At 42.6% G+C, this 72,089-nt stretch overlaps 1 protein-coding gene and 1 pseudogene across 1 annotated transcript; both read right to left on the reverse strand.

Annotated features, from left to right (window-relative positions):
* Positions 1 to 32,458: 32,458 nt before the first annotated feature.
* Positions 32,459 to 33,812, reverse strand: LOC120030595 (general transcription factor II-I repeat domain-containing protein 2B-like). The gene is made up of 2 exons (XM_038976020.1): positions 32,772 to 33,812; positions 32,459 to 32,644 (listed from the first exon to the last, which is right to left on the reverse strand). The coding sequence occupies exons 1-2, from the start codon at positions 33,803 to 33,805 to the stop codon at positions 32,638 to 32,640; spliced, it is 1,041 nt and encodes a 346-aa protein (XP_038831948.1). The 5' UTR covers positions 33,806 to 33,812; the 3' UTR covers positions 32,459 to 32,637.
* A 6,094-nt stretch (positions 33,813 to 39,906) lies between these two features.
* LOC120030310 lies at positions 39,907 to 40,481 on the reverse strand (annotated as a pseudogene).
* Between the last annotated feature and the right edge of the window lie 31,608 nt (positions 40,482 to 72,089).

The raw sequence follows: 72,089 nt of genomic DNA on the forward strand, positions 1-72,089 counted from the left end.
CGTTTCTAATGATTATGGTAGTGTCAAGCTATTGTCTTATTACATGTAGCGAAATATGAAATCAGGAATCCGTGTGGTGGTGAGTTGATTTTTTTGGTGTGCTCCTGCACATGGAGGCCATTTGGACTGATGTGGAAGACCATGCCGCCCCTTTTGATGGAGCTTTCATTATTCTGTATTCTTAGTATTTTCAGCTAAAAATGATGAGTAGTCGTGTGTTTTTATCTGAACGCATTGTTTGCAGTCACACCTGGGGGAGAGAAGACCAGGTGGAGATGACTGAGCGAGTGGAAGAACTTGCCTTGAACCGAGTGAAATGGAGGACATTCATCAATGGCCTATGCTGAAGTCAAAGTAAGTAATTGTTTGGCTTGCTTGTCCTGAATCAAACTTTTGCAGGTCTATAGGTATAGTCACTTAGGATGTCAGTATGGGAAAGTGGGATCTCATGGTCTTTTCAGGCTCATCCAAATGGATTCTTGACTATGCAGATGGCTGGGTGTGGGGGCCATTTTTTTAAGGCAATGGGCAGAGGTCCAGATTCAGCTAAGTGACGAAGAGGTAGAGATGGAGAGATTGAGGTGAGGAGGAGTGGTGGTAGAGGGTGTGTGGAGGTAGACTGAGATTGAGGGTCAGATTGAGGAGTGGGTCAGATTGAGGGAGCAGGTCAGGTTGAGGGAGAGAAGGTAGAGCAGGAGAGAAGGTTGAAATTGAGGTAGAGCGAAGGGAGAGGGAAGGTAGAAGGAGAGAGAATGAAGATAGAGGGAGAGATTGAGAAGAGGGCGACTGGCGGTAGATTGAAGGAGCGTTCGAGCTTGAGGGAGGGAGGGAGAGCGAGAAGGTAGAAGTTGAGGTAAAGTGAGATGGAGGAAGAGGAAAAGGAAAAGGAAGAGAGAAGGTAGAAGTTGAGGAAGAGAAGGGAGAGGTTCCTTTGTTTTTTCATTCCGTTCCTGGAGGACTCCCAGAGTGCTCAGTTTTGTTACAGCCCTGCACTAAACCTGCAGGGGTTGGAGTCAATATGTTGGTTAGTTGAAACATTGCAATAGGTTACAGGTTTACAAGAGAGCCACAATATTTCACTATTGATTGATTCGTTCAAAATAATCTGAAATCTTTTGACTCATTAAAATCTTCTATATTAATTGCCACGTTCATGATTTTCACTTACATTTCCATCGGAAGGCATGCATTTTAGGCTATGACTACACACGATACCTCAGAGCATTAGGATAATCCACACAAAGGTGTTTGTAATATCCAAATCCAAGGACCTGCTTTTGTGTACCATATAGCCCAGAAAGTGGTGACTTTAGACTGGAGTTACATAAACCCATCACACATAACAGACTGTGTTAGCCTCATCACCCCCAGGCCACACTCAGTTCTAGTGCGACCCGTCATCTGCATAGTAGATTCAGGAGGTTGTGAGAATCACTCCAAATTGCATCTGAAGGGGAAGCTACTGTGACTGAGCCACTAGCTTTTTGGGTAAACTAGCTTATTTCATGTACTACAATGCAACTCTAGGGCATTTGCACATATTCATAGGCCATTCAAGTTAAGTGAATGTGCTGGCAGTGGTATTTACAATCATCCAAGTGGGACACATTTTCTATAGTATACCCTACTATGCTTGTATGCAATTAGGGTTGCACAATTCCAGTAACTTTCCCAAAATTCCCAGTTTTTCTAGAAATCCTGATTGGAGGATTTATGGATTTCCTGCTTATTCTATCCTGACGTCAGGGAATTTTTCAACCAGGATTCAGAAAAACTGGGAATTTTGGGGAAGTTACTCAAAATGTGCAACCATAATGTATAATGGTACACAGTAGAAAGTTCACATAGAAATGTGTTGTGTGGAACAGACATTCTCACTCGCAATCAGGATAGGAAGTCATGTAAACACTATTCATTAGCAAGATGGCGCCAACAGAGATGCTTCGAGTCCTTAGGAAACTGTGCAGTATTTTGTTTTCGTATATATTATTTCTTACATTGTTACCCCAGGAAATCTTAGGTTTTATTACATACAGCCGGGAGGAACTATTGGATATAAGAGCGACGTCAACTTACCAACATTACGACCAGGAATACGACTATCCCGAAGCGGATCCTCTGTTTGGACCACCAACCAGGACAATGGATCTTATCCCAGAAGCCGACCCAAAACAACAGCGCCGCATAAGGGCAAGACGGAGCGGCCTCCTGGTCAGGCTCCACACATCGCCCACCGCTCCTGAGTATACTACTCGCCAAGGTCCAGTCTCTTGACAAAAAGGTAGACGAAATTCGAACAAGGGTTGCCTTCCAGAGAGCCATCAGAGATTGTAACATTCTCTGTTTCACGGAAACATGGCTCTCTCGGGATATGTTGTCGGAATCGGTTCAGCCACCGGGCTTCTCCATACATCGCGCCGACAGAGATAAACACCTCTCTGGGAAGAGGAGGGCGGAGGTGTATGCTTCATGATTAACGACTCATGGTGTAATCATAACAACATACGGGAACTCAAGTCCTTCTGCTCACCCGACCTAGAATTCCTTACAATCAAATGCCGGCCATATGACCTCCCAAAATAATTATCGGCAGTTATCGTCACAGCTGTGTGCATTCCCCCTCAAGCAGACACCAAGACGGCCCTCAAGGAACTTCACTGGACTCTATATAAACTGGAAACTATATATCCTGAGGCTGCATTTATTAGCTGGGGATTTTAACAAAGCAAATTTGAGAACAAGACTACCTAAATTCTATCAGCATATTGATTGCACTACATGCGGGAGTAATACACTAGATCACCGCTACTCTAACTTCCACGATGCATACAAAGCCCTCCCCCGCCCTCCCTTTGGCAAATCCGACCATGACGCCATCTTGCTCCTACTGTCTTATAGGCAGAAACTCACACAATGTACCAGTGACTAGACCCATTCAACGCTGGTCTGACCAATCGGAATCCATGCTTCGACATTGTTTTGATCACGCGGACATGTTCCGGTCATCCTCAGAGAACAACATTGATCTATACGCTGACTCGGTGAGTGAGTTTACAAGGAAGTGCATTAGAGATGTTGACCCACTGTGACTATTAAAACCTACCCTAACCAGAAACCATGGATGGATGGAGGCATTCGCACAAAATTGAAAGCGCGAACCACCGCATTTAACCATGGAACGTGGTCTGGGAATATGGCTGAATATAAACAGTGTAGTTATTCCCTCCGGAAGGCAATCAAACAAGCAAAATGCCGGTACAGGGACAAAGGAGAGTCGCAATTTAACGGCTCAGACACAAGATGTATGAGTCTACAGGAAATCACGGACTACAAAAAGAAAACCAGCCATTTCAGACAATAACATCACGCTTCCAGACAAACTAAACACCTTCTTTGCCCGCTTTGAGGATAAAACAGTGCCACCGTCACAGCCCGCTAACAAGGACTCCTTCTCCGTAGCCGACCTGAGTAAAACATTTTAAACGTGTTAACCCTGGCAAGGCTGCTGGCCCAGACTGCAGCTGGCTGGTGTGTTTACGGATATATTCAATCGCTCCCTATCCCAGACTGCTGTCCCCACATGCTTCAAGATGGCTACCATTGTTCCTGTACCCAAGAAGGCAAAGATAACTGAACTAAATGACTACCACCCCATAGCACTCACTTCTGTCATCATGAAGTGCTTTGAGAGACTAGACAAGGATCATATCACCTCCACCTTACCGGCCACCCTAGACCCACTTCAGTTTGCATACCGCCCCAACAGGTCCACAGACGATGCAATCGCCATCACACTGCACACTGCCCTATCCCATCTGGACAAGAAGAATACCTATGTAGGAATGCTGTTCATTGACTAAAGCTCAGCATTCAACACCATGGTACCCTCCAAGCTCATCATCAAGCTGGAGGCCCTGGGTCTCAACCCTGCCCTGAGCAATTGGATCCTGGACTTTCTGACGGGCCGCCCCCAGGTGGTGAAGGTAGGAAACAACGTCTCCACCGTGCTGATCCTCAACACTGGGGCCCCACAAGGGTGCGTGCTCAGCCCCCTCCTGTACTCCCTGTTCACCCACGACTGCGTGGCCATGCCCACCTCCAACTCAATCATCACGTTTGCAGACGACACTACAGTGGTAGGCTTGATTACCAACAATGACGAGACAGCCTACAGGGAGGAGGTGTCACAAAAACAACCTCTCACTCAACATCATCAAAACAAAGGAGATTATCGTGGACTTCAGGAAACAGCAGAGGGAGCACCCCTCCTATCCACATCGAAGGGACAGCAGTGGAGAAGCAGTGGAATGTTTTAAGTTCCTCTGCGTATACATCACAGACAAACTGAAATGGTCCACCCACATAGACAGCGTTGTGAAGGTGCAACAGCGCCTCTTCAACCTCAGGAGGCTGAAGAAATTTGGCTGGTCACCCAAAACCTTGACAAACCTTTACAGATGCACAACTGAGCGCATCCTGACGGGCTGTATCACAGCCTGGTACGGCAACTGCACCGCCCTCAACCGCAAGGTGCACCGCCCTCAACCGCAAGGCTCTCCAGAGGGTGCTGCGGTCTGCACAACGCATCACCGGGGGCAAACTACTACCATCCAGAAGGCGAGGTCAGAACAGGTGCATCAAAGCTGGGACCGAGAGACTGAAAAACAGCTTCTATTTCAAAGCCATCAGACTGCTAAACAGTAATCACTAACTCAGAGAGGCTGCTGCCTACATTGAGACCCAATCACTGGCCACTTTAATAAATTGATCACTAGTCACTTTTAACAATGCCACTTTAATAATGTTTACATATCTTACATTACTCATTTCATATGTATATACTGTATTTTATACCATATATTGCACCTTGCCTATGCCGCTCAGCCATCGCTCATCCATATATTTATATGTACAGTTGAAGTCGGAAATTTACATACACTTAGCTTGGAGCCATTAACTTGTTTTTCAACCACTCCACAAATTTCTTGTTAATTAACAAACTATAGTTTTGGCAAGGATAAGGACATCTACTTTGTGCATGACACAAGTAATTTTTCCAACAATTGTTTACAGACAGATTATTTCACTTATAATTCACCGTATCACAATTGCAGTGGATCAGAAGTTTGCATACACTAAGTTGACTGTGCTCTTAAACAGCTTGGGAAATTCCAGAAAATTATGTCATGGCTTTAGAAGCTTCTGATGGGCTAATTGACATCATTTGAGTCAATTGGAGGTGTACCTGTGAATGTATTTCAAAGCCTACCTTCAACCTCCGTGCCTCATTGCTTGACATCATGGGAAAATCAAAAGAAATCAGCCAAGACCTCAGAAAACAAATTGTAGACTTCCACAAGTCTGGTTCATCCTTGGGAGCAAATTCCAAACGCCTGAAGGTACCACGTTCATCTGTACAAACAATAGTACGCAAGTATAAACACCATGGGACCACCACAGCCATCATACCGCTCAGGAAGGAGACACGTTTTGTCTCCTAGAGATGAGTGTACTTTTGTGCGAAAAGTACAAATCAATCTCAGAACAACAGCAAAGGACCTTGTGAGGATTCTGGAGGAAACGGGTACAAAATTATCTATATCCACAGTAAAATTATTCCGATATCAACATATCCTGAAAGGCCGCTCAGCAAGGAAGAAGCCACTGCTCCAAAACCGCCATAAAAAAGCCAGACTACGGTTTCAAACTGCACATGGGGACAAAGGTTGTACTTTTTGGAGAAATGTCCTCTGGTCTGTTGAAACAAAATAGAACTGTTTGGCCATAATGACCATCGTTATGTTTGGAGGAAAAGGGGGGATTCTTGCAAGCCGAAGAATACCATCCCAACCGTGAAGCACGGGGTGGCAGAATCATGTGGGGGTGCTTTGCTGCAGGAGGGACTGGTGCACTTCACAAAATAGATGGCTTCATGAGGGAGGAAAATTATGTGGAAATATTGAAGCAACATCTCAAGACATCAGTCAGGAAGTTAAAGCTTGGTCGCAAATGGGTCTTCCAAATGGACAACGACCCCAAGCATACTTCCAAAGTTGTGGCAGAATGGCTTAAGGACAACAATGTCAAGGTATTGGAGTGGATATCACAAAGCCCTGACCTCAATCCCTTAGAAAATGTGTGGGCAGAACTGAAAAAGCTGACTCCAGCTCTGTCAGGAGGAATGGGCCAAAATTCACCCAACTTATTGTGGGAAGCTTGTGGAAGGCTACCTGAAACGTTTGACCCAAGTTAAACAATTTAAAGGCAATGCTACCAAATACTAATTGAGTGTATGTAAACTTCTGACCCACTGGGAATGTGATGAATTAAATCATTCTCTCTCCTATTATTCTGACATTTCACATTCTTAAAATAAAGTGGTGATCCTAACTGACCTAAGACAGGGAATTTTTACTAGGATTAAATGTCAGGAATTGTGAAAAAGAGAGCCTGGACTCGAACCCAGAATCTCTAGTGGCAGCTAGAGCTAGCACTGCGATGCTGTGCCTTAGACCACTGCGCCACTCGGAGTTCCTAATTGTCACTTTTTGTCAGGGATCTACACTATACAATACTCTGTCAAAGTGGAAGAAACATTCTATCATTGTTTAAAGATGTTTAAAAAAAATATACAGTGAGGGAAAAAAGTATTTGATCCCCTGCTGATTTTGTACGTTTGCCCACTGACTAAGAAATGATCAGTCTATAATTTTAATGGTAGGTTTATTTGAACAGTGAGAGACAAAATAACAACAAAAAAATCCAGAAAAACGCATGTCAAAAATGTTATAAATTGATTTGCATTTTAATGAGGGAAATAAGTATTTGACCCCTCTGCAAAACATGACTTTGTACTTGGTGGCAAAACCCTTGTTGGCAATCACAGAGGTCAGACTTTTCTTGTAGTTGGCCACCAGGTTTGCACACATCTCAGGAGGGATTTTGTCCCACTCCTCTTTGCAGATCTTCTCCAAGTCATTAAGGTTTCGAGGTTGACGTTTGGCAACTCGAACCTTCAGCTCCCTCCACAGATTTTCTATGGGATTAAGGTCTGGAGACTGGCTAGGCCACTCCAGGACCTTAATATGCTTCTTCTTGAGCCACTCCTTTGTTGCCTTGGCCATGTGTTGTGTGTCATTGTCATGCTGGAATACCCATCCACAACCCATTTTCAATGCCCTGGCTGAGGGAAGGAGGTTCTCACCCAAGATTTGACGGTACATGGCCCCGTCCATTGTCCCTTTGATGCGGTGAAGTTGCCCTGTCCCCTTAGCAGATAAACATCCCCAAAGCATGTTTCCAACTCCATGTTTGACGGTGGGGATGGTGTTCTTGGGGTCATAGGCAGCATTCCTCCTCCTCCAAACACGGCGAGTTGAGTTAATGCGAAAGAGCTCCATTTTGGTCTCATCTGACCACAACATTTTCACCCAGTTGTCCTCTGAATCATTCAGATGTTCATTGGCAAACTTCAGATGGGCATGTATATGTGCTTTCTTGAGCAGGGGGACCTTGCGGGCGCTGCAGGATTTCAGTCCTTCACGGCGTAGTGTGTTACCAATTGTTTTCTTGGTGACTATGGTCCCAGCTGCCTTGAGATCATTGACAAGATCCTCCCGTGTAGTTCTGGGCTGATTCCTCACCGTTCTCATGCTCATTGCAACTCCACAAGGTGAGATCTGCATGGAGCCCCAGGCCGAGGGAGATTGACAGTTATTTTGTTTCTTCCATTTGCGAATAATCGCACCAACTGTTGTCACCGTCTCACCAAGCTGCTTGGCGATGGTCTTGTAGCCCATTCCAGCTTTGTGTAGGTCTACAATCTTGACATCCTTGGAGAGATCTTTGGTCTTGGCCATGGTGGAGAGTTTGGAATCTGATTGATTGATTGCTTCTGTGGACAGGTGTCTTTTATACAGGTAACAAACTGAGATTAGGAGCACTCCCTTTAAGAGTGTGCTCCTAATCTCAGCTCGTTACCTGTATAAAAGACACCTGGGAGCCAGAAATCTTTCTGATTGAGAGGGGGTCAAATACTTATTTCCCTCATTAAAATGCAAATCAATTCATAAAATGTTTTACATGCGTTTTTCAGGATTTTTTTGTTGTTCTGTCTCTCACTGTTCAAATAAACCTACCATTAAAATTATACACTGATAATTTCTTTGTCAGTGGGCAAACGTACAAAATCAGCAGGGGATCGAATACTTTTTCCCCTCACTGTATATATAAACTCAGCAAAAAAAGAAACGTCCTCTGTCAAATAAGTTTATTTTCAGCAAACTTAACATGTGTAAATATTTGTATGAACATAAGATTCAACAACTGAGACATAAACTGAACAAGTTCCACAGACATGTGACTAACAGAAATGGAATAATGTGTCCCTGAACAAAGTCAGTATCTGGTGTGGCCACCAGCTGCATTAAGCACAGCAGTGCATCTCCTCCTCATGGACTGCACCAGATTTGCCAGTTCTTGCTGTGAGATGTTACCCCACTCTTCCACCAAGGCACCTGCAAATTCCCAGACATTTCTGGGGGGAATGGCCCTAGCCATCACCCTCCGATCCAACAGATCCCAGGCGTGCTCAATGGGATTGAGATCCGGGCTCTTCGCTGGCCATGGCAGAACACTGACATTCCTGTCTTGCAGGAAATCACACACAGAACGAGCAGTATGGCTGGTGGCATTGTCATGCTGGAGGGTCATGTCAGGATGAGCCTGCAGAAAGGGTACCACATGAGGGAGGAGGATGTCTTCCCTGTAATGCACAGCGTTGAGATTGCCTGCAATGACAACAAGCTCAGTCCGATGATGCTGTGACACACCGCCCCTGACCATGACGGACCCTCCACCTCCAAATCGATCCCGCTCCAGAATACAGGCCTCGGTATAACGCCCATTCCTTCGACCATAAATACGAATCCGACCATCACCCTTGGTGACACAAAACCGCGACTCGTCAGTGAAGAGCACTTTTTGCCAGTCTTGTCTGGTCCAGCGACGGTGGGTTTGTGCCCATAGGCGATGTTGTTGCCGGTGATGTCTGGTGAGGACCTGGCTTACAACAGGCCTACAAGCCCAATAACAGGCTCTCTGTCTGAGCACTGATGGAGGGATTGTGCGTTCCTGGTCTACCTCGGGCAGTTGTTGCCATCCTGTACCTGTCCCGCAGGTGTGATGTTCCGATGTACCGATCCTGTGCAGGTGTTGTTACACGTTGTCTGCCACTGCGAGGATGATCAGCTGTCCATCCTGTCTCCCTGTAACGCTGTCTTAGGTGTCTCACAGTACAGACATTACAATAAGTTGCCCTGGGCACATCTGCAGTCCTCATCTCATGCCTCCTTGCAGAATGCCTAAGGCACGTTCACACAGATGAGCAGGGACCCTGGGCATCTTTCTTTTGGTGTTTTTCAGAGAAGTAGTAAGGCCTCTAGTGTGCTAAGTTTTCATAACTGTGACCTTAATTGCCTACCGTCTGTAAGCTGTTAGTGTCTTAACAACCGTTCTACAGGTGCTTGTTCATTAATTGTTCATGGTTCAATGAACAAGCATGGGAAACAGTGTTTAAACCCTTTACAATAAAGATCTGTGAAGTTATTTGTATTTTTACGAATTATCTTTGAAAGACAGGGTCCTGAAAAAGTGGCGTTTCTTATTTTGCTGAGTTTATATACCTTGATTAGATACGTATTCACCCCCCTGAGTCAATATATGTTAGAAACACGAGCGATTACAGCTGTGAGACTTCTTGGGTAAGTCTCATTAGAGCTGTGCACACCTGTATTGTATAATATTTGCCCATTATTCTTTTCAAAATTCTTCAAGCTTTATCCAGGTGTTGGGGATCATTGCTGTATGGCAATTTTCGAGCCTTGCTATAGATTTTCAAGCAGATTTAAGTCAAAACTGTAACTTGGCCACTCAAGGACTTTTACTGTCTTCTTGGTAAGCAACTCCAGTTTAGATTTGGTTATGTTGTAGGTTATTGTCCTGCTGAAAGGTGAATTCCTCTCCCAGTGTCTGGTGTAAAGCAGACTGAAACAGGTTTTCCCACTAGGATTTTGCCTGTGCTTAGCTCTATCCCGTTTCTTTTCATCCTGATAAACTCCCCAGTCTTTGCCGTACCAATGAAGCAGTTACTCAGCGATGTGTTATTGGATTTGCCCCAACATAAGGCTTTGCATTTAAGTGTATTCCTTAGCGTTGGCTTTTTATTATTGTTCCTAGCATATGCATGTTTTGGAATACTTGTATTTTTAAAAAATATATATTTTTAGCCATTTAGGTGATTATTGTGGAGTCACAATGTTGATCCATCCTAATTTTTCTCCCATCACAGCCATTGCTCTGTAGTTTTAAAATCACCAATGACCTCATAGTGACATCCCTAAGCAGTTTCCTTCCTGTCCTGCAGCTCAGCTCAGCAGGACAACTGCATCTTTGATGTGAATGTGTGGTTTAATACATCATTCACAGCATAGTTATTAATTTAACAAGGACTATAATGGAGTGCATCCCTTCTACATATTGTCAGCAAATTCTGCAATCAACTGAGTAAATTGCCTCCTGTTTCACACCAATGATTACCCCAAAGCTGTCCGTTGTGCTTTAGGTAACTGACAGTGTCCAAAATTGAGATAAAATGTATATTCCCATTGGTGCCGAGTATAACTTTTTACACTCATTTGCAAACTCCTTTGATTTGACACTGACAGGCACTTGATGCAGAAAGGAACCATTTTCTGTGAAACGTCAGATTTTGTTGTCTACATTTCCTGACATGCAATCCGGATGAATCTGGGTGGTCTTTTGATCTCAGAATTGAAAGCATTAGAGTCTGTATGGTAAAACAAAGACGACAAGTGTGTGTGTGCATGTTCATGTGCGCACGTGCATGCACAGCTGGAATATTAGCTACCCACAGTACCATACTCCTGCATAACTTCAGAATTATATATAGTCAATATATTGTGTCAATAGGAAGAACTTGTATATGTCCTTGAGTGACCTTTTCACATCCCTATATGGTGCAGACTAGAATTTAAATGGCTGCACAGTGAGACATTTACCTGATTTTATTCACATTTTGGAATAAAAAGGGTGTAATTGCAGACCGAATTAGCGGTGTTTTCTGATTTAGGCCTTTCTTGATATCAAGTTACACCCATTGATGTTCGCCATTGGTCTGTGCCAGTTTCTGGTCCGTGGCAGTTGGGGACAACTGTAGCTTTGTAGCTAACCCTAACTATTTTCCTAACCTTAACCTCAGTCTCCTAACCTGCCACACTAATTCACCTAACCTGCCACATTAGTTAACATGCTGTGTAAACAAATCATCTGTCAAGAAACCATCAGTCTCATAACACCAGAACGAACCAATAAGGGGATTCGTTTAATTTGGCCCAGGTGCCTGGTAGGAGTGTTTTACACAGGGTGAAAGTTGATTGCATTCATTTTGGAACCTAGTTGCCTCACAGGCATGAGCCAGATGCTCGTTCAAAGCCCTGGGCGAAGTTGGCGCAAAAGAAAAGTGACATAATTAAGCACGAGGAGTAATGAGTAAGATTCTGTTTTCACATGCAAAAGTGATTGATTTTGATTTTTTTTTAAAAACGCTTTATCTGCCTTCCCAATGAAAATTAGTTTGAAAATTAAAACATATTTTATGGGAAAGAGATACATGTTTCTGGACGATGCACCATGCTGCCTTGTTGACAACATGACCAAGCAGCGTCAACATGACCTCAACGCTTTTCGTGCCCCGCGATTCAGCATAATCGGATCCGCCCAAAGGCAGATATCGATGGGCGAAACGCCCCGAATTGCGGTCTGCAATTATACCACATTGTTTGTGCGCGCCCATGGAGAATGTCATGCGCGCGAGATTTCTGCAATAACTCCGGCACAAGTTGCAAGTGAGCATAAATACAACAAACTATCCAGCGCTCCAAACACTCACCGTCGGAACTCAAACTAAACTGCAACTTATATGACCATGGATTCAAAGACGAATAGAGTGGAAAGCATTTCTGCCCGAGTGGATGCTGCTGGGTCTTCAACTGGTAGGACAGTATTTGCATGTTTGCAAATGATTTGTTATGTATCAAAATTTCGGGTGCAGTTGGAGCAACAAGCATGTTATTTTTCCCTCGAAGTGTTTGCATGGAGACTTTTGCTAAATGCTACTTTTTTTTAAGGAGTCATGTTTGTACTTTTGTCTTCGATATTATAGGAACGAAATTCATCCCTACCTTATTTGGTCTACATTATACTACTTGGCACACTCTCTCGTCAATTTGAACAGCTGTTTTTGATTAACAACACCTGAATGAGGCAGCGTCCTTTGCGTCGCATCGTTTTGTATTGTAGCACAATTGTTTAGCATTACTGTCCCAGCATTTGTGTAGGGATCTTGTAAAACAAGTTTGTCAGATTATTAAAAACATATGTAGCTGACACCAATATAATAAAGCAATATTGTCCGAGGTGGTGTGCTATACGGCCAATATACCACGGCCAATATACCACGGATAACGCCTCGATCAGTGTCATTGCGTTTTGGTACACCAGAAGTACATTTATTTTCAATGGAATGCTGCGTTTACTGTGCAGCATTGCTTTGCAGATGCAATTGGTGTACGTTCTGTGTGATGCATACGTTAGATTTATCGAACGTATGCGTCAAACTATACGTACATGGCTTGACAGAAATGGTAGCAGAAGGTGAATGTTGAACTTTTGTTGCACACACATCCAGATGAAGCTGCATACTATTTTGCGCAAAAACACCATCGGTGTGACCAAGGCTAATGCTTCGAACAGCGTATTTGTGCAAAATGGTATGCATCATCTTGATATGTATCCAACAAAAGTTCAACATTCACATTCTGCTACCATTTCTGTCAAGCCCTCCACGCATACAGTTTGACGCATACGTTCGATAAATCCAACGTATGCACCACAAAGAACGTGGTACCTCAGCAACGCAATACTGCAAGGCAAACGCAGCGTTTCATTTGTAATGAATGTAATTCTGGTGTACCAAAATGCAATGACGCTTTCGGAGATGATGTGAAGCAGAGTGCCTGGACACAGCCCTTAGCCGTGTTTTATTGGCCATATACAGTGTCACAAACCTCTCAGGTGCCTTACTACTATTGTAAACTGATTACCAACCCATGTTATAATGGCTAATAAATACCCATGATTTGCATTACTGCAGTCAGGACCAAACTGTGTAGACTGTTTTACTAGGCCTAGCTAATGTCTTAATCACCATTTCTGTAATGTAAAAACGTAAACCATATAACTGACATTCTCTCCATGAACATTGTTGCTCTTATCTGCTCAACTTAATTTCAATGCAACTTGAAAGCAAATAACTTAATACAATGTTACACAATTGACTGTAGTAAGTACATTTTTCCTCTGTAGTACCAAGTGCTCTTAAAAACAAAAATGCACTTTTAGATCCTCAGTCCCTGCAACTACATAATTTGTCCATTTTGACAAGAAGGGAGCTCGATCATTGGAGGTCATGGACAATCCAGTTTGTTCTACAGTAGAACTGACCACAGGTTGCAGAACACCTGCATTCTAATCCTGGCTGCTTCTCTAATCAGAGAATTTGGCTGCCTTCCAGACAGATTATCACTCTGTTATAGTTGATGGGTTTCCCTCAGGCAGCTCATCGCTTCTCACAAAGCAGTTGAACAGCAGTTAACAGATAATTATCCCTCACACAGGTCAATGTTTTTTGGGCTGTTTGTATCCTTGATTGGGTCCTTACTATGCCTGCATAGGAGTTTGAATCAAAGGATTTCAAGGAATCCCAACTGAGTAGATGGAAGTGTGCTGACCTCTGCAGAGGTAGAAAGTGTATGTAATTTAAGTGCTTTTCACATTTTCCCAATGTGTTCTCAGATGTGAGATATGAAACTGATTTATTCTGACTGGGTAATTCTGTACCTCCTTAAACCAACTCTACTGACAAGGCAGATTAACCATGCAATCATTTGACGTTCTTGTGGTATTGCAAGAAATGCTCTCAGACTCTGGCAAGATTAGTTTAATTGCTTTAATTTGCATATTCAATGCATTTAGCCGCTTTGTAATTTCTATTACCTTTTTTTTAACCTTTCATGGTGCTTAATATATATATATATATATATATATGCTCAGATTGTCTTCTCTTTACATTCGGGCCATGGGTGGTCAGTTTTAGATTCCGTAGCTGTATAATCTAAGTGGTTGCCTAATTTAAACATGTTGGCTAAATATGTTGTACAATGACAAGTGACACTGTGCAGTGTTTGTACATACTACTGTTTTGCGCTGTCTCTTATAGAAAGACAGTGTATCAACCCTAACTGTTAGAAACATATTCTGTAATACAGGGGTGGCCAAATCTCCTCCTGTGGTGCTACTCGGTACATTCAGGCTTTTGCTCCAGCCCTGCTCTAACCTGCTATTTACCAGGACATTGATGAGCTGATTTAGGTGGTTTGAGCAGGGCTAGAACAAAAGCCAACAGCCCAGTAGCTCTCTAGGTGACTTGGCCACCCATGATGCAATGTAAGGATCCTGCCTCCAATCCGTGTGCTGTGTAAATAGGCAGGGGTGTACTCTGAATGTTATTGTGTGTGTTTATATATCTGCCTAGGCTTGGCCATTTCACTACATTGCATCAACAAACTGATGAGTAGCCAGTCACCCTTTCAGTTGTTGATCAGTGTTGGCAACCGCAAATCAAGCTTTATGTCACTCAAGTGGCAGCGCATAATGGTTGAGTCTACCAGGACTTGATACTAATCCCCCACCCCCCCTTTTCTTGGAATGGAATTGTCCCTTTTGAAAAAGCTACAACCAGCCACCCAGTTTGGGGTACTGTGGGGGCAACGATGACTGGCATCACTGCCTTATTCATCCTCCTAGTAGAATACCACTGAGCGTTTACAGTGGAGGAAGATGCATTCTGTAGGATCGGCTGCTATTTCTCCCTATTGTTTTTTCTTGCGATTCTGTAATTTGGCAGCCATATTAATACAACAAACCACGGTAGGGTTTTCCTCAACCATCTGTCAGATGACAAGTCACATGCCTAGTCACAATAGGCAGAAGGAAATGGGATCTTTTGGTCTGGTTTATCAGATATGTAGTAGTTTTTTTTTTTTACGCAGCAATCCATTTCAGCACCTTGGCTGGCACCAGTATGCACTAACGGGACCTGGGCCCGGTTTCCCGATAGCGATCGACCTTAGGCTTAGGAGTGTTTTTCTACAACAGCTGAAGATTTAAAATTAGTTTCCTAAAACACCACGCAGAAAGTTAGCTGAATGCGTCGTTGGAGCATGTCGCTACTGATAGGTCAGAAAGGCAGTGTAGCTCTTGGATCAGCTTTCGCAATTCAAATTATTTCAGCATACTGACGGATCAGCTCCTAGAGATAACCACCTACGGCTACAGCAGGTCGCTTATTCTAATGCCTACCCAAATAAAAATGGCCACTTGTTAGGCTACACATTAAATATATTGAAACAAATTAGACCGTAGCAACATTGAACTAAATGTATTGAACATGAAATGTATTTCAATATGATTGGAATAGGCCTAATGTATATCTATATTTTTATACTGTCATTTTGGTTTTCATTTGAAGCACCTTTTTTATGTCGCTTGTTTGTATTATTTGCAAAGACATTGGAAACTTTATTTGTAGTCAACTTTGTTCTGAAGTTATCGGCGGCGGTCACAGAGACCGATAAACCATGTGATTCTATGTTTAGCTGAGATCTTCTGTGTATAAAGTGATGCGGGAGGGCAAAACATCTAATGACACTAAGCTTTTCTACTAGTAGTCTGAGGCAGGCGTTCGATTACGAACGATAATAACGATTGTTTTGGTTAACTGCTCAGAGATTTAACAATGCTCCTACGAAAGTTCTAACAATGAACTTAGCTGGGCCCTGGTTTGCGTTGACATTGTCCAAGTGCAAACATTTTATAGTTTTGCTTTTGGAGTCAGGTGCATTCTCTACATAATAGCACATTCTCTCTGCTAGCAGTTAAACCAAATAAAGTTTTTTTTTTTTTTTTTTTTTTGTCTCAGAACAAATATACATATGCATCACTTTACAAATTGGCTGTAAGATAAATACTCTTGTAAATGTTGAGCGGTTTCACTGCAGGTAGATGGTATATAAATAAAATATACACTTCTGCATTAGTCAATAATTAGATCTAGGCGCATTGGTATTATTCAGATTCACGCTGGCTGGGTTTTTGCTAATTTAGCCATTTGGCAGCCCCCCGCACCTCTGATTCAGAGGGGTTGGGTTAAATGCGGAAGTTTCAGTTGGAATGCATTCAGTTGTACAACTTGACTAGGTATCCCCCTTTCCTTTACTTTTCCCACTAAGTTATATGCTTTGTCCACCCTTGAACCAGCCTGTAACACTTAATTTACATTCTTTACTACTGTAAATAGATCAAGAAAGCTTTTTGGATTTGTATGGAACTCTAACACTTTGTATGCAGCCTGCACCTGACCTCACCATGCAATATTTCCCCCAGATCTTATTTTGATTTGACAAAACATAATAACATGACTAAATTATAGTTCATTATTTTATCCCTATGATAACATTCTATAGCTTCCATTTGTTTCCTCTGACATTTGGACCTAACTTATGTGTAATGCCTCTATTGTAATGTGCCCTTACATCAGCTGATGTCACAAAGTGCTGAACAGAAACCCAGCCTAAAACCCCAAACAGCAAGCAATGCAGGTGTAGAAGCACGGTGGTTAGGAAAAACTCCCTAGAAATGCCAGAACCTAGGAAGAAACCTAGAGAGGAACCAGGCTATGAGGGGTGGCCAGTCCTCTTCTGGCTGTGCCGGGTGGAGATTATAACCGAACATGGCCAAGATGTTTAAATGTTCATAGATGACCAGCAGGGTCAAATAATAATCACAGTGGTTGTCGAGGGTGCAACAAGTCAGCACCTCAGGAGTAAATGTCAGTTGGCTTTTCATAGCAGATCATTCAGAGTATCTCTACCGCTCCTGCTGTCTCTAGAGAGTTGAAAACAGCAGGTCTGGGACAGGTAGCACGTCCGGTGAACAGGTCAGGGTTCCATAGTCGCAGGTTGAACTGTTGAAACTGGAGCAGCAGCACGGCCAGGTGGACTGGGGACAGCAAGGAGTCATCAAGCTAGGTTGTCCTGAGGCATGGTCCTAGGGCTCAGGGCCTCCGAGAAAGAAAGATAATTAGAGAGAGCATACTTAAATTCACACAGGACACTGGATAAGACAGGAGAAATACTCCAGATATAACAGACTGACCCTAGCCCCCTGACATACACTACTGCAGCATAAATACTGGAGGCTGAGACAGGAGGGGTCGGGAGACAGATCTCCGCCACGGCACAACCCAAGGGGGGGCGCCAACCCAGAAAGGAAGATCACGTCAGTGACTCAACCCACTCAAGTGACGCACCCCTCCTAGGGACGGCATGGAAGAGCACCAGTAAGCCAGTGACTCAGCCTCTGTAATAGGGTAGTGGGACCTTTTATTGTGAGAACCATGCAACTTAGTTTTTTAGCACTCGGCTATTAAACCTAGTCTAATAACAAGGAGTCGCAGTGTTCCTGCTCTTCATTCCTGCTATTGGCTTTAATCATCTCCTAGTAGATGGGAGCATTGAGTTCAACTAGATTGAGGAGAGCTGAGCACGTGAGAGCGTATACGGCCATCTTTGAAACATCTGTGTTTGTCTGCCAACGTTCCTGAGCTCACAGCAGAGTTTCGACTGATTGAACAGGCTGCCCTCAATCTCCGAAAATAGAGAAGTACATCTTTGTGTTTCAGAGGACATTGTTTCTTAACACCGGATCAATGATCAGATGTTTCTGGTGACTACAGACTGCGAAGGATGTGTGTGTTCTATGTACAAAGTAATGTCAAACACTAGCACATATTATAAAGACACAGTAGGGGGCTGTGTCTTTAAAACGATGGCTATGTGCCTTTTTAAAATATTTCTCTCAGATTACTTGATCATCAGAATGCAGGACTCTGAAAGCGGAAAGCCATTCCAGAATTGGCACACTGGTTTACGGATTGCTGAGTGATCTGTCGGTGTGTCTACAGTGTTTTAATCAGTAATGCTGACTATTATATGAATTGGAGAAAGAGCAGACCACTGTTCTGTATTGAATTGGGAAAGTGAAGGCTTGGTTCCACCCCATGGCTTTCAAATTCACCCATTGACTTTCAAACCAATAGAGAACTGAGGTAGGAAGGAAGGATGCATTATAAACAAATTGGTCCCTGAAAGTGTTTTGAAAGGTGAGACCATGCCAGCCGTCTTAGTAAGACTAGCTAGTTACCAAGTTGATTTCACCTAAAAAAGCATCCCTCTGAAAAGGAGGATTAATTGCGGAGGAGAACTTCCCCATTTGTCTCTCGGGCGCTCTCCACCAGGTTCTGTTTGCTTTGGAGCCAGCTTTTATTTTTTTCCATAGGGGTGCCGGGGTGGGAAGCATCTGCTAGGATGGCCATCAGACTCGGGCCAGAGTGCGAGAGAAGCAGAGGGAGGGAGAGATGGATCGAGGCAGATGGGGAGTGGAAGTGGTGGAGTCGGTGTGCGGTGGTGGCAGAAATAAACCGCGCAGGGAAGAGGGAACAGAAGGTGTTTGTTTATGATTGCTGGAGGCCAAAAGGAGACTGGACTGTTTAGATAGTCAACCCCTAGGCTTGTTTATGCCACACATTCTACTCCATTTGACTTCCTTGGTTGGGTATACCAAACAGGTTGTGCCACCGAGTGAGTGCCAGTCAGCTCCCTCACTGTAGTGTGCTGTAGACTACTTACGTGCAGTTCAGACGCCATAAGCGAGTCTAACTGAATAGAAATTCTAAGCGGGCTGGCATGGTTGAGCGCTTTGCTTGGTTTCATACAACCACTCTCAACACTGCAGACTTGCTAATTGGTTTTCACGATTCACACACGTGCATTGTGGAATTTAATGTTTTAAACAATTAATGTGATTGGTTTAATTTGTCTCGGTTAATGGATCAGGTCTTCAGATTCCGTAACTCCCTTTTTACTAAGGAATCACAAAGTCTCATCCATAAGACATATACCATGAGATCTGTTAGCAATATTAAGCCTACTGTGCAATGTAGACACATTTTTTCCTCAGATTGCAAAACAATTTGTACGTTGATGTACAAACATGTTGGAAAATCATGTTTTACTGTTATTTCCTGCTTTCCAAGGGCACCAAAACTACACTAACCATGAGCCATAGTGTTTCTGCCACCACAAACAGACCCTGGGTCTGTTCGTATGACCACCTGCAAATCCGAGGCCGTGATTGTGCTTCCGTTGTGGGTATGGTAGCGATGCAATTAATGTGGATTACCATTTCTCCCGACAGTGGAAGAACTGCTCTGGCGCGCTGCATGAAACGGAGCCGTGATTCACCCGCGCCGTGCCGGAAGAGTTCGGCAGCCTTTGCCCCTATCATCAAAAGTCAAGTCCGAGGAGGCGTACTACAATGTTTCAGACAGCACTCTATTCCCGCTCTTCCAAAGAGTGAGATGTTTTTTGTTTTTTTGAGCGGTGTTTGAACTAGGGCAACGTTTCAGAGAATGTAGTCAAGCCGTATAATGTACAGAGTTGCACTATTGTCATAGAGGTCATCTGAAAGTTCATGCTGCCTGCCCATATCCTGAAGTACTGATCTGGAACGCTACATCTACATCCATCAGTCCCCCATGTCAATGATAAATGTTCTGTTTCATGCTCATCGTCCCCCGTGCTCTTCATTTATGTCCTGTCTGAAAGATTTGAAAGAAGGACATTTCATAAAATTATAATATTCCCAACTGCCTATCCATATGTTAATTGGTGTGGGATAGAGGTCATGGTTAATGTTTCATATATATGATGTAAGAGCATAACATGCAATTAAGTGTAATCATCACATGTACAATGGAATGGCCTGTCCAATTGGCTTCTTTGTGTTCTGAGTGCTTTGATTGGACAGATGAGGTTGATGGATGATGATAATAGGCTAATGGAGCCCTGCATAGTTGTCATAATACCCATCTCTTTCTTTTTATCTAACAGTATTGGAAATGGTGCGAATTGGATTGTGGAAAATAAATCTGATGTTGAGCAAAGGAGCTCGGTTTGAAAACCGTTCAGCCCATGAGTCTTGCTGGCTGAGATCCCAGATCCACACATTATAGAGTACCACAGTATGAGTCATAATACCCATAAAACCTAGCGGTCAAACAGATGGTTCCAATAGACATTCCACCATAGGGAATTTTAGAAACACTTAAAATAAGGGCTGTGTTTCGTGGAGGCTTACCCTGGCGTGACGTTTTGATAAACATGTAAATCTCTCTCGGTCAAGGTGACTTATCAATGTATTCGGATCTATTTACTCTGATTCGAACATGCTAATTAGCATCAAAGTAAACATCATGCAAGACTACTAATCGCTGCATGCGCCTGCACATCATCTTTGGTTGACAGCTTTGCGAAATAAGTATTGTCAATTTAAATAAATGTTTAAATGTATTCATAGTTCATCCAGAGATTCTTACCTTTGCCTTAATTCGGCAGTCTCGTCCAGATCATGACATTTGTAGTTCTTTATTATAGTCACATTAGCAGCTAATTAACATTTCATTTTTGGATGGTAAAAATAGTGTCCTAGAGAGATTTACATGGTTATTAAAAGTCACACCAGGGTAAGTCTACACAAAACAGACCTTATTTTAAGTGTTTCTAAAATCCCCTATGGTGGAAAAACGATAGGAACTATTTTCCTTGTTTGACTGCTAGGTTTTATGGGTATTATGACTCCTACTGTGGTACTCTATTGTCATCCTCTGACGACGTCATATACAGTTCTATGTATTGATTTTATATCATCCTCTGACGACGTCATATACAGTTCTATGTATTGATTTTATATCATCCTCTGACGACGTCATATACAGTTCTATGTATTGATTTTATAGGAGAGTTCTTGTTTTTTGGAACCTTATTGCCATTTGGAACATATGATAGATCATTCAATTTGTTACGTTCACAATCTCATTCAATAAGAGAGAAGCAAATCTCACACTGCCCAGTAGAGGTGAGCGGAGTAGTCGGACAAAACTGGTATCGTAGCCGAAATGGGGGGGTGGGGTGGGGGGTGGGGTGTATAATTTCCGGGTGCCAGCACGCATTTTTTCGCATGTCAGTTAAGTGAGGTGCTATGTGGTCTACATAACTCAACGGGCTTGTTTGCCTGTTTCAAGAGAAGGGTGGGCTATACATTGATCCTGCTGCTCTGTTTGGATAGAGTAACGTTGTATTTCTCTGTCCACTCACTTCATAATTTCACCCCATCATTTTCTCTTCTGTTTTAAGTCTGATCATTCAGACTGCTGCTGCCAAATGGCAAGGATGTTTGCTGTCAATCTATCATTGTGCATCATATCTAAAGCGGGCGAGGGTAGGGAAAAAAGATGACACGCCGACGCACATTCTGATTGATAGTCAACTTGTCTGTCCTCTGCAAGTTGAGGACACAGACATGTCACACACACACACCCACTCCCTCCCGGCTCCTAATCTGCAGCTTGTTTGGTCAAAAACGTGCAGAGAGATTGGTAACCTATTTTGCCTATATCTACTTAGGCATATTAAAACATTTTAGTTTTTTCCGATCACTAGTATCATCCGATCCGACTATCTTTCAATTTTTGGATATGATTACGAATATGGCCATGTCGGCACACCCCTACTACCCATACACAATATGAATAGTGAAGACATCAAAACTATGAAATAACACATATGGAATCATGTAGTAACCAAGAAAGTGTTATACAAATCAAAATATATTTTCTATTAGAGATTCTTCAAAGTAGCCACCCTTTGCCTTGATGACAGCTTTGCACACTCTTGGCATTCTCTCAACCAGCTTCACCTGGAATGCTTTTCCAACAGTCTTGAAGGAGTTCCCACATAAGCTGAGCACTTGTTGGCTGCTTTTCCTTCACTCTGCGGTCCAACTCATCCCAAACCATCTCAATTGGGTTGAGGTCAGGTGATTGTGGCGGCCAGATCATCTGATGCAGCACTCCATCACTCTCCTTCTCAGTCAAATGGCCCTTACACAGCCTGGAGGTGTGTTGGGTCATTGTGATAGTCCCACTAAGTGCAAACTAGATGGGATGGTGTATCGCTGCAGAATGCTGTGGTTTAGTGTGCCTATAGTTCTAAATAAATCACTGACAGTGTCACCAGCAAACCACCATCACACCTCCTCCTCCGTGCTTCACGGTAGGAACCACACACGCAGAGATAATCCGTTCACCTACTCTGCGTATCAGACACTGCAGTTGGAACCAAAATCTCAAATTTTGACTAATCATACCAAAGGACAGATTGCAACCGGTCTAATGTTCACTATTTGTGTTTCTTGGCCCAAGCAAGTCTCTTCTTATTATTGATGTCCTTTAATAGTGATTTCTTTGCAGCAATTTGACCGTGAAGGCCTGATTTCAAGCAGTCTCTGAACAGTTGATGTTAAGATGTGTCTGTTACTTGAACTCTGATGACTCTCTAATGAACTATGGGTCTTCATTTCCTGTGGCGGTCCTCATGCGAGCCAGTTTCATCATAGCGCTTGATGGTTTTGTGACTGCACTTGAAACTTTCAAAGTTCTTAATGTTCTGCATTGACTGACCTTCATGTCTTAAAGTAAGGATGGACTTTCGTTTCTCTTTGGTTATTTGAGCTGTTCTTGCACTAATATGGACTTGTCTCTACCAAATAGGGCTATCTTCTGTATACCCCCCCCTACCTTGGCACAACACAACTGATTGGCCCCAAATGCATTAAGAAAGAAAGAAATTCCACTATTTAACTTTTAACAAGGCACACCTGTTAATTGCAATGCATTCCAGGTGACTACCTCATGAAGCTGGTTGAGAGAATGCCAAGAGTGTGCAAAGCTGTCAAGGCAAATGGTGGCTACTTTGAAGAATCTATTTTAATTTGTTTAACACTTTTTTGGTTACTACATGATTCCACGTGTTATTTCATAGTTTTAAGGTCTTCACTATTCTACATTGTAGAAAATATTAAAAATAAAGAAAAACCCTTGAATGAGTAGGTATGTGCCAACTTTTGACTGGTACCGTATACTGTTCCGGAACAGAACCGTTAATAACGTTATTTTACGTTCATGCCATTTTTTCCCATTCCCGCAAACGCAACAGTGCCTATGCAAAGCCCTCACTTTGTCACTCAAACTTATTCCAGTGTCTGCCTGCCAGCTATACATTTTTCCCTGTGTGTAGGCTACCTCCCCCACCCTCTGAAGCATAGTCTATCGTAGCGACTGATATTACAAGCATGATTCAGTAATTAGGGAGAGATTTTTTTATTAGATGAATGGATAAACTTTTTCATTGAGTGTTAAGGATACTATAGTATCAAGTTTCACTTTCGATTTATTAACTACAAAGGTTAGATGTTCATTTACAATCGGGTGCTGCTCTGCACACACAAGCTTGTTAGCTACATAGCTAGCTAGCTCTGGTCTAGCGCCCAAACTCTAGGCGGCATTATGTGTAATGTAGTGAAACAGTCATGATCAAGGGTGCTATCTCTGATCCAACGCTAGTTAAGCCAACGCTCTGAAGTTCAAAGTTCGTTCATAGAAGCCGCTCCCCCGTAGGTAGAATTCTGTGGGCCTAATTCAGATAATGCATGTCATAACAACAAGATGCCCAGCACCCTCCTCACCTGGGAAATTTCAGTTAAATCCTGCCAACGCTACACTTGTCTGTCCAGTGCATGTACATAGCTTGTCCGCTCCATAGCAAGCTTCTCTATCCATTGGTGATGTAATGTTGAGCTGAATATAATAATATTTGTTTTCCAAGGTTTAAAAATGAACAGAAAGGAATGAGATCAAACTTAACTTTTTGGGGATTTGAACATCTTCAAAACGTTGATTTCTGTGGACTAATTGGTGGAACAGAACGAAAACAACAATCATTCTGTTCAGAACATAACAATTGTAATATTTATTTAGGTTTCAACTCTTGCTTTTTAGGATTAAATGATTTGCACAAATGGACTCAGTCCCAACGTGTAGTGATCAAGTGGTTTGATATAACTAATTTTACCAATGAATGTTGTCATTGTTTTTGGGTGCAGTGCAGATGGAAGTGCTTTTGAACTATTTTGCCACACTGTTGAAGCAGACAAAGGTTTGGTATGTTAATGATTTGACGTTTTTGATATACAGCCAGAAAATAAAGTCCATTGATTTATACCCACAGTCCATTAAAGCTCCCCAATAAAGCAGTCTGGCAGCTCTAGCTTTGTCTTATTTCTCCAAGTTCATTAGAATAAGCGACACATCGATCGGAATAAGGGGAAAGTAGAAACCCTTTCTTACCACCTGTGTATAGTACTCAGTGTTTCCTCTCTAACACCCAACTGTGTGTTAAAATTGTTGCTCTTTCAGTTTGGACTAGAATGTAGTGGAATCTAAAACATTCTAATCGTTCTATTCTCACAATATTGCTCAGTTGGCATTTCTTGTCTGTCTGTAGTTGCAGTCAGATTTTGTATTACATCGGACTAGTGACTGTTTTACTTGTATGCATAGGCAGACACAAACACAATGGTAAGTAATGTCTTTCAACTTGCTCATTCAATAATAATACACTGTAAAATCCGATGTAATGGGAATACTGGGTTATGTCTCAAACATCTTTTCTTCTATCAGGCTTATTTGGTAATGTTGACATTGCCGGTTGAACCATGAACCCAGGCTGACAAGATTGTGCCACAAGCAATTTAAATTAAGTGACTCTTGCCTTCCATTTTCTGTTGCTCTATACTATAGGCCAGTCACTTTGATATCTTTGGAAGACTACTTTCCCCTGAAGTAGGATGATATGTTACAGTAGGCATTGTTTTGCATAGGAATCGGAAGATGGCCCCGGAGGGGATGGCTGCTGTCTTATCGGCTCTTAACCACTCTAGGGTATGTGGGACGCTAGCGTCACAGCCAGTGAAACTGTAGGGCACCAAATTCAAAACAACAGAAATCCCATAATTTAAATTCCTAAAACATACAAGTATTTTACACTATTTTAAAGATACACTTGTAAATCCAGCCACATTGTCCGATTTCAAAAAGGTTTTACAACGAAAGCACACCAAACGATTGTTAGGTCAGAGCCAAGTCACAGAAAGACAGCCATTTTTCCAGCCAAAGAGAGGAGTAACAAAAAGCAGAAATAGAGAAATTAATCACTAACCTTTGATCTTCATCAGATGACACTCATAGGACTTCATGTTACACAATACATGTATGTTTTGTTTGGTAAAGTTCATATTTATATCCAAAAATCTGAGTTTAGGCAGGACGCTACTGTCTCACTTGGCCAAAAGCCAGAGAAAATGCAGAGCGCCAAATTCAAATAAATTACTATAAAAATCAAACTTTCATTAAATCACACATGAAAGATACCAAATAAAAGCTACACTGGTTGTGAATCCAGCCAACATGTCAGAATTCAAATAGGCTTTTCGGCGAAAGCAAACAATGCTATTATCTGAGGATAGCACCATAGTAAACAAAGAGAGAAGCATATTTCAACCCTGCAGGCGCGACACAAAAAGCAGAAATAAAAATATAATTCATGCCTTTGACGAGCTTCTGTTGTTGGCACTCCAATGTGTCCCATAAACATCACAAATGGTCCTTTTATTCGATTAATTCCGTCGATATATATCCAAAATGTCCATTTATTTGGCGCGTTTGATCCAGAAAAACACCGGTTCCAACTTGTGAAACGTGACTACAAAATATCTCAAAGGTTACTTGTAAACTTTGCCAAAACATTTCAAACTACTTTTGTAATACAACTTTAGGTATTTTTTTACGTAAATAATCGAAAAAATTGAAGACGGGATGATCTGTGTTAAATACAGGATTAAAACAATCTGTAGCATGCTTTCTGGTCACGCGCCTCTAACAAACAGGACACTTCGAGTGACCCTCGTTCAAGATGGTCGTACTTCTTCATTACACAAAGGAATAACCTCAACCAATTTCTAAAGACTGTTGACATCCAGTGGAAGCGGTAGGAACTGCAAGAAGGTCCCTTTAGAAATCTGTATTCCCAATGAAAATCCATTGAAAAGAGTGACCTAAAAAAATCTGAATGGTTTGTCCTCGGGGTTCGCCTGCTAAATAAGTTATGTTATACTCACAGACATGATTCAAACAGTTCTAGAAACTTCAGAGTGTTTTCTATCCAAATCTACTAATACTATGCATATCTTATCTTCTGGGGATGAGTAGCTGGCAGTTTAATTTGGGCATGCTTTTCATCCAAAATTCCGAATGCTGCCCCCTACCCTAGAGAAGTTAACCAACCATCATGCTATTTTGTTTTTTCGCGTTGTTCGTAACTTGTTTTGTAGATAATGTTGCTGCTAACGTCTCATGACCGAAAAGAGATTCTGAACATCAGACCTGCGATTACTCACCTCAGATTAGACAGAGTTTATATTCAATGAAGGAGATACTACAGACACCTGACCAGGCCCAAATCCCCCTCATTGGCTGGAGAAGGAAACAGATTTTGTGGAAAATGATCATGGTGCCTTGTGAGGATCAGGAGACAAGTGGCTAATCTGCCTTTGCCTTCTGTCCTGCTAGCTAAAGTTCAATCGCTGGAAAATAAATTGGACAAACTGAAAGAACGTATATCCTACCAGCGGGACATTAGCTGTAATATCTTATGTTTCACCGAGTCATGGCTGAACGACGACATTAAGAACATAGAGCTGGTGGGTTATACACTATCGGCAGGCTAGAACGGCAGCCTCTGGTAAGACAGGGCGGGGGCCTATGCATATATGTAAACAGCTGGTGCACGATATCTAAGGAAGTCTCTAGGTTTTGATCTCCTGAGGTAGTGTGGTCTACAGCTTATCATGATACTCTATCTACCTAGAGTTTTCATCTGTATTTTTCATAGCGGTCTACATACCACCGTAGACCGACGCTGGCACTAAAACCGCACTCAATGAGCTGTATACTGCCATAAGCAAACAGGAAAACACTCATCCAGAGGCGGAGCTCCTAGTGGCCGGGGACTTTAATGCAGGGAAACTAAAATCAGTTTAAAATTATTTCTATAAGCATGTTAAATGTGCAACCAGAGGGGAAAAAAACTAGACCACCTTTACTCCATATACAGAGAAGCATACAAAGCTCTCCCTCGCCCTCCATTTGGCAAAAGTAACCATAATTCTATCCTCCTGATTCCCGCTTACAAGCAAAAATTAAAGCAGGAAGCACCAGTGACTCAGTCTATAAAAAAGTGGTAAGATTAAGCAGATGTTAATCTACTGGATGGTTTTGCTATCACAGACTGGAACATTTTCCGGGATTCTTCCGATGTCATTGACGAGTACACCACATCAGTCACTGGCTTTATCAATAAGTGCGTCGAGGACGTCGTCCTCAGTGACTGTACGTACATACCCCAACCAGAAGCCATAGATTACAGGCAACATTTGCACTGAGCCGCTTTCAAGGAGCAGGACTCTAACCCGGAAGCTTATAAGAAATCCCACTATGCCCTCCGACGAACCATCAAACAGGCAAAGCGTCAATACAGGACTAAGATCGAATCGTACTACACCGGCTCCGACACTCGTCGGATGTAGCAGGGCTTGCAAACTATTAGACTACAAAGGGAAGCACAGCCGTGACCTGCCCAGTGACACAAGCCTACCAGATGAGCTAAATAACTTCTATGCTCGCTTCGAGGCAAGCAACACTGAGGCATGCATGAGAGCTTCAGCTGTTTCCGGACGACTGTGTGATCACGCTCTCCACAGCCGTTGTGAGTAAGCCCTTTAAACAGGTCAACATTCACAAGGCCGCATGGACAGACGGATTACAAGGATGTGTACTCCAAGCATGCACTGACCAACTGGTAAGTGTCTACCCTGACATTTTCAACCTCTCACTGTGAGTCTGTAATACCAACATGTTTCAAGCAGACCACCATAGTCATTGTGCCCAAGAACACTATGGTGACCTGCCGAAATGACTACTGACCTGTAGCACTCACGTCTGCAGCCATGAAATTCTTTGAAAGGCTGGTCATGGCTTACATCAACACCATTATCCCAGAAACCCTAGACCCACTCCAATTTGCATATCGCACCAACGGATCCATAGATTACACAATCTCTATTGCACTCCACACTGACCTTTCACACCTGGACAAAAGGAACACCTACGTGAGAATGCTATTCATTGACTAATATCTCAGCGTTCAACACCGTAGTGCCCTCGAAGCTCATCACTAAGCTAAGGACCCTGGGACTAAACACCTCCCTCTGCAACAGGATCCTGGACTTGCTGACGGGCCGCCCCCAGGTTGTAAAGGTGGGTAACAACACATCCACCATTCTGCTCCTCAACACAGGGGCCCCTCAGGTGTGTGCTCAGTCCCCTCCTGTACTCCCTGTTCACTCATGACTGCACGGCCAGGCACGACTCCAACACCATCAAGTTTGCTGATGACACAATGGTAGGCCACAGTGGTAGGCCTGATCAATGACGGGACTGACCTCCGTGTAGGCTGAGACCTGACCGTGTGGTGCAAGGACAACCTCTCCCTCAATGTGATCATGACAAAGGAGATGATTGTGGACTACAGGAAAAGGAGGACCGAGCACGCCCCCATTCTCATCGACGGGGCTGTAGTGGAGCAGGTTGAGAGCTTCAAGTTCCTTGGTGTCCACATCACCAACAAACTATCATGGTCCAAGCACACCAAGACAGTCGTGAAGAGGGCACGACAAAACCTATTCCCCATCAGCCAAGCTTCCTGCCATCCAGGACCTCTATACCAGACGCTATCTGAGGAAGGCCCTAAGAATTGTCAGACTCCAGCCACGATAGTCATAGTTTTCTCTCTGCTACCGCACGGCAAGCGGTACCGGAGCCCCAAGTCTAGGTCCAAGAGGCTTCTTAACACCTTCTACCCCCAAGCCATAAGACCCCTGAACAGCTAATCAAATGGCTACCCAGACTATTTGCATGCCCCCCCCTCTACGCTGCTTCCACTCTGTTATTATCTATGCATAGTCACTTTAACTCTACCTACATGTACATATTACCTCTGTACCGGTACCCCCTGGTATATAGCCCCGCTATTGTTATTTACTGCTGCTCTTTAATTATTTGTTATCTCATAAAAAAAAAAATATTTTCATAACTGCATTGTTGGTTAAGGGCTTGTAAGTAGGCATTTCACTGTTGTATTCGGCGAATGTGACAGAATTTGATATGAATCCATTGAGTTCTTCAATACCTCGATGTGTGACATTTAGTGTGCTCTCTGTTAGACAGGTGAACTGGATGTGTTCGCATCGGAGCTGGGCATTGTGGGCCATGTGTGGGGGTGAGTCTGCATCTTTACTGAGGAGTCATGACCCTATATGGGAGGAACATGACCAGCTGAAGTGGCCGGTCTGGCCCTGTCCATGTCCTCAGAGTCCGCCCATAATCCTGCCCACTTCTGCACCCAAACAACCCCGCTTTGGGTAGAAGTTAGGATCAGCTTATCCTTACCAAATCCTAACCTTAGAGACACTCAGCTATTCTTGAACTTTCGTGTTGAAAAACAATATCCCAAGTATAAATACAGTAATATACAGGATTGCAGAAGCAATGGAGAACAAAAGAGTAAAGGCCTACCTCCCCACTTGTGTCATGTCATACGTGGACCACCTATTGATGTGCCTTTGTTAAATAAATCAGGTTATAAATGAGGGGAAAAGGAGACTGGAGTGCCATTTTAATCATTAGATGGCAAGCGATACTGACCCTAGAGTGTCGTGGGACAACGTCGTGCTGCTCCTACTATCCCACAATGTACACACCTATGATGTGTGCAATAACCCACATTATGCTGTGTCTTTCTTGTAAACCCTTCACCCCTTTCAGAAATCAAACAGACACATTAACAAATGTCAAACAAATATATCTCCGAGGAAAAAGAAGATCTCTTCTGTTACATATCTGAAATGGACAGCTGGATGGCATATCCATTCCCAGAAAACACTTTGGTACAACAGCAGTAATGGTGTGCAAGGCTGACATCCAGTGGTAGTACAGTGAAACTGAACTATTTCTACAGACTGAGAACACATGAGATCCCACTACACTAAGAACACATGAGATCCCACTACACTAAGCACAGGATGACATGTTCTAGTTGATTGGCATAGTTTCATTGTCTCCTTTCGTCCATCACCACTGACACGTGAAAGGACTGGATAGGTTTCTGCCATGCAGACTTCACCTTTTATTCCCTGTCAGATTAGTGGTCATGGAGGAAATATTATTAAAGGTTTTACGTGGGAAAGACGCTAGAGACACGGCTCCAGTCTTATGTACTGACAGTTTGCTTTGCTCTCGTCCATTTGCAAACAGTTGGCCTAATGAGATTTGCTGAAACTCAGCAAAAAAAGAAAAGTCCTCTCACTGTCAACTGTTTATTTTCAGCAAACTTAACATGTGTAAATATTTGTATGAACATAAGCTTTAACAACTGAGACAAACTGAACAAGTTCCACAGACATGTGTCCCTGAACAAAGGGTGGGGGGGTCAACATCAAAAGTCAGTATCTGGTGTGGCCACCAATTGCATTAAGTACTGCAGTGCATCTCCTCCTCATGGACTGCACCAGATTTGACCGTTCTTGCTGTGAGATGTTACCCCACTCTTTCACCGAGGCACCTGCAAGTTCCCAGACATTTCTGGGGGGAATGGCCCTAGCCCTCACCCTCCGATCCAACAGGTCCCAGACGTGCTCAATGTGATTGAGATCCAGGCTCTTCGCTGGCCATGGCAGAACACTGACATTCCTGTCTTGCAGGAAATCACGCACAGAACGAGCAGTACGGCTGGTGGCATTGTCATGCTGGAGGGTCATGTCAGGATGAGCCTGCAGGAAGGGTACCACCTGAGGGAGGAGGATGAGTCAGAGCAAATGTAGGTAGCTATACAGCCTGATACTAATGATGGTGTAGGCCTAAATTGGCATGTTTGTATAACAGTATCTTCTAAATCAGAGGAATAGGCGAAGCATGACTACTGCGCATTCAGAAAGTATTCAGACCTCTTCCACATTTTGTTACGTTACAGCCTTATTCAAATATGGATTAAATATAAACATTCTCATCAATCTACACACAATACCCCATAATGACAAAGTGAAAGCAGGTTTTTAGACTTTGAAAATGTGTTAAATAAACGAATACCTTATTTACATAAGTATTCAGACCGTTTGCTATGAGACTTGAAATTGAGCTCAGGTGCATCCTATTTCCATTGATCATCTTTTATGTTTCTATAACTTGTTTGGAGTCCACCTGTGGTAAATTCAATTGATTGGACCTGATTTGGAAAGGCACACACCTGTCTATATGAGGTCCCAGAGTTGACAGTGCATGTCAGAGCAGAAACCAAGCCATGAGGTCGAAGGAATTGTCCGTAGAGCTCTAAGACCGGATTGTGTTGAGGCACAGATCTGGGGAAGGGTACAAAAACATTTTGGCAGCATTGAAGGTCCCCATAAACAGACACTTCCATCATTCTTAAATGGAAGAAGTTTGGAAACACCAAGACTCTTCATAGAGCTGGCTGCCTGGCCAAACTGAGAAATCGAGGAAGGGCCTTGGTCAGGGAGGTGACCAAGAACCCGATGGTCACTCTGACAGAGCTCCAGAGTTCCTCTGTGGAGATGGGAGAACCTTCCACAAGGACAACCATATCTGTAGCACTCCACCAATGAATCAGGCCTGCATGGTAGAGTGGTCAGACGGAAGCCACTCCTCAGTAAAATGCATATGACAGTCCGCTTGGAGTTTGCCAAAAAGCACCTAAAGCAGGGGTGTCAAACTCATTTTCACCGAGGGCCACATCAGCATAATGGCTGTCCTCAAAGGGCCAGATGTAACTTATAAATGTAATCGAATGTAATGTAAAATAAATGTAACTCCTCCTTAATGTTAAATAACTCATTATTTATTATAACTTATTCAAGTGACAATTACAGTTGCATAGAAAATATATGTTTGCTTGTAGCTCTAACATAAATCCTTTTAAATTGTCAGCTTATGAAAACCCACAACTCCATTAATGAAGGATCAAACTGTCCAAGTGAATAAAGAAAAATAACATAGAACTGAGCTGCAAAGAACATGTATGACACATGTAGCATTTTACAAAAAAAGGCTGCACATAGCCTTGCACCCAACTGATGGTTTGATGACAACAATTTGTCTGCATACACACACAAACCTGCAAACATTAAATAATTACTACAGCAGCTACACATAAATAATATGTAATCAACTAAAAATACCAAAATAAAGGTTGACTCAGTTCACAACTATATTGGTCAAGTTTTTCGGTTAGTCTTTGATGAGGAGATGCTGCCTGTCCTTGAACACACCAAGTGGATTCTCTCTCTACTATCGATTGATCATGTTCTGAAAATGATAAGCACAAAACAAAATGCAAGCACAATCATTAAATTGCACACAGTTTAACTGTTCTTCTTCTTGGTTGAATTACATTTTATTATATTTTAATTAAGTTTTAAAAAAAAATGCTTGCCTGTGTGTTTTCTGACCAGATGTCTGACACCGTTTTCCCGTTACCAGTGTGTCAATGTCTGGTTTTAGGTCCTGTGCTGAGGCAATGCGTAGAACAGCATGGAGGTTGTCATCCGTGAGGCGTGATCTGTGCTTGTTTTTGTTCAGATTCATTATGGAAAAAAACTGTTCGCACAGATAGGTGCTCCCAAACATGGACAGAACACGGGCAGCATGAAGTCGAAGCTGTGGCATCAAACCAGGAGGCAGCAGACGGTAAAAGTCCTGGATTGTAGCATCCTGAAACTTTGCTCTCAGGCCACTGTCGCTTTGAAGCTCAATTAGCTCCATCTGAAGGTGTTGGGGTGCAGTGCAGACATCGGTGGTGAAAGGATTGGCAAAGATGTCAAAGCCAGACTGTTGTGCTCTGAAGTCAGAGAAGCGCCGATCAAACTCAGTCTTTAACCAGCTCAGTTTGGTAGCCAACTGAGCACATGAAAAAGTCTCGGGAAATGAGGCTGACATGCTCTGACAAACAGGAAAGTGAACAAGATTGTCCTGTTTCACTTGCCACATCCATAAGTCCAATTTACGCTGGAAAGCCGTGATCGTGTCGGACATCTGCGTGATGACTTGTTTGCGTCCCTGCAGCTTCTGATTCAGCTGGGCGAGATGGTCGGTTATGTCACACAACACAGCAAAGTCACACATCCACTTTGGATCTGATAGTTCAGACATTAATTTTCCTTTACTCTGCATAAAAAGAGCAATGTCTTTCCTGAGCTCGAAAAATCGCTTGAGGACTTTGCTCCTACTCAGCCACCGCACTTCTGTATGGTACAGCACATCCCCGTGTTCCGAGCCCATCTCCAGCAAAAACTGCTGGAACTGACGGTGATTCAGGCCACGCGCCCGAATGAAGTTCACTGTTTTCATGACTGTGGTCACAATGTCCTCCATCCCCAGCACCTTCCCACACAAAGCTTCTTGATGGATAATGCAATGATACGTTATCAAAGGCGTGTGACAGTTCATTTTTTGCATTTTCCCCTTCATTAGTCCAACCAAGACCACTTTTCCTCCACACATTGCCGGTGCACCGTCTGTAGTTAATCCTACCAAGTTTTCCCACTGCAATGCATTTTTACTTACGGACTTCTCTACCGCATCTCAAATGTTCTGTCCCGTCGTGGTCCCATGCATTGCAGCCACATCCAACAGCTCCTCAGTGATAGAGAGGTCCGACTTTACGCCTCTAATAAAAATTGATAACTGCACTGTGTCCGTGTTATCTGTGCTTTCATCAACAGCTAATGAAAAAGCTGTGTAGCTGCGTGTCTCCTCGGCCAGCTGTGTTGTAAGATTTTCTACTAGTTCCTTCACTCGGTCGGCGATGGTGTTTCTTGATAAACTGACATTTTTAAAAGTCTGTAACTGGTCCGGACACACCTGCTCACAGACCTTCAGCATGCACTGCTTCAAAAACGCTCCCTCTGAAAAAGACTTGGAAGCGTGGGCGATTTCTTCAGCCACAATGAAGCTAGCTTTCACCGCGGCCTCGTTTTTGGCTGTGGATTTCATGAACAAACTCTGCTGCGACCGCAGTTTGCCTTTTAATTCTTGGGCAATTTGTTGCTTTTCTTGAAGGCTAGCTTTAGCGTACTTAGCGCCGTGTTTGGTGTCAAAATGTCGACGCAGATTGTACTCTTTGACAACCGACACCGCCTCGTAACACAAAAGACATACCGGTCTTTCTCCTTGAAGCACAAACAAGTATTCGCCTTCCCATCTTTCTTGAAACAGTCTTCCGTCTGCATCAACTTTTCTCTTTCTGGACATTTTGGGATCATTATTTATATCTCAATTCCACTCGTTGGCATGGACACTGCCGTGGCTAGCGTAGTCGAAAGGCATTGTGGGAATGTAGTTTTTGGTCAAAGCACGCTCTTAATTTATTTTTTGGTATTTATTTTTAGACTCAAAACTTTTAAGCTCTCGCGGGCCACATAAAATGACCTGGCGGGCCACATCTGGCCCGCGGGCCTTGAGTTTGACACATGTGACCTAAAGACTCTCAGACCATGAGAAACAAGATTCTCTTGTCTGATGAAACCAAGATTGAACTCTTTGGCCTGAATGCCAAACATCACGTCTGGAGGAAACCAAGCACCATCCCTACGGTGAAGCATGGTGGTGACAGCATCATACTGTGGGGATGTTTTTCAGCAGCAGGGACTGAGAGTGTAGTCAGGATCGAGGGAAAGATGAATGAAGCAAAGTACAGATCCTTGATGAAATCCTGCTCCAGAGCGCTCGAACTCAGACTGGGGCGAAGGTTGACCTTCCAACAGGACAATGACCCTAAGCACACAGTCAAGACAAAGCAGGAGTGGCTTCGGGATAATTCCCTGAATGTCTTTGAGTGGCCCAGCCAGAGCCCGGACTTGAACCTGATCAAACATCTCTGGAGAGACCTGGAAAATAGCTATGCAGTGACACTCCCCATCCAACCTAAGAAAGCTTGAGAGGATCTGCAGAGATGGGAGAAACTCCCCAAATACAGGTGTGCCAAGCTTGTAGCGTCATACCCAAAAAGACTCAAAGCTGTAATCGCTGCCTACGGCACTTCAACAAAGTACTGAGTAAAGGGTCTGAATACTTACACTACCGGTCAAAAGTTTTAGAACACCCCCATTTTTAATTGAAAGAATTTCTTGAAATTTAAGCAGTTGAAGTCCAGTGAATAACCTGAAATTGTACAAAGGTAAGCGGTAAACTGCCAGAGGTAAAAGTTTAGGTTACGTAAAATGGAATTAATGTACATTTCAGAGTGTCACAACTTTTGATTATTTACAATTTGAAGGAAAAAGGAAATTAACAAAGGAAGGAAGACGGACCATTATTTCCCTTAAAAGTGTAAAAGGAAAGATCTAGAGAAATTGCAAAGAAAGCCAAGGTGTCAGTGAGTACAGTTTCCTACACCATCAAAAGGCACTTGGAAACTGGAGGAAACTCTGACAGGAGGTCTGGCAGACCCAAAGCCACAACAGAATCAGAAGACAAGTTTCTGAGAGTCAACAGCTTGCGTGATAGGCGGCTCACAGGACAACAGCTTCAAGCACAGCTTAACACTGGTCGAAGTAAGCAAGTCTGTTTCAACTGTGAAGAGAAGACTTCGAGCTGCAGGTTTGACAGGTCAAGTGGCAGTAAGCAAGCCATTGCTAAGATGGCAAAATAAGAGGCTTTCCTGAGCCGTGAAGCACCGCCATTGGACTACTGAAGACTGGAAGAAGGTCTTATGGACCGATTTAAGTTTTCGGTTCATCACGCAATATTTTTGTACGCTATCGATTAGGCGACAGGATGGTTCCTCAGTGTGTTACACCAACTGTCAAACATGGAGGAAGCATGATGGTCTGGGGCTCTTTTGCTGGATCCAGTGTAGGCGACTTTCACGGAGTGAGTGGCACCCTGAACCAAAACGGCAACCACAGCATTTTGCAGTTCTATGCAATACCCTCTGGTATACGTCTAGTTTTTCAGGGGTTCATCCTACATCAAGATAATGACCCAGAACATACAGTTGAAGTCGGAAGTTTACATACTTAGGTTGGAGTCATTAAAACTCGTTTTTCAACCACTCCACAAATTTCTTGTTAACAAACTATTGTTTTTGCAAGTCGGTTAGGACATCTACTTTGTGCATGACACAAGTAATTTCTCCAACAATTGTTTACAGATTATTTCACTTATAATTCACTGTATCACAATTCCAGTGGGTCAGAAGTTTACATACACAAAGTTGACTGTGCCTTTAAACAGCTTGGAAAATTCCAGAGAATGATGTCATGGCTTTAGAAGCTTCTGATAGGCTAATTGACATAATTTGAGTCAATTGGAGGTGTACCTGTGGATGTATTTCAAGGCCTACCTTAACTCTGTGCCTCTCTGCTTGACATCATGGGAAAATCAAAAGAAATCAGCCAAGACCTCAGAAAACAAATTGTAGACCTCCACAAGTCTGGTTCGTCCTTGGAAGCAATTTCCAAGCGCCTGAAGGTACCATGTTCATCTGTACAAACAATAGTACGCAAGTATAAACACCATGGGACCACAGAGCCATCATACCGCTCAGGAAGGAGATGCGCTCTGTCTCTTAGAGATGAATGTACTTTGGTGCGAAAAGTGCAAGTCAATACCAGAACAACAGCAAATGACCTTGTGAAGATGCTGGAGGAAACGGTACAAAAAGGTTTGCAACTCCACATGGGAACAAAGATCGTACTTTTTGGAGAAATGTCGTTATGGTCGGCGGAAAAAGGGGGAGACTTGCAAGCCGATTGAACACCATCCCAACCGTGAAGCACGGGGGTGGCAGTATCATGTTGTGGGGGTGATTTGCTGCAGGAGACTGGTGCACTTCACTAAATAGATGGCATCATGAGGTAGGAAAATTATGTGGATATATTGAAACAAATTCTCAAGACATCAGTCAGGAAGTTAAAGCTTGGTCGCAAATGGGTCTTCCAAATGGACAATGACCCCAAGCATACTTCCAAAGTTGTGGCAAAATGGCTTAAGGACAACAAAGTCAAGGTATTGGAGTGGCCATCACGAAGCCCTGACCTCAATCCTATAGAAAATTTGTGGGCAGAACTGAAAAAGCATGTGTGAGCAAGGAGGCCTACAAACCTGACTCGGTTACACCAGTTCTTTCAGGAGAAATGGGCCAAAATTCACCCAACTTATTGTGGAAGGCTAGCCGAAACGTCTGACCCAAGTTAAACAATTTACCAAATACTAATTGAGTATGTAAAATTCTGCCCCACTGGGAATGTGATGAAAGAAATAAAAGCTGAAATAAATCCTTCTCTCTACTATTATTCTGACATTTCACATTCTTAAAATAAAGTGGTGATCCTAACTGGCCAGGGAATTTTTACTAGGATTAAATGTCAGGAATTGTGAAACTGCATTTAAATGTATTTGGCTAAGGTGTATGTAAACTTCCGACTTCAACTGTAGGTAGGCCTCCTGTAGGGTAGCTAGCTACAGTTACCCATAGCTGGCTAGCTAGTTTTATAGTTTGGTCATTTATTCAAATACATTTCAGAATTGCATTTTTTTTTTATTGAATCTATCAATGTTTTATAGGCTCCTCACTACGTGACTAAGCCAATTTGCCAACTTTAAAATCAGTGTATATAATATGTGTGTGTGTGTATATATATATACATTTTTTCCAGGCTAGCTTCATACTTTTTTCTGACATGCTGAAATGCATTTTTGTGATTATATTTTACACTTCACAGCCACCAGAGTTTGACATGCGACTAAAGTTTGCATTGAATTGTGGGTTATATCAACCCCGAGGGAAAGTGGATAGCACAAGGGCTGAGGGGGTAAAAATAAAGTGTTTGGACTGCAGCCACTGTATGTTGGCTACATGAAGTAAAGAGAACATTTAACGTAGCCAAAGATTATAGGGTCCCATAGGAAACACTGACCAACACTTTGGTTCCTACCCTGTCAAAATAACTCCTCCCTGGCATTTTCATTCATTGTCATGTCACACTGTATTCAAAGTGCCCACTATTATATTCTAACTATAGAATTAAAATAATAATTATTTTTCCATGATTCCAACAGTTCACCCAAGTGTTTTGATCTACATCGCAAGTCAAATCGCAATTAACAAAATTTGGTAAAGGCCTAGATATCGTGCAGTCCTACGTGGCAGTGTGGATAAAAAAAAAAAAAAGGAAATGTGGAAATTGATGAGAAATGTCGTTTGTTTTATACTGTTCAAATAATCAGAATGGAGAAAGACCCATTTTGAAATAACTTAATGTATGTGTTGCCACCCTAGGGTCAATTATTACACTGTATGCAAATTTAGAACATAAAATACCATCATACTGTCACTTTAAAAAAACGTAATATGGCATTTTGGCCATATTGACCAGCCCTACGTTACACCCCTACCAAATAGGTATTGTATTTCAGGCAGAATGCTTATGGATTTTAGCTAAGCTCAGCACTGTTGATTGCAAAATCTGTCAAAACAATTATTTATTTTAAAGATTGAGATTTACAACAGATAGCCTAGCATATGGTGGGGCAAAACAGTGCTGTCACACGCTGCCTTCATTCATTTCTGATGTACATTTTGTTGCTGTTGGTGTAAAGTCTCACCCCAAATAGCCTCTTGCTAGTGAGCTGAGAAAAATAGTGACCTCTAGTATGTAGGATACAGTACTTTTTGTATTGTGCTCCTTTGCAACAATGATACCCAGCCCTTCACGGACAGAGGCCTGAATCCCAGGTGGCTTGTTAAGTGTGCAGCTCTACAGTGTCTTTGGAACACGCTGACTGATAAAGAGCCACTTGTTATCTGCGTATAGCAGGCACCGCATGGCTAAATAATAATTTATTGAGACATTCCAACCCATCTGAGCATGGCACATCTCTTGAGAAAAGATGGGTTTAAGGTTCCTTTGTGCGTGTGTGTCGTGACTCGTGTGTCTATAAAGTGGCTTGCTACTCAGGCCGTTAATGTCAGGTGAAAAGGCTGCTATGGGGGGAGATGGAGATCAAGCAAACATGGACTACGCCGCTCTCACAATTCATTACAATTATGCGAAGTTGGCTCTTCCCTAGAGTATTGACAATTCCTGTTAAAAAAAAAAACTGCACAAGTCTCATTTGGGAAATAATTACAATCTGTGTATAATTATTACTGTAGAATGAAAATTCTGTATTGGCATGTAATTCAATGATTGGGATATAAGTCATTTTTTCCTTTAAGTTGTATTCCTTACAGATACATAGTCTAAGAATTGTGTCACCCTACAAACCAGTTTAGAGGTTGTGTCCTTACAATAACATCCGTAGCCTTTTGAATATATACAGAACTAATCCTTTATTTACATTTGGCAAACATGATCAAACTTCCCTTATTTTGGTCTTGACAAGATGGCTGTTACTAGCAAATGCAGAGATAAAAATAGAAACGATGATGCACATAATGGAGTGCGGTTTTTCGTGTTAGTCATGTTAAGTAGCAATTTATTTAATCCTACTCATTTGCTAATAGTCATGAAAATACATAAGAAAACTAAACAAAATAGACATCTTGATTAAGGTGACGTCAGAGCTTATAGTTTCATGGAACATACAGAAGGTAACGCCATACTGCAGACACAATCATTCCAGCGTTTTTCTTCTCCATAGTTTATATGCATACAGTTCTCATTTCCCATGGCGTTATCAGGCTGTACATTGCTCCAGTCGCGGTAGTAGAACCTGAACCCGTCACTCCACAGCCAAAGGCCCTCCTGGGTAGCGTCCTGTCCGCCGATCCAGGCTCTTGGGAAGTTGTGCGTCTGTCTGCGGATCATCTCCTGAATGAAGTGGTTCTCTTCTGTGCTGTGGATGGATGCCAGGTTGGCCCCCTGAAACGCGCAGTACTGCTCTGACTCGGCCCATGTCCGTTCGGTGCGGATGTATGTGAAACAGCGGTGTCCATGTTTGAACCAGCCTGTGGGGCATACGCTACTGCTTTCTGTCTTCACCTGCTCCTCCTCCAGAGACATGGACTGCTCTACACCAAGCTCCTCTGATGGCTCGAGAGAGAGACCCTGTTCGGCGTCTGTTTCCTCCAACACCTCGAGAGGTGGGTTCTGTTCAAAGTACTTTCCCTCGGCACCCATGTCCTCCATAGGAGGAACATGTCCGGCGTCAATATTCTGTAAGATTTCAAAAGTAGGGAGCTCTGGGTTTGCCTCTTGTGAACGCTCAAGAGGAAGAAGTTGGGCCTCCATTAAGGGCGTTTCGTTGCTGAGCTCCAAGACCGCACTGACAAGTAGGAGGATGGTCAACTTCGCCATGGCACTAGTCTCATATTAGAGGGTTCTGTTCATCTGGAGAAAGAGATGCACCTTTTATACAGTACAGGCCACAACAGTAATTCCTAACAATGGTTAACTAGTCTTGCTGATATAAGACTGTTTACGAGTGATTCCTGTAGCAATTGATCAAAGTACAAAAAAACAAGTATCTGTTTCCTTATTGATGAATGCCTCCACGTGAGCGCAGGGTTTTATTGTAAACAAGGAACGTGCCGAATTAATTGTCTTTTATGGTCATCTCTCTTTCCTTGTCATGGCATGTTTCTTGATACCAACCATGTTTTTGAAAAAAATGTTTTTAATCAAAGTTAAAGGCAGTCGACTGCATTATGAATTCACTCACAGCAGTTTTATGTTTCATAGCCGTTGTTTTTAACCTGAACTCGACATTGGCTTCCTTGTTCTGGGCTTTGTGTTGTCTTAGGATTTCCCCCATGGTATATCATATTACTTGATATGGTCAACGAGGTCATTATCAATTTCTTGTGCAAGTGAGTGGTAGTGTCTGAGTAAAAGCCGAACAATTCATGATGCTCCTAACAGTGACGTGTTCTGTTTTAAAATGGCACAATATATACATTTATTGGCAAATTAATGACTTTTGTTGTAAAAATACAGAGCCAGCTCAGTTGGTGTACTAAATCCAATGCCCGGAGGGCTCAAAACCTCTACATTAAATGCCGCAGGGGATTTTATTAAGGAGACAATTTGCTATGCCCCTTCTGCTGTTTTTGATGGAGGACCAGTTTATAGCCCTGGTGTGTGTGTGATGCAGTGTTCTTCTGCTGTCTGGCCCTGCTGTGGTTACTCATTGACTTGTTGTCATGAAACCACAAAGCTTCTGACCACAATGACATTGTGGTACTGGGCAGGATGGCATGTACACACTCAGTACAGGAATTTCTAGATAAAGGATTATCAAAGCCAAGAATTTGTTGATAAAAACATACATTGGATCAGTTCCGTTGTGCATAGTTGTTGGGACAGAAAGTAGACACATTTTTTTTAAGTGAGACGATTAGAATGATAATCTCTTCCTCAGTAGGCTATTGTGTCAAGGATGTGTGAAGGTCACCTCCACGTTCAGGGGATGCACATAGCTTCTAGTAGTTTGGATTACTATCTAGGAAAGTAGGAGAGGGTCAGGAAATTCTAAGTATGCGACTGTCCTCTTCTTGGAGACAACTCTGGTAACGTTCTATGAACCACATATGAATAGTGTATTATCCCCCATCATGCTTTAAAATTAATGTAAGCTTCTATAACAGGTTGTGGCAATGTAATGGCCTGTATCAAATCAAAGTTTATTTGCCACGTGCACCGAATACAACGGTGAAATGCTTGCTTACAGGCTCTAACCAACAGTGCAAAAAAGGTATTGGGTGAGCAATGGGTAAGTAAAGAAAAGAAAAAACAGTAAAAAGACAGTGAAAAATGACAGTAGCGAGGCTATATACGGTAGCAAGGCCATAAAAGTAGGGAGGCTACATACAGACACCGGTTAGTCAGGCTGATTGAGGTAGTATGTAGATATGGTTAATGTGACTGCAGATATGATGGACAGAGAGTAGCAGTAGCGTAAAAGAGGGGTTAGTGGGTGGCGGGACACAATGCAGATAGCCCGGTTAGCCAATGTGTGGGAGCACTGGTTGGTCGGGCCAATTGAGGTAGTATGTACATGAATGTATAGTTAGAGACTATGCATATGATAAACATAGAGTAGCAGCAGCGTGAAAGAGGGGTTGTGGGCACACAATGCAAATAGTCCGGGTAGCCATTTGATTACCTGTTCAGGAGTCTTATGGCTTGGGGGTAAAAACTGTTGAGAAGCCTTTTTGTCCTAGACTTGGCACTTCGGTACCGCTACCGAACAGTCTATGACTGGGGTGGCTGGGGTCTTTGACAATTTTTAGGGCCTTCCTCTGACACCGCCTGGTGCAGAGGTCCTGGATGGCAGGCAGCTTAGCCCCAGTGATGTACTGTGCCGTATGCACTACCCTCTGCAGTGCCTTGCGGTCGGAGGCCGAGCAATTGCCGTACCAGGCAGTGATGCAACCAGTCAGGATGCTCTCGATGTTGCAGCTGTAGAACCTTTTGATGATCTCAGGACCCATGCCAAATCTTTTTAGTTTCCTGTGGGGGAATAGGCTTTGTCGTGCCCTCTTCACGTCCGTCTTGGTGTGACCATTCTAGTTTGTTGGTGATGTGGACACCAAGGAACTTGAAGCTCTCAACCTGCTCCACTACAGCCCTGTTGATGAGAATGGGGGTGTGCTCGGTCCTCCTTTTCCTGTAGTCCACAATCATCTCCTTAGTCTTGGTTACGTTGAGGGATAGGTTGTTATTCTGGCACCACCCGGCCAGGTCTCTGACCTCCTCCCTAATAGGCTGTCTCGTCGTTGTCGGTGATCAGGCCTACCACTGTTGTGTCGTCTGCAAATTTAAAGGTTGATGTTGGAGTCGTGCCTGGCCATGCAGTCGTGGGTGAACAGGGAGTACAGGAGGGGACTGAGCACGCACCCCTGGGGGGCTCCAGTGTTGAGGATCAGCATGGCAGATGTGTTGCTACCTACCCTAACCACCTGGGAAGCGGCCCGTCAGGAAGTCCAGGATACAGTTGCAGAGGGAGGTGTTCTGTCCCAGAATCCTTAGCTTAGTGATGAGCTTTGAGGGTACTATGGTGTTGAACGCTGAGCTGTAGTCAATGAATAGAATTCTCACGTAAGTGTTCCTTTTTGTCCAGGTGGGAAAGGGCAGTGTGGAGTGCAATAGAGATTGCATGATCTGTTTGGGCGGTATGCAAATTAGGTGAGCCATTACCTGCCTTTCAAAGCACTTCATCGCAGGGCATAGCAGGATTTCTTGTAAGCTTTCCGGATAGAGTCCCGCACCTTGAAAGCGGTAGCTCTACCCTTTACCTCAGTGCGAATGTTCCCTGTAATCCATGGCTTCTGGTTGGGGTATGTACGTACGGTCACTGTGGGGACGACATCTTCGATGCACTTATTGATAAAGCCAGTGACTGATGTGGTATACTCCTCAATGCTATCGGAAAAATCCCGGAACATATTCCAGTCTGTGATAGCAAAACAGTCCTGTAGTTTAGCATCTGCTTCATCTGACCACTTTTTTTATAGACCGAATCACTGGTGCTTCCTGCTTTAATTTTTGCTTGTAAACAGGAATCAGGAGGATAGAGTTGTGGTCGGATTTGCCAAATGGAGGGCGAGGGAGAGCTTTGTACGCGTCTCTGTGTGTGGGATACAGGTGATCTATAATTTTTTTCCCTCTGGTTGCACATTTTAACATGTTGATAGAACTGATTTAAGTTTCCCTGCATTAAGGTCTCCAGCCACTAGGAGTGCAGCCTTTGGGTGAGTTGTTTGCTTATTTCCTTATACAGCTGACTGAGTGCGGTCTTTGTGCCAGCATCTGTCTGTGTTGGTAAATAAACAGCCACGAAAAGCTGAAAACTCTCTAGGCAAGTAGTGTGGCCTACAATTTATCACAATATACTCTACTTCAGGTGAGGAAAATCTAGTGACTTCCTTAGATTTTGTGCACCAGCTGTTGTTTACAAATATGCACAGACCACCCCCCCTCGTCTTACCGGAGTGTTCTGTTCTATTTTGCTGGTGCAGCGTATATCCCGCTAGCTGAATATCCGTGTCGTAATTCAGCCACGATTCCGTGAAACATAGGATATTACAGTTTTTGATGTCTTGTTGGTAGGATATTTGTGATCGTACCTCGTCTAATTTATTGTCCAATGATTGCACGTTGGCGGGTAATAGTGACGGTAACGGCAGCTTTCCCACTCGCCTCCTGCTGGTCCTCACGAGGCATCCCGCTCTGTGTCCTCTACCTGCGTCTCCTCTTGCAAATAATGGGGATGTTGGCCCTGTCAGGTGTTTGGAGAATGTCCTGTGCTTCCTGCTTGTTGAAGAAAAAATCTTCGTCTAATCCGAGTTTTGTGATCGCTGTCCTGATATCCAGAAGCAATTTTTTGCCATAAGATATGGTTGCAGAAACATTATGTACAAAATAAATTACAAATAACGCGAAAAAAAACAATGGCATAATTGGTTGGGCGCCCGTAAAGCTGCTGCCATTTCTTCCGGCACCATTAACACAAATAATGCGTCACAAACCTAGGAAGTGTTCATATAAAGTGATACGGGTCATGGAGTTTTGAGCACCTGAGCCAAGTCCTGGTCTAATGTCATCAAGCCTATGCTCTTTGAATAGCAACTTCCTTGGCGCTCAGTAATGGCCTCCCTAATAGGTTCTAGCATTATCCTCACATGGCTTTATGGAGATTCAGAGCTGGGGTGTAGATGAGCATATTGTTTTGAGTGTGTGTATTCCATCATCATTAAGTGTGGGATTGTGGTATGTTCATATACTTTTTAACGTACCCTCACAGCAGGGAAAGCCAGGGGAAAGGGTTATTTGTAAGGGGGACTTTGCTGGATTTCCTAATATTATTCATCTAATATGTTGAATATTTAGTTTGGATATGGTGTCAGCCCATGACATCTAAGACCATTGAATTTGGTTAACTATCTTGTGAAATACAGTGTGAGTGACGCAATTACTTGTTTAGGCAGTATTGACAGCCAATCATAGTAACACGAGATAGAAAAGTGAAGTTAAGCGCAGCCTATAGGCCTATTGATTTTGTGAATGCGTTAAGGCATTCCCTTCTAACTGGAGATCAATATGCATATGTAATCAAGGAACAATGAGGTTGCACCTCTCAGCCATCCATCAACAAACTCTGCTATATTTCACCCAAAGCAACATAACACACGGCAGGCTTAGCGCCCACACACCAGTGAAAGTATAGGAATTAGGCAATACATTTTGGTTTTCAGTCAACGGGGTGAGGCTAAATCATAAACGTTATTGAATAATCCTGTATAGAATATTTTTTTATAGTGTTCATTAAATAATTGTGTTCTAAACAGGTGAATTCAATGCTTTGCTTTTGAAGACCTTTTCTGTAGTGGCAAAGTTTTGTCTTTGGCTCGAACACACTTTTCCTTCGTCATTTCATTCTGCTCTACAAGTTTGACTGTCTCGGGAGTGTAACTCAATCAAGCATAGCAGAACCACCAGTTCCACCCAGAGCGTGTCATTACACACGACCAATAACCCCCATGGGTGTTTTGGCATCTCTCAGGGCTCTGATAAACGGTTCTACCTTGTTTGTCACATTCAGGTAAACTGTGGGACCTGTTCCCTTATGTAGAAAATGTTTATTTTGACTGCATATTATACCATCTCTTGGAGACCCATCGGAGCACTTGCTCCAGGTATGGTGTGTGTGCGTTGTCCTGCTGGGAGGAAGTGGACGTATTTCCAGGTCTGTTTAGTCAGACACCCCCTCTGTCTTTATAGCTACATTATCTGCTTTATAGCTATCATGAGAAGTAATTCAAAGCTAGTCTCGCAATCCCCAGTCAGGCTACCCATCTATCACTGCTGCTCAGTAATTAACGCTGTGCATTTAGATCTAAAAAAAAATTCCATTCCATTTGAGGTATGTTTATGGGGCTTATAAATTATACCATAACTTACATAAGAGGACAGGAATTAGCCACATTTTACATAGGCCTATTCCAAACGGATAATTATAAATTCATGTCTGTAATATGAAGTATTGTTCAGATTTGATATCATCTTTGTTAGAAAGTGCAACCTTGCACTGTGTCAGTGACATTTAATTGAGCATCTGGCCTCCGCTTTTATCACATTTCTGAAAACAATTTTGGTACTTGATTAACTTTTTGTAGCCATTTCAAATGTGTTAAGTTACTATCTTGTTTGGCCACATCTTGCCAGTTGTTGGCTTGATGACGGAGAGAGTGTCTTGGGGGGGTCTGGATAGTTCTAATTCTAGCACGTAATCAGCAGGTGGGTTTCTGTGCTTTTGTGTGTGTTGTGCATATGAAGACTCAAACACCCCATACACCACTCGTACACACACTGCGCCCTCGGCACTGAAACAAAGTTGGCTGATAAGCCTGGTCAGGGAAAGTCACACATGATCACACTCGCACAAGATCTGCTTGCTCCTTCCTTCCCGTTCCCCTCCTCCCGCCCCCTTTCACACACTGTTGATTGGCTCAGAGAAGGTAAAGCGCTTGTGAAACCTTGCTGCTTGCTCTGAGACGAGGGAGAGATCACACATCGTGTCTTAGCCAACAAGGTAAGGCAGTGCCTGAAAAGACAAATGATAGCAAATAGCCTCTGTCTGGTATAAACTTTTCTGCAACTACTTAAATTAACAATGGCATATGTATGTGGTGGCAGGTAGCCTAGTGGTTAGAGCGTTGGGCCAGTAACTGAAAGGTTGCTGGATCCAATCCCCGAGCTGACAAGCTAAAAATCTGTCGTTCTGGCCCTGGACAAGGCAGTTAACCCACTGCTCCTAGGCCGTCATTATAGATTGTAAGAATTTGTTCTTAACTGGCTTGCCGAATAAAATATATTTTAAAAGTATTTAAGCAAGTGGAAATGGTTATAGATGTGTTGTCTCAAACTTCAGCTCCGGAAAGGGGCCTCTCAGGGGACTGAAACCATAGTATGTAGCTAAGCAGAATGCCATTTTGTATTTAGAAGCATGCAATCTTGTGTATTGTACTCCAGTAAGATTATCAGGAGAGGGTAAGCAAGTGCTTTGCTAATGTGGTTTCTCACAACAAATGAATTGTTTCCAATAAATTGTAATTCGCAAAATCTTATCCCGTGCCGTGACTCCCTGTTAAATTATACCGATTGTAGCAAGTGCAACTTGTTGCCGTTTTTAGTCTTTCTGTTTATAGAAGTATAGGAAAGGTGTTCTATTTTTCAGTTTGACAAGCAGTTTGTATCAGTGTCGCCATATTGAGGATAACAAAGACCTTGCTTCGTGTTGCATTTCCTCAGAGACCATGTTCTAGTGTCAAGCTGTGACTGTCCTCATAACCCCACATTTTGGGCTCCCGAATGGCGCTGCGGTGTAAGGCACTGCATTTCAGTGCTAGAGGCGTCACTATAAACCCTGGTTCGATTCCATGCTGAATCAAAACCGGCTGTGATTGGGAGTCTCGTAGGGCAGTGCACAATTGGCCCAGAGTTCTTGGGGTTTGGCCGGGGTATGCCGTCACAGTTATTTACAATTTGTCCTTAACTGACTTGCCTAGTTAAATAAAGGCTCAAATTTGACGTAACAAACAAGATTTTAACACGTGTACGTGTTCCACAGCAGTGAGTGACAAGCATGTCGGCCCCAACCAAGAGAACCCAGTGGCGGGAAGAACTGCAGAACTTCCGCAGGGAACACGGCATCTCCAAGCAGGTGCTGCTCAACTGCTGCCTGGTCTAACGCATCATCGCCTGGTACAGGGAACTCCACTTGAGTGGGTTGGTAATGTAGCTTAGCCGCTAGCTATGCTAACAATGGTTGTTAAAGTGACGTCACGTTGCCCTGAGACCTGAAGACTCAGGATTGAAATGATCGGTGGTTTGCTATATAGTGTATTGGATACAATGATCAGCTTTGTAGTAGTGTCAGAGAACATGTTATCCGATCAGAGCAGAACGTTGATTTGTATACACAAGCGCTGGGTCTTGATCATGGTATCTGCTATTGCATGTCATTGTGGTGATGCAATGCAGATACATTGGGGAGAACAAGTATTTGATACACTGCCGATTTTGCAGGTTTTCCTACTTACAAAGCATGTAGAGGTCTGTAATTTTTATCATGGGTACACTTCAACTGTGAGAGACGGAATCTAAAACAAAAACCCAGAAAATCACATTGTATGATTTTTAAGTAATTAATTTGCATTTACATCCCTGTGGCATTTTTAAGAAGCTGATTTAAACAGCAGAGCATTACACAGGTCCACCTTGTGTTGGGGTCTTTAAAAGGCCCCAAAATGTTCAGTTTTGTCACTAAACACAATACTACAGATGTCTCGCATTTTGAGGGAGCTTGCAATTGTCATGCTGACTGTAGGAATGTCCACCAGAACTGCTGCCAGAGAATTGAGTTTTAATTTCTCTATCATAAGCCGTCTCAATTAAGTTTTGGCGAATTTGGCAGTACATCCAACCGGCCTCACAACCGCAGACCACGTGCATGGCGAAGTGTGGGCGAGCGGTTTGCTGATGTCAACGTTGTGAACAGAGTGCCACATGGTGGCAGTGGGATTATGGTATGGGCAGGCATAAGCTACGGACGACAAACACAATTGTATTTTGTCAATGGCAATTTGAATGCACAAATACAGTGACGAGATCCTGAGGAACATTGTAAGGCCCATTTTTTGATTTTATATAAAAAAATGTAAAAAAGCTATCTGTGATCAACAGATGCCTAATGAATTTATTTTAAATCAGATTTCCTCATATGAACTGTAACTCAGTAAAATGAATGAAATTGTTGCATTGTGGATCATGAGTAACACTTACTAAAAGGTTGATTTCCCCTGTCAACATAACTTTTTTCAGCATGTCTTTGTTTTGGTGGTAGCGTCACTAGTACTCCAGGGACTCCAGCTGTGTAATGAGCGTATTGTGTTGCAGTTTGTGGTTTGATGACAGCCGACGATATATACCCATGGATGGCCCGGTCATTTTCCCACATTTAAAAATTGATGTGCAGCAAAGAGCTGGTTCCTAATTAGAGATTTTTTTTAAATGATCAAGATGCACCTGTGAGTTAAAAAAATAAAAAGTATTTTATTTAATCCTTGATATTTTGGGCAGGAATCTTTGTCTAATGATTTGGTCTGTCTACTGTTAATTTGTAATCAATCACAAGTCCCAGAAATATGCTTTACCTTGTTCACTGATTCATATCAGGCCGTCTCGCTGTATGTGGGGCAAAAAACATCTCATGCTTCCAAGACTATTAAAACACTAATGTGATATCGATCAGCCCTGTCCTCACCTTTTGTAGGAACGGCACAATTTATGGTCCAGTCAGAATGAAAAATGGTCGGCGCTCATCGCACCGTATGCTGAAGCTGACAGCGGTAGATAAATGTATTTTCACTGTAACGGCAGTGTTATTGATTACTCAGTGGGCTGTATATGTACATTGGTCATACGGCATTTTGGAATAGCATTTGCTATAGGAGAGCTCCCTCCAATTGGATCAGAAGACATTGGCCATAAACTGATAGATGGTAGAGAAACAGTTAGGTGACTTTGGTTAGGGGCTGTGTATCAGATTTACTTGCTTTACTGCCAATGAGTTATGCATTTCCTATGGTCTTAGTATATGTCTCCAGAGTCGGTATTCCGGACACAAATTAAGCCTGGTGTTGGACTATTGTATAAAAAGCATTCTCTATGGAGAATTGTCAATGAAATAACTTTTTGGACCAGGCTTAATGCGTATCCAGAAAACTTGCCTTAAAAGTAAACATTTGGAATTTCTATATTCTGTCAATATACAATACAGCCTTGTATGGAAATATGGCTTGGACATTATCCACACCAATATAATTTTAAATTGGCAGGGGTATATTTTAGTCTTAGAAATATTCCAAGGACATATCCTCAAAAGAGAACGAGCAGGACCAGTGGGAATTATTATCATGTAGATTTAACCATTGGGTGGAAAAAGTAATGAAATAGTCTTGGCTATCTAACTGAGATCAATTTGTCCTAAAGTCTTTGTCTTTCAGTTTGGATTATTCGGAGATTTCCCTTTTTCATGGCTTGGGTTCGGAGCATCTGGGTTTTTTGTTACCTAGTATAGTATAAAACTCAATTTTATGTTTTTGTTTTGCATTAAAATGGCATCTGAGACTGGGCTACTGTGGCCTGGAGGAAAATGTTGTTCAATGAGCAGTTGTAATTTAGAATTCTGGTTCGGTCTTTGATGCATTACAGCAGGGCAATTCCACAATAAGAGTGATGCTGAGACTCAGATTCTTCACTCTAAAATGCATGTCAAGCAAAAACCACAGATTTTTCAAAGTTAAACAAATTAAATCCAATCAAATTGTATGTCACATGCACTGAATAGGTGTAGACCTTACCGTGAAATGCTTACTTACAAGCCCTTAATCAATGCAGTTAAGAAAGAGTTCTGAAAATATTTACTGAAAAAAGTGAAAATAAAAACGATTTATTAAAACTAAAAATGTAAATGTAAAAATGTAAAAGTTAACACAATAAAATTACAATAATGAGGCTATATACAGGGGGTTCTGGTGCCGAGTCAATGTCCTGGTTGTACAGGTTAGTTGAGATGATTTATACATGTAGGTAGGGGTAAAGTGACTATGCATAGATAAAAAACAGCGAGTAGCAGCAGTTTAAAAACACAGGGGTGGGGTGGTGTTAATGCAAATATATTCCGGGTGGCCATTTGATTAATTGTTCAGCAGTCTTATGGCTTGGGGGTAGAAGCTGTTAAGGAGCCTTTTGGATCTAGACTTGGCGCTCCGGTACTGCTTGCCGTGCGGTAGCAGAGACAACAGTCTGTGGCTTGGGTGACTGGAGTCTTCAATTTCTTTGGGCCTTCCTCTGACACTGCCTAGTATATAGGTCCTGGATGGCAGGAAGCTTGGTCCCCAGTGATTTACTGGGCTGTTTGCACTACCTTCTGTAGTGCCTTACGGTCAGATGCAGAGCATTTGCCATACCAGGCGGTGATGCAACCGGTCAGGCTGTCTCATCGTTGTCGGTGATCAGGCCTGCCACGGTTGTCGTCAGCAAACTTAATGATGGTGTTGGAGTCGTGCTTGGCCATGCAGTCGTGGATGAACAGGAAGGGACTAAGCATGCACCGCTGAGGGACCCCCGTGTTGAGGATCAGCATGGCAGATGTGTTGTTGCCTACCCTTACCACCTGGCAGTAGCCTGTCAGGAAGTCCAGGATCCTGTTACAGAGGGAGGTGTTTAGTCCCAGGGTTCTTAGTTTAGTGATGAGCTTTGTGGGCACTATGGTGTTGAACGCTGAGCTGTTGTCAATGAACAGCATTCTCACATAAGTGTTCCTTTTTTGTCCAGGTGGGAAAGGGCAGTGTGGAGTGCGATTTGAGATTGCGTCATCTGTGGATCTGTTGGGAGGGTATGTCAATTGGAGTGGGTCTAGGGTTTCCGGGATAATGGCGTTGATGTGAGCCATGACCAGCCATTCAAAGCATGTCATTGCTACTGACGTGAGTGTTACGGGCCGTAGTCATTTAGTCAGGTTACCTTCGCTTTCTTGGGCACAGAGACTATGGTGGTCTGCTTGAAACATGTAGGTATTGCAGGCTCGGTCAGGGAGATGTTGAAAATGTCAGGGAAGACACTTGCTAGCTGATCCGCGAATGCGCTGAGTACACGTCCTGCTAATCAGTCTGGCCACACGGCCTTGTGAATGTTGACCTGTTTAAAGGTCTTGCTCACATCAGCTACCGAGAGCGTGATCACACAGTCGTCCAGAACAGCTGGTGCGAGCATAAAAGGCATTTAGCTCCTCGGGTAGGCTTGCGTCACTGGGCAGCTCATGGCTGGGTTTCCCTTTGTAGTCCGTAGTAGTTTGCAAGCCCTGCCACACCCGACAAGCATCAGAGCTGTTGTAGTAGAATTCAGTCTTAGTCCTGTATTGAAGCTTTATCTGTTTGATGGTTCGTCTGAGGGCATAGAGGGATTTATTATTAGTGTCCCGCTCCTTGAAAGCTGCAGCTCTAGCCTTTAGCTCGATGCGGATGTTGCTTGTAATCCATGGCTTGTGGTTGGGATATGTATGTATGGTCACTGTGGGGACGTCGTTGTTGATGCACTTATTGATGAAGCCTGTGACTGAGGTGGTATACTCCTCAATGCCATTGGATGAATCCCGGAACATATTCCAGTCTGTGCTAGCAAAACAATCCTTTAGCGTAGCATCCGCGCCATCTGAGTCACTGGTACTTCCTGCTTTAGTTTTTGCTTGTAAGTAGGAATCAGGAGGATAGGAAAATAATTATGTTTTCCAAATGAAGGGAGAGCTTTGTGTGTCCAGTCTGTGTGTGGAGTGAAGGTGGTATGGAGTTTTTCCCCCCAAAACATACAACTCTATGCACAAGGACTACTTTTAACAATTTCCACTGAACATTTGAGAGTTCATAGCTGTATGGTTATTTAAACTTGTTTGACATATATATTTTACCCCCTTTTCATCACAATTTTGTGATGTCTCATTGCTGCAACTCTCCAACAGACTCAGGAGAGGTGTTGGTCGAGAGCCACGCGTCCTCTGAAACATGACTTCCCAAGCCGCCATGCTTCTTGACACTCCGCTCGCTTAATCTGGAAGCCAGCCGCACAAATGTGTCGGAGGAAACACCGTCCAACTGACGACAGAAGTTAGCGTGCTGGCTCCCGGCCCTCCACGAGTCGCTAGAGCACAATGAGACAAGGAAATCCTCCCCCTCATCCAAACCCTCCCCTAATGCGGATAACCCTGAGCCAATTGTGCGCCGCCCCATGGAGCTCCCGGTCATGGCCTGCTGTGACACAGCCTTGGATCCAACCAATACTATAGTAGCGCCTTCGACCTCTGCGCTACTCGGGAGGCTGAGTCTCAGCATCACTATTACAGTGAAATTGCCCAGCTGCATCTGCCAAGTTACCTCTTAAAGCATAACCTTTTAGCAAGTGACACGTGCTATATCACTCATGAATGACATTTTGCATTCAAATTATATTTCAGTCAGGACACAAGCATACAGAAGTCACTGTCACTTAACCCTAGGACTGATGAAAACACATTTTTATTTACCCTTCATCGTATTTCCAGCTGCCTGCTGACCTTGTGCGACTAATATGTATGCATGTCATATCACTGTTCTCTTCATTTGCATTTTGTTTCTTCAGATGGAGTTTGCCTCAGTGTGGCACATGCAGTCTGTAGATGACTCTATCATTAGGGTCCCATTGTAACACCTCCAATGGAGTTGTTAGTGTCGGTCTGTCTTTGAATATAAATGTGTGTTTTTGTCTGCCTTCAGTTGTTATGGAGCCCTCTACCTTGTAATCAGTGAGCTACGGCCCCCTTGCTGAGGCCAGGCCAGCGTCAGGTGTCTCGCCCCACCAAGACAGAACATTTGTTTGTTCTCGCCATCCCTCCTTCCTCCTGCAATTTGTCTCAAAGCGTATTACCCCAGTCTGAGAACAGACTGCTTCTTCATTACTTAGATAATCACACTACAGCCCTGCCAGGTGCCAAAAAGCCCGTCAGGACCAAGGAGCAGTTGCTGGCAAATGAGCAAGCTTGCTAAATCGGGCATAAATAAATACGCATGCCCTGAGTCAGAGCTCGAGGGCTAGTCAATATATCTTTGAGAGGGCTGCACACCATGATGGGTTGTATACTGTGATTTAGGCTGCTTTGGATTTGTCAAATGTTTTGGGTTATTGGATTTAATTGAATGGCAGGCCTTTTGTCCATATAGGCCTACCTAGTTTTGTTATTTGTAGGTGACTGATATTTTATTAAAGTATTATTTTGACAATTGTATCAGAATCCTCTATGTGCTTCAGTGATGTTGTCCACAAAACAGGACGACTCCAAACTATGCATAAGCAAGCCTAATATTACATTTGGACGATAGAGGGGGCAAGAGCACAAGATATGTATCATTACCAGTGTTTTTGTCCTGTATGCAATACCATTTGTAAGTGAATTAATACCAACTAATAATGTGGATATCTTCAGTTTATAGTGCACAATACAAACAATTTTACTGTTTTTTTAATTGCTCTTAGAATTCTGAGTTAATGAGGTTCTGTGATGCTTCCTTATTGATCCTCTGTACTAGCTGCTCATGTATTTGATCTTTTGGAAAAATTATTTTGTTTATTGGAATAGGCCAACTTGATTTTGGTGATCTAGCCAGAAAAAAATATGATTAATGTATTGTACATCTGGTATCGGTTATACTGTACTTTGTTACATATTGTATAATTATGAAGCCTATAGGCCATCTCCTATATGATATTTCCAAACTCAATTTACATAGTAAGGCAGGGTTAGGCTCTTGAAACGTGTTGGATTTCTACAATATTTATTATGATCTCTGCTTTAACCACAACTTGTCTTTTACCTCTGCAAGTACTGTTTGATTTGCTCATCCTCAGATGTTTCAAAGTGTCATATTGCAGGCGTATGTGTCGAAGATGAAATTGGACGCCACGTGTATCCATAGGTTGTGCAGGTTAAATAACTTGTCATTAACAGCTACTGTTGTTGACTGTGTAGCACCATTTACTTGCTTTCACAGGCTGTCGCTCGCTTGATCTCGGCCATGGCCTACACATTGCCTGTGTTAGCAGCAGGGTTCTAATATTCAGGTCGAATTGGCAATTTTGTATGTGATAATTGTACAATTATTTGATCTTGAATATCTTTCAGTTTGAATATATAGCTAATTAGTATTCATCTGATGATATGGCACTCGAGTGAGCTTAAGCACTCGCAAATTGTTCATTTTTCAGCCTCAACATTGTGTGTGCTCAAAATAAGTAATTAGAATGGAATACAGTCATAGTTTTGGGGAATGCTGGGATATTGACTCACTTGTTATGCTCAGTTGGCTCGAAGATCCATGAAATTCCTTAAATGCCACATGAAAACACACAAAGAATTCCACTTCATTTAAATTGGCTTTATAATTTCGAATTAAATTAAGAATCACAGAACAAAAAACACAACCTCTCCAGGTTTTCCACCTTAATTGAGTGAAAGCGTTGTTCCAGTTCAACTTCTATGCTACAGGTTTTACTGCATGCTTTTCCCCCTCACAGGGGGCACCAATGCTCTCCACGGCTCTGCCTATCCCATCCATCAGATGCAGAGTCCCTCACCATGAGATTACATGTCAGGGTCGTATCCTCCAATTCCCCTGGGTAGCAAGGCAAGCACTCGGAAACAGTTTCTTGTAACATGAGCATGAAAAGGAAGCATTTTCTCAATTGGATTTTTTGGTTTTGCTATTCTTTGGTGAACTCATTCGGTCTGACTTGCACTGTTATTGAGTTTATTGCTGGAGGAAAAGAGCAGTCGCAGAACGAGATGTAGGCCTAGCGGTTTTGACGTAGTGCTGAGTGATGCTGCTGAAATGGCCTCTTCACCTTGAGGATTAATGCCTGTCATCCCCTCTGTTATCATTTTTTTTATTAAGTACTAGTGAAAATGTTAGTCAGACTTGCAAGCATTTCACAGTTTATTACTGCCAATGGCAATGTTAATGGGCAGACCAAGTACAGACAAGACAGCTGAGTTTCTGATGTATTACATCAAATACAGCTTTTCCCCTATGGATCAGTTACTGTCGTTGAGTACATACTGTATCACGCTTCATTGGTTTAAAGACTTGTTTTCATCCTTCCCACTTTGCCAAAGTGGGAGTCCTCTGTGTCGGCCTTGATGGATTAAAGTGAAACTTGCAGCAGCAGAGTTACTGTTTGGGGAAAGGGGAGGACGAGTAATTGCCCAAAAAGTGCCTGCGTGTCCCTTGCCCCTTTCCTTTTTCATCTTGTTGATTCATCTTTTGTAATGTGTCATTTGCGAAGCTTGGAAGCACATAGTGGGGTTGCCTCTATCACCTCGGACCACTGTTGCATGGCTAGAAATTGCTAGAGAGGAGAACGCTTGCCACATGTGCCCGAAGACTTACGTTTCAAATCAATTGTACAATTATCATGCTGATGGCTGGACAAAAATTAGAGTTATTATTTTTGATAGATTTTATTTCAGTCATTATTCACCTGGCTTGCAGTGAATATTAGTCATGACCCCTTTACTTTTTCCATCTGTGTCGATTTAAATGAAAAGGCCACACTCAGTTTCTTACTTGATCAGGCGAACTACGAGCTGTTTTAGCAGTTAGCACCATTCATTTCCCATTAACATAATGGCGATGTTGATAATGGTGGCCCAGAAGGCCCCTATGATGACATTGGGTGACGCAATTAGTGTTATTACTCAATGGTGTGAGTAGTTGTTGTGCAAAAAGGCCAAAAACGCACACTTGAGTATTAGTTACAAATGTTTCATCCATAATGAGACTGGCAGTCCTTTACCCCACTTGACTGGAGCCTGTCTCAACAGAACCCTACACTGTGTGATGATAAACAAGATTAGCAGCTAAATGTGGCTAACAGCCAGTGCTTCGTTCAGAATGGTCGACCCCCTGCTAACGAAGCCCGCTGCAAAACGGCTCAAAGTTACCCGGTGATATACAATAGGACTCGTAACTGTCATGGGATACGTCAACTGAGATGCCACGCGAGCATGTGACACTCGTTGGTTTGCCCCGCCGTGCTAGTTTGTCCTTTCTGTAGGTGGTGTTCATTCTATACGCCTCCATCATTAAAGCTGCATCTGTAACCACATACATTGTTTTCCATTCATTCTCTGTAGCAGTGTATTTTACTATGTAGGTTCAGGGGACTGTCTGACAATTACCTATATGAAAACTACTGAAATTTGCCAATGGTACTCAGTAGTAGCTCAGTAATTTTCATATTTGATATAGGTAATTGTCAGGCTGTTCCAAGGGCCGCCACAAACTCTAATTCACTGAGAATTAATCCAAGATATGCAACATTCCGTCAGCCTTTTAGAGAGTGGAGGCAATTTCACTTATAAAATGAAAACCTTCCTTCATTGTGGTTATTCGTAGGTCTTTAAATGCATCTCTGCCATTAGCAAATCTCTGCTTTGTCATCAATCAGCTGTTACTGTATTTCCAAGATGGCCGCCGTAGATAATATGTATCGCTCTCTGTAGACGAACATGCTTCAGCTGTGTTTGTATTCCAGAGGTCACTTAAAAATCTTCCCAGCGTGAAGTAGTTCCTATTCGTTCTGATTGTGTTGTGATTGTGACGTCATGTTGTAAACATTTTCCCAAGTCAATAATTGCATGCACGTCTGTGTGGATGGCTGAGTTCGTGCAGATGTTTCAACCCCCCCCCGCCTTGATTTATCCAGCTAAATAGCATTATTAGCTGTAAATTGGTCGAGATGGCTTGTTCTCAGAGGTGTGCAGTTTTAACTTGTTTGTATAGCTAACTATCAAACAATTATATGCATTGTCAATCGAAAACGTTGTGCCCAAGTCTTTGCAATCTCAAAAAATCGCAGCACTTCAACGGATTGGTCAGAGTCAATATCCTAGCCACCATTTGATTGGCAGATGTGTGACGCAAATACGTGTACTATCAACAGAAGTTTTGAGGTCGAGGGAGAGTGTGCGAAACATCCGCCTTAGCTCAGCCATCCACATAAAGAGATGTGCATGCAGTTATTGAACTGGGAACATTTTCACGCATTTTGCAGCATGATGTCACAATCAGAACGACTGAACTATTTCACGCTGGGAATATTTTTACATGACAGCCTGGCTATGCTAAAAATAGCCCCTGTGATTGATACTAGGAACAGTGAAAGTCTGCTCCCGTGGCCAGAAATGACATTATATGCATCTGTAGCTACGTTCCATTACAATTGGCAACAGATTTTCATGCGACTACTAAAATGTGCATGTCGAATGTTTTGTTAACGTTTATAAAATTGTCCCGACACTTTCCATCGCCTTTTTTTTTTTTTACGCCATGACTTTACTCTGTGGATGGAAACATGGTTTGTCTCTGCTTTTACACCTGTCCCAGCGCCAATTTATTGCCTCTGTCAAATGACGTTGAGCGCATGACAGAGGTGCGTTGCCGCAGCTGAGCGAGCGAGATAAGCAACAGAAGGTGTTTAGAGATAACCTTGGAGTTCCACATAAGCACATTATTGCACACACAAAGTTGTCATGATTTGAACTGTATTTTTTTTATACACTTTCTATACACTACATTTAAAGCAGGGACCCCAGTATTGTTAGCGTTCCTTTAAAACTGTAATTGTATTGCTGGTATATGTTTACACTGTCCACATGGTTACTTGCATTCATTTGGAATGCAGCATAATGCCAATCGGATTCTGATAGATGCCTACGTCAGTACACGGATTGCAATGTCATGCAGCCGACTGTATGTAAGGCTTCCCCATGTCCCAACCTTTCACCACATGGCATGTGTTGATCCGTGGTGTGAATGCCCAGACAGGTGGTTCTGTCAACCTGCCATTGGCGAAGTTGGCTTGGATCAAAAAGCTGTCACTATGAAGATGACATGGGATACACCAGTCTCAATGTCAACAGTGAAGAGATGACACCGGGATGCTGGCCTTCTAGGCAGAGTTCCTCTGTCCAGTGTCTGTTTTGCCCATCTTAATATTTTATTTTTATTGGCCAGTCTGAGGTATGGCTTTTTCTTTGCTACTCTGCCTAGAAGGCCAGCATCCCGGAGGCTCCTCTTCACTGTTCATGTTGAGACTGGTGTATTGCGGGTACTATTAAATTAAGCTGCCAGTTGAGGACTTGAGGCGTCTGTTTCTCAAACTAGACACTAATGTACTTGTCCTTTTGCTCAGTTGTGCACCAGGGCCTCCCACTCCTCTTTCTATTCTGGTTAGAGACAGTTTGCGCTGTTCTGTGAAGGGAGTAGGACACAGCGTTGTACGAGAGCTTCAGTTTCTTGGAAATTTCTCGCATGGAATAGCCTTCATTTCTAAGAACAAGAATAGACTGACGAGTTTCAGAAGGAAGTGCTTAGTTTCTGTCCATTTTGAGCCTGTGATCGAACCCACAAATGCTGATGCTCCAGATACTCAACTAGTCTAAAGAAGGCCAGATTTTATTGCTTCTTTAATCAGGACAACAGTTACAGCTGTGCTAACATAATTGCAAAAGGGTTTTCTAATGATCAATTAGCTAATCCAAGTTTATCACTTTAAAAGGCTAACACAACGTGCCATTGGAACACAGGAGTGATGGTTGCTGATAATGGGCCTCTGTACGCCTGTGTAGATATTCCATAAAAAAATCAGCCGTTTCCAGCTACTGTAGTCATTTACAACATTAACAATGTCTACACTGTATTTCTGATCAAATGTATGTTATTTTAATGGACAAAAAATGTGCTTTACTTTAAAAAACAAGGACATTTCTAAGTGACCACAAACTTTTGAACGGTAGTGTATATAGATATATTTAAACTGAGAATGTTCTGGAGAATTACCTGTAACTGAAGGTAGACTTCCAGTTCATAATTAAGCTACAAGAGGTTGAACCTCTGTTAATAGGTTGCAATCAGGGAAAATGTTGCTTAATGGACATTTCACAGCATGACAAATCTCTAATGGAAGGAATGGTCCTGAATTAAAAATGTTGACTTTCCATTGCTAATGTAGTCCCAGATGCACTTGCAATTTTCAAGCTTTTATCGTCTCATTTTTCACTTTCGAACTCTCCCATCTCTCTCTCTCCCCTCCTGGAGGACCTGATCCCTAGGACCATACCTCAGGACTACCTAGCCTGATGACTCCTGGCTGTCCCAGTCCACCTGGTCATGCTGCTGATCAAGTTTCTGCTGACCCTGACCTGTTCACCGGATGTGCTACCTTATCCTGGACCTGCTCTTCCGATCTCTCACACACACACTCACTCACTATTTATTTTTTTATACATACATACATACAGTTGAAGTCGGAAGTTTACATACATCTTTGCCAAATATATTTAAATTCAGTTGTTCACAATTCCTGACATTTAATCATAGTAAAACTTCCCTGTTTTAGGTCAGTTAGGATCACCACTTTATTTTAAGAATGTGAAATATCAGAATAATAGGAGTGATTTATTTCAGCTTTCATTTTTTTCATCACATTCCCAGTGGGTCAGAAATGTACATAATCTCAATTTGTATTTGGTAGCATTGACTTTAAATTGTTTAACTTGGGTCAAACGTTTTGGGTAGTCTTCCACAAGCTTCCCACAATACGTTGGGTGAATTTTGGCCCATTCCTCCTGACAGAGCTGGTGTAACTGAGTCAGGTTTGTAGGCCTCCTTGTTCGCACACGCTTTTTCAGTTCTGCCCACAAATTTTCTATAGGATTCAGGTCAGGGCTTTGTGATGGCCACTCCAATACCTTGACTTTGTTGTCCTTCAGCCATTTTGCCACGACTTTGGAAGTATGCTTGGGGTCATTGTCCATTTGGAAGACCCATTTGCGACCAAGCTTTAACTTCCTGACTGATGTGTTGAGATTTTGCTTCATTAAATCCACATAATGTTCCTTCCTGATGATGCCATCTATTTTGTGAAGTGCAACAGTCCCTCCTGCAGCAAAGCACCCCCACAACATGATGCGGCCACTCCTGTGCTTCACGGTTGGGATGGTGTTCTTTGGCTTGCAAGCCTCCCCCTTTTTTCTCCAAACATAACAATGGACATTATGGCCAAACAGTTGTATTTTTGTTTCATCAGACCAGAGGACATTTCTCCAAAAAGTACGATCTTTGTCCCTATGTGTAGTTGCAAACCGTAGTCTGGCTTTTTTATGGCGGTTTTGGAGCAGTGGCTTCTTCCTTGCTTAACCTGAAAAGGCGCTATGTCGATATAGGACTCGTTTTTACTGTGGCTATAGATACTTTTGTACCTGTTTCCTCCAGCATCTTCACAAGATCCTTTGTTGTTGTTCTGCAATTGATTTGCACCTTCGCACCAAAGTACGTTCATCTCTAGGAGACAGAGTGCGTCTCCTTCCTGAGCGGTATGACGGCTTCTTGGTCCCATGGTGTTTATACTTGCGTACTATTGTTTGTACAGATGAACATGGTACCTTCAGGCATTTGGAAAATTGTCAATTAGCCTATCAGAAGCTTCTAAAGCCATGACATAATTTTTTTGAATTTTCCAAGCTATTTAAAGGCACAGTCAACTTAGTGTATGTAAACTTCTGACCCACTGGAATTGTGATTAAGTGAAACAATCTGTCTGTAAACAATTTTTGGAGAAATGACTTGTCCTGTGCAAAGTAGATGTCCTAACCGACTTGCCAAAACTATAGTTGTTTAACAAGAAATTTGTGGAGTGGTTGAAAAATGAGTTTTAATGACTCCAACCTAAGTGTATGTTAACTTCTGACTTCAACTGTATATCTCTGCTGTCTCTACCTCTGAATGCTCGGCTATGAAAAGCAAACTGACATTTACTCCCGAGGTGCTGATCTGTTGCACCCTCTATAGCCACTGTTGGTATTTGACTCTGCTGGTCATATTTGAACATTTTGAAGAACGATCTTGCCTTAAATGCCCATGTACTGTTATAATCTCCACCCAGCACAGCCAGAAGAGGACAGGCCACTCCTTGGAGCATGGTTCCTGTCAAGCTTTCTTCTTAGGTTCCTGACTTTCTAAGGTGTTTTTGCTTGCCACTGTGCCTCTGCATTTCTTGTTCTTTGGGGTTTTAGGCTGGGTTTCTGTAGAAGCACTTTGTGATATCTGCTGATGTGAAAAAAGGGCTTTATAAATACATTTGATTGATAGTGATTGAGTAGGGAGGGAGACAACATTTACTTTATACCCCATCCCTCTGCAAATACATTTGGCATTTGAACATTAGCTTGACTTCTCAATGTGGTGCTAGTGGCAAATGTAACTTTTTGTCAATACAGAGATGAGATGAAGTAGCCAATCTTTTCATAGCAGCAGAGCAGAACTCATTTACAGCCTGTTATTAAACCACCTATAGCCTGAATGCAACTTCTGCACCATTGCTTTAAAAGCCTAATTGGATTTTATTGCCCCAAAGCAACTCTAAATAGATTCACACTGACCCATTGACAGTTTGTTTAGTACCCAGATCATGTCTTTGTAACGTCCCAGTTTAAGTACACTTTCTGACTTTGCCCTCCAAGTCCTCCACACAGCTCTCTGATTGTAGCCCCCCTTAATGACTGGCGGCTTGATATTTAATCCTTCATATTTGTTTGGTGCCAGGTGCCACCGCCATGAATAATTGAGGCAATGTCACCTTTGTTTACACTTTGATTACGAGACCCTCGTCATTATCACTTGGGCTAATGGATGAGATGGCAGCCATCTCACCAAGTCTGAATGGAAATGTAATATTAATGAGAGTGAAGGTCTACGAGGTGCATAGGCCACGTTCATCAGGGCACAACGCTCTAGGTTGTTGATAGAAATGTGTTGTGTAGATCAGAATGTGTAGACATGCATCTGAAATGTGCATCTGCATCTGCAATTAATTATGTCAGTTCTACATTGATATTTTTATCTTCAAGTCCAGTATGTTGCGCCCTCCTGAACAACACCCAGGTATAGTGGCAGTGATTATAGGGAACCGGCTTTGCCAAAGCTTACAACAGGAGGCCATGTTAGATGGCCTGTCACTACCAGCAATGCACACGACCGAGAGGGACTTCTGTGAGAGTGGAGGTAGAGCAAGAGACTGGAGGGGGATATTGAGGGAGGAGAGCTGGAGAGAAAAGGGAAAGTGGTAGCTTTTAAGGGATAGAATGGAGGGTAGTGGGGAGAGAAGGTAAAAAGTTGTGCTAACTTATCTGTGGGTAGCTTGCTCTCACCGAGCACGACAATCCACAGCGCACGACAATCCACAGCATGATTGGATTTTCAAAAATCTGCTTTCAAACATCTGCTCAATAAATTGCAAACCATGTGCCAGGGAATTTTAATTGACCTGGGTTATGCGGTTGTTGGCAAAGGGCATTTTCCCTCCCCGTCAGTGTTGTCATAGAGCTTCCAAGAAAAACCCAACCACATAAGCTTTGTGTGATAATGAAGGCCCCCCAGGAGGGCTGCAAAAGAGAGAGAGATAGATGGATGCTTATTAGTCCCTTGGTGAATTAACCCAGTCTCTGACATGGCACCGTTAGGTCACCCCAGAACTAGGTTGGTAATTCTTCACCCACACAGCGCCAGTGATCCCTTCCCCTAGCTATCTCGCTTCCCAACTACACATTTAAGGTCAGCCTCGGTGTGGTGGAGTAGAAATGGGACATCTCATTTGCAAAATGCTTGAAGACAAAATGGGAGTTCCATCCCTGAGGAGTACCATCTCTCCCCTGGCTTTGTGTGGGTTCAGTCTTCAAGACGACTCCGGCGAATTGGATAGAATATAGGTCGGAGAACTACAGTCCTTTAGAGTTCAACTAAACAAATTAGGTCATGGAAAAAAATAAAATGCTTCAGCTGGCCCGCAGACCTTTTTAGCGTGGTAAAATATACGCTCTGTTATGACAGAACTCCATCCGAACACTAACAGTTTCTTTGCCAACATATTCTTCATAAGCGCTCGCGGTGTGTTTACTTGAACCTCTTGAACCAGCAAAAGGATAACACCTTAGTTTATAAACGAGTAGGGTGTATGATAATGCACATTTTAGAGGCACAAAGCAAAAAACGAAACAATCGAATGTTAAACGTTCATTGTACCAGCAAAACACTTGGGCCTCGTTATGAAAAGTGGTCTCCTTTGATGAAATCCTAATAATATGAATACTACCAGAGCCCTATTGGCCAAACACAATGCCAGACATGCGTGATCAATGTGGCTGTGTCAGAGACTTTTCCAGCAACCCCTGGTCAAGGGAGTAGTGTATTTGTAAACTGGGAGGACATTAGTTGCTACATAATCCCCTGAGTAATGCTTTCCTCCATGCTTTAATGCTTACTGGCAATCTACTTTCACTCATGAATTTCAAACACAATGGGTTCACATTCACAGTCGTTGCATTGCTAATGATCATTGTGCTGTACTGCTAGTTGGTGGTGGTTGTAGTAATTTGTCCGATTCCCATGGCTGTATCAAATATATCTCTGCCATTCAGTAAATGGCTTTTGTACGTGGACCCATGTGCCAACTATGATAAAGCAATTAAGTTGAGAAACTGCAGACTTTAAGGTAATAACTAGTTTGGCATGAACTGCTGAAGGTTGTGTGAAATGCAAAGTAAATGAGTGTTTATCAGCCAGTAGCCATTTCATTTCAAATGTTAATTTACTTTGTTTCCCTCGTGACACTTTGGCATCGCCGCATTCGGCACTTAGATGTCATATAACGCAAATCGAATCCAATAAAACAATTGAGTCAGACCACGTCGGAGGCAATGTGTCGAAGATGGCTGCAGGTTGTGGCGCGTGTCCGCTTATTGTAATTAGTGTGACAAGTTCCCTCACTTGTCAGGTGTGAGTAGCATCTATATAGCCCCTGACAGCTTGACTAGAGCTGCTGGACAATGCATTTAATAAATCACTAAATCTTGATGGCGCTTCCCCAGACCTCGAGAATGGAATGGACAAATCTACCACGGTAACTGGCCTAGTCATTAAATGGTGACTGTCAGCAGTGATTTGAATAGTTTGGAGGTGTGTGTGTGTGGGTGGCCAATTTCTGAGGAACGAATTTCTCAATGTTTTACGAGACCTACTCTGCATTTATTCATTGCACAATTAAGGTAATTCAATTGGCATGTCCAAATGTACTTCAAGGATGAGTGAGAATTGTCAAAAAAGTACAGGCATTTGTATTACATGTAAGTAGTTTAATTTGTGAATGCCATAATGTACAATTAACTAAAATATATAAAGCAACATGTAAAGTGTTGAAAAATAGAAATGCAACATGTAGTTTTGGTCCAACGTTTCATTATTTATTATATATATATGTTTTTATTTCACCTAATTAACTATTTAGGTCAGTTGAGAACAAGTTCTCATTTACAACTGCGACCTGGCCAAGATGAAGCAAAGCAGTGCAACAAAAACAGAGTTACAAACGTACAGTCAATAACACAATAGAAAAATCTGTATGCAAATGTAGAAGATTAGGGAGGTAAGGCAGTAAATAGGCCATAGATGTGAAATAATTACAATTTAGCATTAACACTGGAGTGATAGATGTGCAGATGATGATGTGCAAGTAGAGATACTGGGGTGCAAAAGAGCAAGAAGATAAATAACAATATGGGGATGAGGTAGTTGGGTGTGCTATTTACAGATTGGCTGTGTACAGGTACAGTGATCGGTAAACTGTTCTGACAGATGATGCTTAGAGAGGGAGAAATAAAAGATCCCATAAATGTTCCGTACGCACAAAGGTTCTCTTAAATGTGGTACACGAATTAGTTTAAACTTGGGACCAAAACTTTCCATGTTGCATTTCTATTTTTCGTTAGTGTATATTTAAATTGACTGATTTCCTTATGAAGTGTAATTCAGTAAAATATTTAATATTGTTGCGGGTTATTTTTGTTCAGTATATTTATTTTGTTAGATGCTTCTCCCTATTAGTGGAAATCATCTTTTTTTCAAAGCCATGTTAGCTCTTACGCTAGCTGTTCAGTCTGAATAGATTCACAAATCATAGGAATTTGTCACGTAATGCAGACGTTGACTCCCTCTGAGGCACATGTTGCTCAGCAACCCCCCTGCACTTGCCAGGGCAGGCCTGCTCCCTCGGTGGCTAAAGCCAGTGTGAGAAATATTGTGAGAACAAACTTTTGTGCTATGAAACTAAATACATACTGCACTATGACCCACTACTTTTTTTGTGAAATTCATGATAGTGTAAGACAAAACAAGGAAAGTGAACTTCAACCTGGATCGTTTTATTGGAATTTTTAGGCTGTTGCTAAGTAATGAATCTGTCATCTTCTCACATTACTGACTGCATCTTTAACATTGGTAGAATGTGTTTTCTGAATACTGAAACAGGTCTCTTAGATTGCTATCACCTCTTGTGACCTCTCTATCTCTTCAGTTGTACTAATTCAATATCCCACACTATTAGTCATTCCCACTCATAAAGGACCTCCAAATAAGCACATCTCATGACATTGCACTTCGAGGGTATGGAAATGAATACTCCACGTTTGTCTCGAAATTGAATGCTCAATGAAACACTGTGGATTGGAACCCTTATTGACATCTCACTCGAAAGCCCCATGTGGTTGTTTCACCCCTCCCATAGTTGAACGCACTTATTGAAAATCGCGTTGGATAAGAGCAACTGCAAAATGACTCAAGCAAATGTAAGATTTGTCACAAGACATGGGAAAACTGAATATTTAATATAGATAACCATTGGTGTCGAACAATCCTATTTTTTATATATTTATACTACATATTCAATGGGCATTTATATTGTGCTACCGATGGGACGGTTTAACGTTGGCTAAACTAGCCACCTGAAGTCAATCATATTTGTTCAGTCTTGACAGTTAATTGTCTCATCTTAGTCTCCACCTGGACACCATTGGTGTGGTATCTGTTCAGTCATTTGTGGTGTACCGCACCATCCTGTAACCCACCATAGTAGAAACAGTTGTACTACAGTAAATCTGGGGCGGCAGCGTAGCCTAGTGGTTAGAGCGTTGGACTAGTAACCGAAAGCTTGCAAGATCGAATCCCCGAGCTGACAAGGTACACATCTGTCATTCTGCCCCTGAACAAGGCAGTTATCCCACTGTTCCGAGGCCGTCATTGTAAATAAGAATTTGTTCTTAACTGATTTGCCTAGTTAAATAAAAAATTAAAATAGCTTTGCAGAGGAATTTCCTTCATCTGATTTATCCCCCATATATATCCTCTCAGTGGGCAGAGAAAGTTAACTGGAAAATAATTACCCTACCTCTTAGGGTTAGCCTCTGTGGCACTATTTGTCAGGAAACCGAAAGTGACCTTGGTTAAATAGCCTGTACTGGCTGTTCTGTTTAGTTTAGACCCAGATTTAGGACAGTGCTTTAGACTGACTCATGGTCTGTTCAGGCAGTTCAGGCTTACTCTCTAAAAGTCTCTGAAAATGACATGATTTAGGCCTATTACAGATAAATTCAATGTTTAACTGGTTCCTTGTGTAATAGTTTTTGAATACAGAGTATGTCCATGGAATATAATTGGTCCAGCACTTCCATTACCAAGGTCCTACTCTCCCTGAAACCCACTGTCTTTAAAATAAAAAAAAGTATCTTTTATTTAACTAGGCAAGTCAGTTAAGATCAAATTCTTATTTACAATGACGGCCTAGGAACCGAGGGTTAACTGCCTTGTTCAGGGGCAGAACAACACATTTTTTCCTTGGCACCTCAGGGATTCGATCTAGGAACCTTTCGATTACTGGCCCAGCGCTCTAACCACTAGGCTACCTGCCTTATCCTGCTAATGTCTACTTCCTCCACCATAGAGTGAGATGGATGGTATACTTTATGAGCGTAGAGGGGCATCATATTTAAAGATTTAGCTGGCCTGAGGGATTGTAGGGGAAGGAGATGGGGGGCCTTCAGACTCCATGGAAGTTTTAGTTTTTGCTCAGGCAAAATGAGAATTGAGCTCTCACTCCATCAAAGAGTGATAGATAGATGGAGGGATGGTCATCATTATTTTCCCCATCTCTGAGGTCTTCATTGCTCTCCATTTGTCTTTGTCTCCTTCACTTCTCTTTCACCCTCCGTGTCTCTTACACCTGGACCCTCTGACTGCTCCTTAACTCTTTTGTCAGTCGGACCTAGGAGACAGTCGTCACCAGTGATGTCATTATTCCAACTTGTTTTTCCCTTTGTAGCTTCCCACACTAGAACAAGGTCTAGAAGAGATGGGTTCATATGAGGAATTATCAAAGTATTTCAGACTGGCTCTAGATTTAACTTTTGCTTCTCCTCTGTCTGTACCTCTGTGTAATTTGGCAGGCTGACTGCTCGGTGGACAGTAACTAAAGCGAGTTTTGGCCTTTGGGATGTTTTTAGGCAGCTGTAGCTCAGCATGTAGAGCACATTTGAGACATCTGCTTTGATGGCACTCCTCCCTGCTTAAGAATGCAGTGGTTTAGAAGTGTCTCGTGTTACAGATGTCTACAATGGTAAGCATAATAATTGTTGCATTGTCACACACCAGATAGGTGCAGTGAAATTTGTTGCTTTACAGGGTCAGGCATAGTAGTACGCTGCCCCGGAGCAAATTATGGTTAAGTGCCTTGCTCTAGGACATATCAAAATGTTTTTACTTTGTCAGCTCGGGTATTCGAAACCAGTGGCATTTCAGTTACTGGCCAAACGCTCTAACCGGTAGACTACCTGCCTCCAGTAGTGAGTCATTGTTCACCACTGAGGTTGATATGATAATGCATTATTCCTTCATTCAGCGGCCCTTTTAAGTTTTGCTTAACCATGTGGCATGAGTCATTGTAGATTCTATCAGCGCTTACTCTCTTGAGTCACCTCTAAGCAAGTAGTATGAATAGACCTAACAAAGTGTGCTTATTTTGACCACAATCATAATCCTGCTCTATTGTGGCACGGCTGAAGGTATAGTTCACTACCTTGCCATTACAAGAACCCTACCTGTAAATCTACACATTTATTCACATTGGAAACTTAAGCGCCCTTCTTATGTTTCCATTGTCGAGCTTCAGACGCCTCACACTATACTTTAAAGCCCACAGATTTACCACACCCACATATGGCCGTGCATTATATGGTTTCCTGCCTTCGGTGCGTTCTCTACATTTGAACACAAGGCTCCAATTTGATTGGCCTGAGCAGGCGACCTTGCCCGTAATCAGTGGGCTAAATGGGAGAAGGTGGAAAGCGGAGACTCTGATACCCTGTCAGAGGTGAAGGCCCGCATTATAGACAGTACAGGGTAAACAACAATGATTCACACGCAATGGACCCCAAACCGATCCAAATGTGGCATGCTTTGGGTGGCTACTTTGTGGCTACTTTGAAGAATCTCAAATATAAAATGATATATTGTATAACACTTTTTTTTGTTTACTTCATAATTCCATATGTGTTATTTCATAGTTTTTCTGTCTTCACTATTATTCTACAATGTAGAAAATAGTAAAGATAAAGAGAAACCCTTGAATGAGTAGGTGTGTCCAAACTTGACTGGTACTGTACATGTCAGCTGCAATATGTTCAAATTAAATGCCCTTCCTTTCATGGCGAACACATATATAAAATAATACCTGGAGTATCATATTGCTCTGGCACTTAATTCAAATGATCATCCATATGGTTCAGTATTGCCTCGTTATAGGTCGACACACTGTCAAATCCTTGAGTGGATACAGAACCATCCCAAATTCAAATTAGCACAAGGATGCACACCATATGCCTTCTCCTCAATGCCCTAAGGGAGCAGGAGAGCTAACATTAGCACACTGATGTCATAGCAGTTTAGCGCACTAGGAGGATACTAACCCTGGCTCATTTCTGAAAAGGCTCAGTGCATTAAACTCCAACTATCACTGATGACACCGTTCTGCCTTGAGCTCGGCGTTACTTTTGTTACCTTCTCAGCCACCGTAGCCCAACAGCTCTCCTTCCAAGACAGTTTGATGTGCTCTTTTTATTGTTTCAGTCTCTGAAAATGTTTCATTTAGATTTTTTCCCTTCCCCTTACCCATAGCAGCACGCCCCAGGGGTTGTGGAGTGTAGGGGGTTAAAGCCACGCCATAATGAATGATACCTCAGGTGAAGTTGAACGATCTGCTCCGAGTGTAATGGTGCCGTGATTGTTACCCTTTTGATGAAATCTGCTCTAATGGACTCCGTTTATTGATTGGAAAGGCATGTTTGTGTAACAGTATAACTTTAGTCCGTCCCCTCGCGAACCAGGGACCCTCTGCACAATTTCAACAACAGTCACCCACGAAGCATCGTTACCCATCGCTCCACAAAAGCCGCGGCACTTGCAGAGCAAGGGGAACCACTACTTCAAGGTCTCAGAGCAAGTGACGTCACCGATTGAAAGGCTATTAGCGCGCACCACCGCTAACTAGCTAGCCATTTCACATCCATTACATTTGTCACAGGGTTTTATGGCCTTATGACTTTAACACCTACAGTATAGAGATGGGACACCTTTTAAAGTGTACCCAAGTGTAACGTATGTTATTTTGGTTTTAGAATTGAACAAAAAAGGTGTGAATTACAACAAGTTGGGAGCTTGAAGGTCCAATCAGCTTTTAAAAAATCTCAATATCAAATAATTTCTGTGGAACAATTAAGTACCTTACTGTGATTGTTTTCAATTAAAATGGTCATAAAGAAACAATAGCTACTTAGCAAAGGGCAATTTCTCAAACAAGAATTTAGCTCGGGCTGTCTGGGAGTCATGCCCCCCTCCATCCTTGACTTTTCCTAAATAAGTCTAAATGACACAATGTCAGTGTTTAGAATCTTAATATTACAAACAGAACTGGTGTTAGAACCAGTTTTAGGAGGGCATGTTTTTTAAAAATGTTTTCCCCCGTTGCTCCTCCTTAATCCAACAGTAGGGCCTGCTCCCCATTGCTCCTCTTAATCCAACAGTAGGGCCTGCTCCACTGCTCCTTCGGGCAGTTGAAAGTGGTGTCCAGCTGATAATCAAATTGATAATTGCCTCAACTGGACCTAAACTATACTGAAACAAATTTCACACACATAGTAGATGAAATAAGTAAAGTACGATAAGGGAGAATGGGTGAGTTGATGAGCAAGTGGAAGCGAACAATGCCTAATTATGTTATTGACAATTGTGAATGAACAGGGCGGACTATTCTATTGATCCACTCTAATTATCATAAAATGGTATGTACCCTATATCAGTCCACCGAATCAAAGCAGTCTACTCTGGCATACTTGGAGTAGACTACACAGTGAACGCGTGCGTAATTGTATATCCTGAACGGTTTTCAATATCTGTGAAAATATCCACATCTGGGCAGCAGGTAAGCGAGTGTCGGAGAATGTGGGGATGAGACTTGTGGAACCTTAGGTTAGCAAGGGGTGAAATGTCACCATGGACAATTTCACTGTAGTTGGCAAACAAGTTCCCAGCAAGGAAAACATGTCTGGCCGGCACCATGAACAAAGTGAGATGGGAGCTCCCTTCCCTCTGTGAAAAATAAGGTACCTGCACAGCCGACGCAACAGTGCTGAAGAATGACAAGATGACTGGGACTCATTAATGGGAGAACCGGAGACTTATGCACTACAAATCAAATGTTATTGGTCCCATACACATGGTTAGCAGATGTTAATGTGAGTGTAGTGAAATGCAACCAACCAAAGGTATGTTAGTGTCAAGCAAGTGAAAGTTACAAATTGTCAACCTTTATGGCAAGGAATAACGTTACTGAACAAAAATATGAATGCAACATGCAGCAATTTCATAGATGTTACTGAGTTAGAGTTCATATAAAGAAATCAGTCAATTGAAATAAATTCATTAGGCCCTAATCTATGGATTTCACATGACTAGGAATATAGATATTCATCTGTTGTTCACAGATACCTTAACAAGAAAGGTAGGGGCGTGGATCAGAAAACCAGTCATTATCTGGTGTGACCATTTGCTTCATGTGGTTTGTTCACAAAGTTGACATCAGCAGAGTGCCCCATGGTGGGGTTATGTTATGGGCAGGCATAAGCTGTGGACAACACACACAATTGCATTTTATCAATAGCAATTTGAATGCACAGAGATACCGTGACGAGATCCTGAGTCCCATTGTCATACCATTCATCC

The sequence above is a fragment of the Salvelinus namaycush genome, chromosome 36 (genome assembly GCF_016432855.1).
Source record: "Salvelinus namaycush isolate Seneca chromosome 36, SaNama_1.0, whole genome shotgun sequence".
NCBI lineage: Eukaryota > Metazoa > Chordata > Actinopteri > Salmoniformes > Salmonidae > Salvelinus > Salvelinus namaycush.

Bases quoted from the DNA above. Each gene is read 5' to 3' on its own strand.
- LOC120030595 (XM_038976020.1), bottom strand. From the start codon at position 33,805: ATGAAGGGGAAAATGCAAAAAATGAACTGTCACACGCCTTTGATAACG.